Source organism: Corapipo altera, unplaced genomic scaffold, assembly GCF_003945725.1.
Source record: "Corapipo altera isolate COAL_440 unplaced genomic scaffold, ASM394572v1 1b, whole genome shotgun sequence".
Lineage (NCBI taxonomy): Eukaryota > Metazoa > Chordata > Aves > Passeriformes > Pipridae > Corapipo > Corapipo altera.
The window spans coordinates 9,376,060-9,448,148 of NW_020884881.1; the positions used below are offsets into that span (position 1 = coordinate 9,376,060).

General features: G+C 40.8%; 2 protein-coding genes across 4 annotated transcripts in view; both read left to right on the forward strand.

Moving 5' to 3' along the window:
• The first annotated feature begins 19,557 nt into the window (after nt 1-19,557).
• NAMPT (nicotinamide phosphoribosyltransferase) lies at nt 19,558-50,156 on the forward strand. Of its 3 annotated transcripts, none has more exons than XM_027639639.1 (12): nt 19,558-19,664; nt 31,067-31,223; nt 32,454-32,557; nt 35,035-35,163; nt 35,630-35,788; nt 36,137-36,273; nt 38,261-38,486; nt 39,648-39,767; nt 42,365-42,382; nt 45,077-45,217; nt 45,375-45,509; nt 47,209-50,156. In XM_027639639.1, exons 1-12 carry the CDS (start codon nt 19,611-19,613, stop codon nt 47,320-47,322), a joined length of 1,494 nt encoding a protein of 497 aa, XP_027495440.1. In that variant the 5' UTR covers nt 19,558-19,610; the 3' UTR covers nt 47,323-50,156. The 3 variants fall into 3 exon arrangements, with proteins under 3 accessions (XP_027495440.1, XP_027495439.1, XP_027495441.1); XM_027639638.1 differs by lacking the exon at nt 19,558-19,664 and adding an exon at nt 20,321-20,475; XM_027639640.1 differs by lacking the exons at nt 19,558-19,664; nt 42,365-42,382 and adding an exon at nt 20,321-20,475.
• A 20,934-nt stretch (nt 50,157-71,090) lies between these two features.
• Nucleotides 71,091-72,089, forward strand: part of SYPL1 (synaptophysin like 1) — a 13,303-nt gene continuing 12,304 nt past the window's right edge. Inside the window, exon 1 of the mRNA XM_027639954.1 lies at nt 71,091-71,586. Coding sequence (XP_027495755.1) covers nt 71,510-71,586 — 77 coding nt within the window. The 5' untranslated portion in view covers nt 71,091-71,509. The remainder of the gene's footprint in view (nt 71,587-72,089) is intronic.

Consider the following 72,089-nt stretch of genomic DNA (forward strand, 5'->3'; position numbering starts at 1 on the left):
TAAGAATGCAGTTTGCAGTAGCCAGGTACTTAATTTTATTGCTGATCCCTAATCCTACTTGGAGTAAATCAAAAGTGGAAATAAAATTGTACTATTACACAATTGCCAAGGCAGTCAGTTCTGCTGTCAGCAGATGTGATGGCCAAAGATCCCCTTAATCACAAACACAGGATGTCTGAGCGATACACCTCTGGATAAAGGAACAAATACCAATGTGAAAATGAAACATTGGCAAACATTTCACATAAAGCCTAAGTTATGTAGTGTGCCAGAGGGTCTGAGTCATAGATACATTATACTGTAATATTAGATGCTGCAGACTGTGGAAATGTCACCATTAGTACAAGTTCTGCCCCCTCATCAGGCAGAAATAAAATAGATAGGTCAGTTAACCTGCCACATGCTGCATTTTTTTTTACTATTACGGCAATAGTATTGCCACTGTTTTGCTATGTGTAATTTATCTCAGGTATAGATAGGGGAATAAATATATATTTATTAAAACAAATCTATATTTTTAAATATATTTTATGTATTTATTTATGTGGTATATGGTATGTGGTATCTTACTACTCCAGATAGTTGCAAACTTCTACAATCACACCACGAAGATTTCTCAGAGGGACTCATAGAATACTGATGTTTACCCCAGGGTAATTACTGTCACACATGTGTATCTTTCATCTGACAGATACAGTAAATTGAGATACAGTCTGCCAAATTATGAATGTCTGTTTTCTGAAATTCCTTTAAAGATGCTCAACCTTTAACTGCTCCTCTCAGACACCAGATGAAAGCAGCATTCAGACATTCAACTAAGTTTTGCTGCACATATTCTCCCAAGGCCAAGTGAATGGAGTTTTTTTGAGGACACATGAAGGTGGTCTCTGACAACCCATTCTCAGCTGGCAGGTGCTTTGGCACATAATAAGTACCTGGAACAAATTCAACTATTTTGGGGGTAGTTGTATAAAGACTAATCTAATTCAGAATTACTGTGCAAATGTTATAGATAAAATGGCATAAGATTATTTTAAATACAAGCTGTCTTCCTCATTCCTTCTACACTCCCTTTCTTTTCTTTTTTTTTTCCTTAAACTTTCTTTTGACTTTGAAGTCCTTGATTACATTTTCATTGCACATCATTATACATGTAACAGCCTGGAAACTGAAGGGTTGTTTAATTTCGGTGTATGCATACACCGAGGCTAAAGTCCATGTAAATTTCTATATTGCTCCTGAAATGCTTGGAAAGAGCAAAGGCTGATGTACTGCAACCTGTGATAGGCTGAAGCTGTCTAATTAATCTGAGATTGCATTTTTCTAGGGTGAGTTAAGAAGCTGTGAGCTGTGGAGTGCTAGCTGACAAGGCTGTCGTACCACAGCTTCAAGGGATTTGAACCTCTGCATTCACAGAAGAAGCAAAGCATTTTCATGGCTGCATTATAAGCAACGTCCTGCTATAAAAGAACACTTAACACTGGTGCAAGTGGAGCCCTTCTCTCCATCAGCCTCAAAAATTAAGACATTGAGTGTCCAACCTTATATAAATACTTCTCTGCTTAGTACCTGAGGAGTACAAGAAGTGCAGATTGCTTGTACTCCTGTTACAAGGCATGTGCCTCAAAATGTCTGGCTCAGGTTCTACTTATTGCCTAATTTCCCCTCTACAGACTTATCTGTAGTTCAAAGCAGGTTTCAGGTAATGTCAGGTCTCTCAGTGTTATGGAAAACAAACATTCATCTAAACATATGTTCCTCTCTGGGTATGTCTGCAGTATGTGTTTGCTACATGTTCTGGAGTGAACTACTGGGCCCAGACAGCTGCTATCAAATTGCTATGTCTCACTGGTGGCTAGTGGGAATTTGGGGATTGCTATTTTGCTCTGGAATGTTGTCAGGCATGTCTTCACTACAGAGTGGCTCAAGAGCCCATTGCACCCAAATGGCAAGGACACCTCTAGTGCACACCACAAACCTCATCCACCTGCTGCACGTGGGTGTGATTGATGTCTTTAGCAGCACAGGATCTAGAAACTGCTATAGGCTCCCTACAGAATAAGTGACTCCTCCAGGACAAAAAGTGACACTGGGGCCTCTGGAACAGAAGTCTGAAGAAAGTCTTCTTCTAATGGCAGAAAACTCCTTGGCTCTGATGGTTACTCCACAGAAAAAAGAAACTCTGGATCTGGAGGCTCACAAAGCATGCTCTTGAATGGTCTTAAAGGATTTATCAAACCTGTTCCTTCTCTTTGGACTGCTTGTACTACTCCATTAGGAGTGGCTGCTCTGCTACCCAGCTCCTATAAGGTGAGCTTCTACACCCTTAGTGGAAGTGTGAGTCAACAGAGCAGTTCTGATTTGGGGTCCCTGTCTCTAGACCCTGGGCAGAAGGACCAGTCATGGCAGCAGCCAGTGTCTCTCCACCTGAGAACCTTCTGGAGAGAACATGTGTGTCAATTCCTGTGGATTTCTGGAAATATACAGTACAACGCACTGCTCGTGTGTGCTCCCTCCAGTGCCCCAAACACCAAGGTCTACATTGTCTGGAGAGGAGTGAGAAGCCTGACAGATCCTCATTTGAGTGTTACCTGTGTCATAAGAGTATGAGGCCACTAAGTCACAGGGCTCTTTCAACACATTCAGCTCAGCAGCAGCCTGTGCTTCAGATTACAGAGCAGGGAGTTGAGCAAGCACAGGCAAGGTGAGGGAAAGGAAGAGTCAAGTTATGCACAGCATATGAAGGACACCACGACAAATGCCCTTCTCTGCTGGGACTTTATAAACCAGCTCTAACCAGTGAATGAGCTGAGCACCTCCTGCTGATTCAGATAGTCCTCTAGGAAAGTGGATGATGCCTTTGGATGCCAAGACTTCCCACACCTGCTGCTCATCTGCAGACTGTTGGAGAGTGACAGGATACACCTCATGAAGTTGGGCAAGAGCATCTTCGTCAAAAGGCTGGCCATCCTGGTAAGATGGGCTTTAAACAACAAAGATTGTGAAATGGAGGTTATGACCCACAGTTAGATGAGGTAGCAGAGGTTGGTACTGGACACAAAATGATCCAAAATGTTGGGAAAAAGAGAGAGTTTTTACAAACAAGCTCTTGAGACTTACAACACTACATGCAGAACTACAACTACATCACTGGAACAACTGAGATATGGTTGGATAGTTTGTATGACAGGTGAAATGCGAGGGATGGATAGAAACTTTTCAGGATTGACAGTAGAGAAGAGGACAAGAGTTCTCTTCTATGTTAAGAGACAGTTTGGATGTACGGAGCTTTCCTATGGGATAGATGATGATGCTGGTTGAGAGGTGGTTGAGAGCATGGTCAGGATCAGAAGACAGGCCAGTCAAGATCATGTTGTGGTCAGACTTAATTACATACCACATGATCAAGGTAAGAAAGTGGATAAAGTCTTCTTCTAACATGGGATTCTGTTGATCACAGACTTCTCAGTACTTTTGGGGGATTTCAACCTCTCTGACATCTACTGTAAGGGTGACACAGTAGGATGTAAGCAATACAGAAGAATTTTGGAGTATACCATGGGACACATCTCTGAAGTGTAAAATTGTTCAGGAAAGCTGCCAAGGTCTAAAGTACAGCATCCTCCAAGCATAAGTGCAATATGCAGGATATCAAGTAGACTCATCAGGAGACTGGATAGTGTAAATAGCAAACTCATGACTGAGCCCAGCTGCAATCAACAGCATAAAGGAGGTGGGAGCTGGGAGCTGGGATAGGCAACAAAGGAGGAATTTAGAAAGACTGCACAGTGGGGTTAGGAAAGCCAAGTTCCTTTCAAGGAGAGTTGAAACTTACAGAGGATGTGATGGGCAGCGAGAGCTTCTATCGTTAACTAGTAATAGAAGGCTGAAAAAAGAAAATATGGGACCATTGCTGAATGCAATAGGCTATTTCATAACAGTGGACACAGAAAAAGCTCGGGTATGTAGTGCTTTCTTTGCCTCAGCCTTCACTTACAAGGTCTCAGGCATCTGGGCTGAAAAGCAGGGTTCAAAGAGAACTACCAACAATCAAGTCGGTCCATCCAAGTCCATAGGACCACACAGGCTCCACCCAACAGTGCTGAGACAACTGGCCAATATTACAGTGAGTCCATTGTAATTTTTGAAAGGTTGGGGATGGTCTCCAATGAATGGAGAAAGGCAAAAGTTGCACTCATCTTCAAAAGGGGCATGGTCAGCCTCCCTACAGCCCCTTAAGAAGTCATTTAGCGGGGCTTCTTAGGGCACATTTCTGGGCACATGAAGGAGAAGACAATGATCTTTACTTATGTGAGGGTGATGAGGCACTGGAACAGGTTGCCCAGAGAAGCTGTGGATACCCCATCCCTAGAAGTATTCAAGGCTTGACTGGATGGGGCTCTGAGCAACCTGGTCTAGTGAAGAGTGCCTCTGCCCATGGCAGGGGATTGGAACCAGATGACCTTTAAGGTCTCTTCCAATGCAAGCCATTCTGACAGCCTCCTGGAGTGTGTTAACACAAGCAGTGCAAGTAGAATGAGTAAAGTGCTTATCTCACTTGGCAGTCATTAGACCACATCTGAAATACCACACCCAACCTGATGTGCTCCAGTGCAAGAGAGATGTTTATCAGCTGCAGTAAGTTCAGTAGAATAGGTTCAGGATGATCAAGGGGCTGCTGCACATGCTCCATTTAGAGAGGCTGAGCTTTTATAGCCTGGAGAAAGTCCTAAGTCATCCATGACAGAAGAGCAAAAGATAAAGGGCATAAATTGAAATAAGAAAGATTGTACCAGACTCAATATTGAGAAAAACTTTTTCACCGTGAGGGCAATGAAGCATTTGAACACATTGTCCAGAGAATTTGTGAATCCTCCATCCTCTGAGGATTTCAAGACCCAACAGGATAAAGTCCTGAGGAACACAGTCTCATCCCATAGATGACTCTGAGACTTCCTGAGATCCCTTCTAACCTGAATTATTCTACGATTCTACAAACTTTGTGGAGTTCTCATTGCTGTTGGAGTTTGCCTCCGTGCCCTATTCCCAGTGGGCCTGGTGACACACCATGGATTCTATGTTTAGGTAGGTATTGGAAGAATAAGTTCTAATGGCTTTTGGTGGAATTTATCTAAAATATACACTGATCTCATGCTGACTTACAACTGTCTGTGCAGCCTGAGATTCATTCATGTGAAGAATTAAGAGGCTCCTATCTTGCTTTGTTTTACCAGAAAGTACCTATTTCTTATAGTCTTTCCCCCTTCTTTTAACTTACCACTGGGATTGTTCTGCTGATGGCTGCTCAGACTCTTGGGAATGCCAGTATGGCCTGATAACAGGCAGACATTTTCTAAGCCTAGTGGAAGATGGAGAAGGGATACTATAGTCCTGAAAATGAAAAAGGGACACATGTGGAAGACAGTGCTGTACTGTTTTTTCTCAAATACGGAGAATAAGTGCAATGGCAATAGCATTCTCACAGAGACACCATATGACGCCAAGAGCACCAGTGGTAGGAAATGAAAGCAGATGCTGTTCACAGCAAGTTTTTCCTTGCAGAATTGCAACCACAGTGTACCAAATCAACACAACTATTGCAGCATTGTCTTAGCCAGAGTGACTGATGTGATGTAGCTGGTTTCTCGCCAGCTGATGCCAAACAGGGGAAACAGCTGTTTAACAAACCCAGCACACTTCACTGTCTGTAGTTGGTCTACACCATGAAGAGTGGCTGGTACAGCTTTGGAAGATGCTTGCATTCACTGTCTATTGCACTCATGCACCTTTCTCCTTTCTCTTAGGGTTGAAGCAACTATACAAAGCAAAACAGTCACCAGTGTTAGGCTTCTGGGTGGCCAACAACCATGGCGTGAAGACTGAGGATGGTGGTGAGAACAGAAGGAAGCTTTTTCCTGATTCCATTGAACAGACTTCACCTAGACCACTGTTCTTCAACTTGGATGGGAACAAGAAGGCAGAGGTTCCCAGATTCCCTCTACCATGACAGGCTTTATACGAAGGCCAAACTACATGTGGCACCATGATGAACTCATGGAAAAAGTTTAAATCTTGATCATCTTAAGTGAGATAATTTTTGACAAGCAGGTAACCATAGACTCAGTGTCCTATATCTTGAACCAACATGCTTCTATTTCCATGCAACTACTGCTAGGAAATCCTTCTGGTAGCAAAACCTGAGCTCCCTCTTCCAGTATAGCCTCACACAATGTAATTTCTAGACTCCATGTCTTCCTTCTGTAGGAGGATGAAGTCTGGGACATCTGTCTTTGAGGATAAGAAAGAAGCAAAAAGTAAACCCCTAAACTTAAACTGGATAAAGAACAGGAATAAGGATAGCAAAAAGAAGCACAATAACCCCCAGAAGGAATAACAGCAAATAGCAGTAAAATGCAGTGCTCATGCCAATGGGCCCTGGCAGCAAGCTGCTCAGTGGGGGCCTTCTCTGAGCTATGATATGGGCCATGCAGGAACACAAAGTGATCAGAGTGATCAGAGAATGAGGTACACACAGCAACAAAGGCTCCACAAGAAATGATAACTGTTCCAGATGACTATATGGAATTGAAAATTCAGAGACTAAACACAATTAAATGCTGTAAACTGTTTTGAATTCAGAGCCTGGGACAAAGTCTTTGCCCAAAAAACCCCCAGTGGGGTTTAACCATTTGAAAAATGCTTACAAAATTGTATGCCTTGATTTCCCAATTTATTAAATGAAAATAATGTTACTTACTTGATATATTTTACATACTTCATTCATTCAATGTTCAAAGGGCTCTAAGATCTTAGGAGGGTTGACTGATACAGAAGTACAAAACAGATTCTTTTTGATTACCATCTTATTGATCAAAATTTCTCATATACTTGGAAATTCTTCCTGAATTGAAATGACTTTTCAAAACCACACAGCAGTGTTTGACTGCATGTAAAAAATAACCCGAAGACCTTTGTTCCAATTACGATGAAGAGATGGGAAATTTATTCAGAATGCTGGATTAATATTCTTACTTAAAAAAAGACAACCAACCCACAAAACTGTAAGGGTCTGTAACATAGTAAAACCACAATAAAAACCCCCACAGAGTATAAATTCTTTTCATCTCAAATCTCTTTGGGCTTCTGATCTGGCTACAGCAGGAGATAGAAAAATGTAAAATTTCAGTTCTTGGAGAATTAACCTATTAAAAAATCTGTGTGAATTACATAAAAAGGCATTTATCAAGGAATGTATGCAATCAACCTTGATTCAAGAAAGGTATGTTTTCAAAATCCAGTTACACTGATGGCATTAGCAAAATCTTCCAGCTATTTTGTGACTTCTCACCCTTAAGGGGAAGGGAGTGCCCAAGATTCGTAGATGCTCACGGTCAAAAGAAACGATATAGGTAAGAGGGTCCACAAAAACTCACAGACTTTTATTAATAAATTACATACTTGCCATGGAAATTGGTATGTTAGCCCCTGACCTCTTACATAAGTACAAAACAGTGAGTTTTGGATAAAGAGGTTAAATGAAAGGAAAGAGAGAAAGAAAGAGATGAATTAAAGGGGAGGAGAGAGAAAGAAAAGTCAGAAAGGGAGAAAGAGATCACCAGTCCTGGTTTCAGCACCAGTCCAGCTGATGGGGTGTCCAAGGTCCTGGGGACACTACCTAGGCTTGGTAGGGGTACCTTTTTATAGATCATTTTCCCCACCCTGGAGACAGGTTTCTTACTTTCTATGCAAATTATTTATCATGCACAGTCCGTTCCTTCAGACCTTTCTGGAATTGGGTCAGATGATTTGGGGTACTTGGGTGGTCTTGTTCCCCCCTACAGTCCATGTTCACATCTCATCTTATTCCTGTGCTTGCAATGGACTGTGTTGTGGTCATTTCCAGGAACTAGAACAAGGACATCTGTCCCAGAAAAGTGCTGTCCTACCTCCTCAAGGCCCCCTTCTCCAGCCACATCCTGTTCTTCTCACAGTGTGTTATTACCAACAATCCTTGGTTATTACCAACAATCCTTGGCTGGCTCCACAGCCACCCAGATATCAGTGTTTGAGACATATCATTACTCCTTTGTCTTCCGGGCTTCTACAGGTTTGTACATGACAACACAGTGATGTGGACACTTTTCATTTCATTCTGTAATGCAACACCTTCTGATAATGGCATAAATAAACAGTGACTGATATTTGTTAAGGAAAAATACAGTCCATTTAATAACAAAATATACCACTCATCTTGTCCACTGGGTAGTTCATAGAAGATAAGATTATACTGCTTCTCCTGATAGTGTTTTTAATACTGAGAAACCCAGTCCTAGTGAGCTTAATCAGATTAAACATGACAAGCTTGATATTGATTTGATATTCAGTCACACTAATATAACACACAGCAGGTTTGTTCATTATTTGAAAAACTGATTTTATCCAATATGTTAAAAGAAATTTGTTAAGGGTACAGATCTTTATTGATTCTTGAAGAATTTAATTGTTATAATTTAAAAAAACTGGACATGGATCAGAAAAAAAGGACATTTTGATATGTTGTGCTGATTAAGTCTTTTGCTTCTGTTGAATCAGAGTTCACACCCAATAATCAATTTTACTTAAACCAGGAGAAAATTTCAGCTTACATTTGCTAAATTCTGTAATCATTACACCTGTTTTACATTGCAGTAACTACCACTGATTTCGTTATGCTTATGCATATTTTATATCTGTGATAGTTCTCACCCTAGTCCTTTTTTTCTTCCTTCTCTGGGAAGCAGGCCTTGCTGTCAAGTTTCAGAGACTTGGTGGGAAGCCAGCTCAAAACCTGCACAATATCAACATAACAGAGAATGAAACAAGGCCCATGTATTTTGACTCTTCTTTACCTTCCCTATTTAGACAGCTAAGTTTTATGTGATCAGTATATATGAAACAGGTAAAAGCTTATACTCCAGCATAAAAATTGGAGTATCTGTACTGGCATGATTGTCACTGAGTGCCAGGTAGAGTCACGCAGACCAGAGCTGTAGAAGATAAAAGCACTTCAGTTGTGATGCTTCTATGTTAACTGATAGGTGTTGCTCAGAAAATGCTAAATGAAGTCCAAGTTTTCCCTAGGCACTTATAATCAAGAATATTAAATCTATGCAGGAGTTCACTGTGTTTTTCTAGATAACTCAGCTGAAGATTAGAAATTTTGCAGAAGTCTTTTATACATGAATAAATCACAGCAGTATTCGCAGAAGTGTTCACAGGAGCATTGGTACATCTTGCCTCCTTATGACTAATCTACAGACTCAAAAAGTATGGAGAGGGATTTCAGGAGGTGTTGCTTATACAGACTTGTCCCACCGTCATGAGCTCACCTCTTCAACCAGAACTGTTCTGAATTATTTTCACCTGAAGTCAACAATCAGAGGAAATTGTGACCACAGAAATTGCTTAAAGGTATTTACATTGCTTGTAGTGTCCAAGGGGGACACCGGCAGTTGCAATCTACATTCTCTCCTCTAAAAGGTATTTCAATCAACTGACTCGAAGAAGAGAGTCATAAAGAAGAGTCATGAAGAGGTTACTGTCTGTGCAAAGTAAAAGGGTAAAAAATGATTCATGTACCACACTTTAGCCACCTTCCTTCACTGTTGGCATAACATTCAGAGTCTTCCATAATCTCTGGTTGTGATGACAGGAACCACTCTTTCCTGGGTTCCAAACAGCCTGAATTGTCTGAGCCACAATGCTGCATTATCTGACCAATTCTCTGGGAATTTTCTGAGTTAAGAGGTAGGAAAGACTGAGTAACTAGAAATAACACATCTCATGAATACATGTAGGCTTTAAAGAGTTTCTTAATAGAAAGAGATGTTAAAACCTTATCTTACTTGTTTCCAACACTTTTTTTAGGCTAGAGCAAGCTTGGGCTTCCAGGAACCCCGAAGACCCAGATTTATTTAGTTCTCTGACATAGAGAGAGGAGACCTGAAACCCTGTGACCATTGGTTCCAAAGCTTCCAGATTCACCAGATTGGTCAGGCGTGATTTGCCCTTAGTGAAGCCATGCTGGCTGTCTTGGATCACCTCATTGTATGCACCTGAACATTGTTTTATGGATCTGCTCCATGATCTTCCCAGGCACAGAGGTGAGGCTCACCAGCCTGTAGCTTCCTGGGTCTTTGTTTCCCCCCTTTTTTAAGAGTTGGAGTGATGTTTTCCTTTTTCCAGTTACTAGAGAATTTGCCTGACCTTTTCAAATATGCTTCCTTTGCCTAATTCTTCACCAGCAAGTCTTCCTGGGCTGTTGTGCTTAGAGAGGGGAGCAAAGGAGAACTATCTTCTCCTTGGAAGATGATTGAGGCGAGTATCTCCAGAGAAATCTTGACTCACACAATGTGTTCAGACCACACATGCCCCACGTGCTTGGAGAAAGGTTTAGGAAGCACCCAATAGCAGCCTTCCACTGCCTACAGAAGATTCCAGCTGGATACAAGGGGTGGGGAGAAATCACTAGTGGGATAATTAAGCATTGGAACAAATTTTCTAAAGACACTGGAGAACCTATGTCCTCAGAAATTTTAAGACCTGACACAACAAAGTTCTGAACAATATTGTCTGAAATACTTATTGACCTGCTTTGTCAATACTTATTGACCTGCAGGTAAGACTAAGCTCTTCCAACGTCTCTTCCAACCTAGACAGTTCTATGAGCTATCACAGAGTTTGAGTTGCCTGAGATCAAACAGGAAATGGGGGGGAAAAAATCGACTCAGTATTTGCCAAGACTTTAGCTCACCTTCTTTCACTTCCTGACATATCTCCTCCCTTACAAGCTCAAAATGACATAATGTTTTTAGAGACTACACCATTCCATGCAGGGATATCCTCTAATTCCCAGGCCTGAATCCGGAGCCATACCATCTCCTGACTGCATCTGGAGCTCTCATGATATGGATATCCAGAACTTCATAGCTGTCCCCCTTGCCCTAACCCTGCCTTGCACACCACACTAAATAATCTCAGGCACCTCCACTGGACAGCTAGAAGAGATGGTGGTAACCAGCAGCCAGAACACCACTGTACCACAGTGTGACTCAACACATAAATTGGGACACAACTCCTCTGTGGATTTCCTGATCTAGTGGAGCCCCTGAGAACTTGCCCATGGCCATGACTTATAGGAGGGGTGTGGAAGATGACCCTATCACTGTTTGCATAAACAAGGATATCCGACCATTCTTCTACATATATATTCCCACTGTTGTCTTCTGGATAATTTATTTTCAGTCTTTAATTTCACTCCCACCCTTTTCCATTGCTCCATGCTAGTTAATTGACCCTCACTGTCCTCTGAACATTTCCCTTTGTGAGGAAAATTTTGGCTCTTTAGTATTTCAACGTCAAATAGAACATTGTTGCTTGAGCTACAAATTCAGATATTTCCCCCTCAAATTTCCAGTGTTGCATTTCCATTCTCTCTGTAAAAGAGACCTTTGGGATTAGCAAATATTGCACAACACTTATCAGTTAATTGTTATTTAAATCTCAAAAGTCTTCTAAATTTAAATCTTTTAATTGGAATCCAATAGCAGGTCTTCATGACAGTGTATAAGTCAGGTGACTGGATAATAAATAAATGCTAATAAATATAAAGTTACATAGAAATAAATCCTCTCAATAGGAATATGAATTAATTTCCACTACTATGATTAGTTTATAAAAGAGAGAAAACATTAATATGTAAAACATTGAAGGAGGTATCTGTTGTGAAAAAAATAAATCAGATACCTTCTGTTTCCCCAGTAAGAAGAAAGAAACTCCTGCCAGAAGCAGCAAAATGGATGCATTAAACAGAAAGACGAAGCAAATGTAAAATGAAAATGCAAGGACAAGACTGGTTCAATATAGTAAAATTAACAAGAGCTGTGGAAAGGTTCACATTTCATTTGACACCAAGGATTTGACACAAACTATTCATCTCACAGGGTTCATTGGCCCACAAATTTCCCCAAGTATTTGTGGAATGATTAATTGCTACCTGATAAGCTAGATACCAGATATTTTTTTTTTTTGCTAAAGATTATCTCATATTCATATTTAAAAAGTACATGCTGCAAGAGATATAATTGTTGTTTAATTCCAACTTCAGTGTTGTTTTGACAAAACCCCCATACCTCTAAAAATTAGCCATCTAAAATCTCACTCCTCTTTTCACTGACTTTGAGATCTCAGGATCAAATTTACAGAGAGAGAAATATAAAAGATATCTTGCTAATAATCCCAGAGAAAGAACTAGCTTTAAACAAGTGCATATTTCAGGGGTGTATTCCAATTACTTGGTTATTGAAAGTACTGAGGAAGAAATGAGACTACAGGCAGGAACTGAATTCAGAGAGCTTGGCAAAGCAGCAGGAGGAGAGAAGCTGGCGAGGAAATCCTGTGTGCAGGGGGTCATGCTGTAATTCAGCTCAGTGCAACCCATCAGACTGACAAACTCTCCAAATGCTGCCACAGCCAGACCCTACAGGTATCTGTTAGGTAGGGGCAATCAAATAGCTCAAACTGGGATCCCACATTGATTCCTGATGCAGCACAAGCTGTTACACACAATGCTTGCCATCTCTCCCCCTCCTAGGCACAGGCAGTTTCTCCTTACACTTCTCAGCACTCCTTGTAGTGCCTCATAATTTAAGGTAATGTGTGGTTTTTTAAATCTATCCATCAGTCTGATCTGTACTGAAATTGATGCATAAAGTTCATCCCTGTCTCTTCCTGCCACACTAGGCTCCAATCTACAGCTTTTACTTCATGTTTAATTACAAAGCTCTAAATTAAAATCAGGACAAAGGTGAGTGAAGTAGAATTTAATAGAAAAAAAATAATATACCTAAATCCAAATGTACCATCCATAGAAAACTCTGCATAATGTAGTAGGTGCCTATTTGTTTAACCCAAAGACCTCTAGGTGTCTATCAGTTTGCTTCAGTGCCTGCCTCTCCTCAGCCTGTCAGCATTCCTTTGCTTACATCCAGAGCGCATTTCTAGGCCATGCTCCGTGCACACTAATGGGATTAAGCTCTTCACAAAATGCAACTGCAGTCTTCTCCCATGTGGATACTGAGACCAGAAAACTGCCCACGTGCTTAAGCAGCAGCACCACAGAGAAGGGCCATCTGGGGGCTCCCAGGCTGTGCCCCCAGCCCAGTGCCCTGACAAGGGCACTGATGATGGACTGTATGTAAGATAGCAGAAGATAGCAGAAGAAACCTACATCTCATCTACACTGAAAGGATTGCAGGGCACTACTCTAGGAGTGTGTCTGCTGCTTCAATGACTCTGCATTTCCTGTAAATCAGTCCACAGAGATCTTGGGAACCTTGCGCAGTGCAAATATTGTGTAAGACCACTTCTGAAAAAAAACAATTTTTTTTTTCAGAAATCATTTGTGTTTGAGACATCAAAAAGAAAGATCTCCAGCTCTGCAATTGAGTGTACGCACACAAAACTTAATCATTATTGTAATTATTCACCAAATTCACCAATTTTAATCCTGCTCAAGTCAATACACTGCTAACATCCGAAAGTTAAGCACCTGAGGCAGTTTTTGCTGGTTATCAGCTTAGGCTAATATTCTAAAGTCAACTCTTTTCCCTTCATTTTACCTTCAGAAGCAACAAAATACAAACCTAAATATATATTTTCACGAAGATGTCCCTGGTTTCAGAGGTGTTCTCCTGGATAATTTTATTTCAACCTCTGCACAGCAGAGGCACAAGGCATGGCTCAGTCCAGCAGCAGTTTGCATGCACCAGCTCTGAGTGAGCAGAAACGATTCTGCATCTGTATGCAGGGTTTCCTCACCTCACCTACAGCTGGGATGACTTAGCAGAACAGCCCTGCATGCTTACACAGTATCACAGCTCCAGACACAGTTACAAATACCCTTCCTGACTGACTGAAATGGTCTTGATTGGTCTCCCAGTCAAACCATAATGTATGATGTACTGTTACCAGAATGGACAATGCTTGGGGCACTGTCCTGATCCCTTTATAGTCTAAATAGTTCCACTCCTCAGGAACAGCAGGAGCAAGGTCTTTGCCTGACAAACCTCACAGTTCCCTTTTAGAAAGGATGCAAGGGGGGAAATCATGTTTCTTTAAACTTAAAGTGCAACAAATTTTACAACCTTGTGATATTTTTTAGCCAGAACATTTTCTGTACAATACAGCTTGCCCTCCATATCATTCTTTCAGAGAGCATTAATAAATCATTCTACTTTTTTTCTTTAAAGACACAGTGTATAAGATCATCCTCACTGGAGAAGCACTGCGTGTTACAGGATCAGGCCAAAGTAAAAAGTGTCTGAGCAGGTTAAGCCCAGAGAAAAAGACAGTTCAAGGCTGAAGTTCATGTGAGGACACTGGTTGATGTCATAAACTGTGAAGCTGCAACTCCTGTAACTGATGGGTTGTAGCAAAATGCTGAGTGTCTGGCCCTCTACTGCTTTTTACAAATGTGTTGATTTATCTTTCTTTGCTTCAGGTACTCTCCCGCATAAACAGCATGAATATTACAGAATGGCAATCAGTAAATATATATAATCTTTCATGTTGTCTATACGGTGAAAACAGAAACTCTGGGCAACGTTTCTAAGGGGTTGCAGGTTTTTTCTTTTCTTCCCACATAGGTAGAAATCAAATTAAGAAAATAGAACCTTCAACTTGCTAGAATGAACATGGAGACCCAGATCACTAGAAAGTCATCTTCTGTATTTCTAAACTGGACAGGTGACATTTGGTCCTCAGATACGAGTATGGCAGCGTGGTTGATCTTCGCATGTGCTGCGAAAGTGTTGTCAACCTTGGATTTTCACCTAGACACACAACTGTACATCTGTCCCTCGTGTTTGAATACACACTGTGCATTGTGAAATACTAAACAAAACTCAATCAGTTTAGCCCCAGGTCTCTGATCCCTCCACCACACAAAGCTCAATTATGCCCTGCAGACACTGCGGTTGCTGTTGTTACTGTGTTAGTGCAAAGGCTTTGGTTTGAATCAGCCCTAACCACATAAGGTGATTAACAAACACAGAACTAGAAATGGTCTCAGCTCCAAGGGACTGAATACTTCCTCCAGATCAGTAAAAACTGGTTAAATTATAAACATTATTTTAGACAAACAGAAGTAAAATTTTCACATGATGTCAGAACATTACAAATTCTCCATTGGCCAAACACTGCTTAAGAAACTATTTAGAAGTACATCTGAATCCTGAAATAAATTTATCGAAATATTTAACTCTTATTTCTGTCCATTATGATGAGCTCTACTTTATTTGCCCACGCTGATTAAACTTCTGCTACTCTTTGAAGAACATGCAAAAACCTCAGCAATGGTTATGCAATGCATGCCAAGAAATGAAAATTTATGTGGTGCCATACAAAGCCATAACCATAATCTGAAATTCACCTCTTCTAAAAATCAAGGCAAGAAGTCTCACAGCATATCTGGAAAGCTAGCAATCCAAGTCCCAGCAGAAATTCAGGCATTGACTTCCAAAGATAAGACCTAATGGCCAGATAGAGTTCTTAAGAAGGTATAAAGAAAAACTGACTTGCTGTAAGTCATGCTGAGAAGCACAAAAACTAACAAACATTTGAAGGTTAGCTGTGCTGAGGTATGAATCTTGCTGACCAAGGTCCTGCAGACATAGAAACACTGGTAGCTGGAGTACAGAAAAGAGATGCTATGCCATGAACTGAACAGGAACTTCAGTAAACAGACTATCAAGAAGTATTTCAACAGAATATTAGAGATTTTACATATGTATATACACACACAGACAAAAGATCTAAATATCAAAATACATATAGTCCAGTGTGACTGCTCACCAGAAGAATATGTCATCTCAACAGAATCTTGCACTGGATTTAACCTTGTCCTACATATTGCATAGATAAAAAAATTCCTCTTAATTTTCATGCATACAGTCAAGTCATTTTTCATACATATAATCTGCATAGTCCATCATTCTTAAAGAGAAACTTCTACACAAGCCTTTGGATAAACCACAAGGTAGAAACACTAGGCTTGCTGTGTTCATTGAATATGATTTAAAACGATAAGCCAGATTTTTTTACTCACTTCTATGCAAAATAATCTACGTGATTCCTTGTGATTGGAATACTATTTAACAGGACTATTGACAGATACGGTTTAGCAATGAGAATTAAATTCTCGAGCACATTAAAATCTGCTTAGATGATCTTAACCAATTACGCACTGATTAACTCTAGAGTCCCAGGCAGGTATCCAAGGTGAAAGAACATTATGAGAACACTGAGATGTTGCAGAATGCTGTAGGATGGGAAGCTTTAGGAAGGATAAAAGGAGTTTAGCCTTGGGGGAAAAAAAAGTCCACAGGCTCCACTCTGTTTTTCTCATAGCTCCACAGCAAAGAACTGTGTGCACTGAGGTGGCGAGTGACAGACACCTGAATAACTCCAGCTACACCAGCGTAGCTGTCAGGCACCAAGGGACTTGCTGCCAAACACTGAAAGTTTAAACAGCACCACAAGTACTAGATGCACCAAACCCAAAGTACAAAGGAGTACAGCTAGAATTCTGCCCTTTTGCCAGCATATCTGAAAAGAAAAATAACAATGTTAAGAAACAATGTTGACATTTAATTTGTCAATATGCCTTGGAATTATCGCCCAGATAAAGGGAGCACAGTGGATTGGTTCAGGCTCAGAATTAACAACCAAAATGACCAGAAACACTAGAGGGGAAAACTCACGCCCAGTACATAGGCATGGAGTGTGCAGAAATTTCAGTCGCAGAGATCTTCTATGCAATGGTGACAGGACTCTCACAGCTAGATGAAATAAATATCAAGTTTTGCAATATTGATTGAAGAAGGGATATAATGTAATATCCATCTTAATTTGACTGTCCTTGTATACCTCCTAAGACATCAGCCTGAGGACTTATTTGCAGGACAGTTATCCTCTAAATATAGCAGTAGACTATAGTATAGATTTTATATGCATAAAATGCTGACTGGACGCTTCTGCTACACAGAATATCATTTATTATCAGAAATCTCTGGGCAACAAAACATGTCCCTGGATTAATATGAATTTATTAAAGCTACCATTAGAGCTTTGTTTATTATAAATATCGAAAGAAGTACCTCTAAAAATCTCTCACATGCCTAAGGAAAATGCTAGTAGATAACTAATGAAGAACACCAGCTCTATCAGGAGGCTAAATGGTATCAAAAACAATTTAGTTGAACTTGCATTTAAAGCATGATTTCTTGGTGTGGTTCCATCAGAAGGGAGACATTAAGCCCTCCCACAAGCCGATCCAACAGTCCAAAGTCAGTTTTACAGACAATAGATGACAGATATGGCACAGGAATTGAGTATTTGAGGTTCCTAGGATTACTTCTCTTCTGCCATTGTAACTGTACTCCCACCACCCAGTGCTACAAGAGTTCTATTTAATTTTTTCCAGACTTAAAATATATTCTCCTCACCAAACCATGATTTAATATAGCTCTGTTTAGCATAGTACCATTTTCTATTAATACTCTGAAGTGCTCTAACTTTACAATATTTCATTACAGATACAGCTTAAGATATGTTCATATGACCTAAATTAAACCATTATTCAAGTTCTGGCATGTCATAAGATACAAGAAAGAGCCAGTAGGAGGAGAATGCTGACAAAAATTCTGTCTGAGCAAATCATCATTAATTATTCTATTGAAGGTTTGAAGATATATCAGGAGAATTCTGTAGTGAGAAATGTCATCTTGAAAATAAACCAAACCAAAACCAACAAAAAAACAAGCCCTGTACTATTTTTCTGACTTTTCTAATTTCTTGCTAAAGTTAAGATGACTGATCTGATAAAATTATTTTTTCTTTTTACTAATCAGCATTATATTAAAACAGACTTTCCAAAAAGAATTTAAGCTTTGTCCTTTGTGGCAGAAAAATTTCACCATGAAAAAGATAAGGATGGATAACACAGATAAAGAATGTGCTATGGGGGAAAATTCTGATGTAAGTGACACCACAGAAGAAAGTTTTGTGACAAAACTTGAGATTTGTATATCAAGATAATGTCAAATTATCCAATAATCATGCTGTCACATTGACATGACACTCCACAAAAGGAACTCTCAGAAGGAATTAAGGAAGAGTCAAGTCCAGACAACTTCAGAAAAAACACTTTATATTTAAAGAGGATGTGGAAAAAGGTAGAGCAGCTTTCTAAATGAGTAAGCACTTTTAGATAAGTTTTGCCAATGGAAGAGAGCAGACTGGATTGTCTATGCAGCAACAAACAAGACATAGAGATATAAAGGGGAAGAGCTACAGAGAGATCAGAGACAGGAAATGGAAATTTCAACTTTTTCTTGTTCTGATGGGGAAGTAAGGGTAAAAAGATAACTTTGTGTCCGTGAGACTGAACAAGAAAAATCAGACTGAAGTGGAAAATATAAGACAAGAATTAGTGGCAAGTTCATGGTAGCTGATAGCAATAACAGCAATTACCATTGCTACTACCAGATTTTGTTGAAAAACAGCACACAGACAAGCTGGTGGAGGGAATCGTACAGGAAACTCCTGATATATGTAGTCTCTTAATGTTTCCAACTGCTTCACCGACTTTTTCCTATTCCATAGGAACCCTTTCCCTCCTGCAGGAAAGTAGTTTCACGGAGTCAGAGAATGGGTCAGGTTGGAAGGGACCACAGGGTCATCTGGTCTAACCTCCCTTCTCAGGCAGGGTCATCCCAGAGCACATGGCATAGGATTGTGCTCAGAAGGTTCTTGAAGTGAAGGAGACTCCACAGCCTCTCTGGGCTAGGTATATATATGTATATAAAACTGGTGTTTTTCTCACATGAAATGACATAAAGCAAGAGCATGATGAGGTCAACAGGGGTTGACAAGAGTAACCAAATGAATGTGGTTCACAGTGCAATTATAGATCCACCAGGACCTATACAGAATCAGGTAAAAAATATCTAGACCCCATTATAGATCTTATTCATTGCAACTATTTTGGACATTCATATTTCAATGAAAGTCTGACTGGTGAAACCCAATGTTTCTGAATCATCTTAATAAACAGTTATTAGTTATACAATTTTCAGATTTGTGTATCATCCAACAACAACTCAAGTGTTAATTCACCACTCGTTTTACAGAAAAGGCTCACTAAGTAGCTTTTTCTAATGCAGTACCAGCAGCACTGTTAATAGTTCTTCCCATACACCTAATTAGCAGAGAGTGAGATGACCATCTTCCCATCATGGCCAAGCCATCATGACAGAAATCATGTAACGACTGTGACGGAGCACTGGAACAGATTGCCCAGAGTGGCTGTGGAGTCTCCCTCACTGGAGACATTCCAGAACCCTCCGGACACAATCCTGTTCCACGTGCTCTGGGATGACCCTGGCTGGGCAGGGAGGCTGGACCAGATGACCCGCTGTGGTCCCTTCCGCCCTGACCCATCCTATCTGTATTTGCTCCTTGCGCCAAAAGAATGTTCTGTGGTCCCAGAATAATTCAAACGATGGATAAACATGATTCAGAAACCTCAAGTATTTACTCGGATTAGAAGACCAGTTACAATTATAGTGAGTATGAAAGTAAGCTTTCCGGAAGCAGACGTAACTTTATACGTAATCTCTGATCAAAACCTACTGAAAAGAGGGCTAAGAAGTATTTGCTATCAAAAAGCATCATGTTCTCCCACTGAAGCAACCGGTGTGGAGGTGGATGGAGATCTGGGTCCTCCAGGAGGCCAGGGGGGTCCATTTCCACAGGGCCATCGACCCCAGGCCCTCGGTGCGAGGGTCCCGGCTGAAGCAAGGGTTGCCCTGGCCCTCAGATCCTCTGGTGCCCGGGCGGAGCTTCCGCAGCCCTTTCCCGTCAGAGCCGCGGCCGCCGAGAATCGAAACCGACCCCGCCGCCCCCCCGCGCACGCGCCCGCCGCTTCCCCCCCGCCGCCCCCGCTCTGCCGATCGCGCGCCGGCCGCGCGGTGACGTCACCGAGCGGGCCCCGCCCGGACCCCAATGAAAGAGAACGTGCGGCGCGAGGCGCTCCCCCGCCCCTCCCCCTGCACCGGCCGGGCGGCGGGACCAATCACAGCCCTCCCAGCGCCCCGGCCCCGCCCTCCCCATGGTAACGTCACGGCACCTCCCGCAGCGGCGCCGCGGCTCAGCCAATCAGCGGCCCCGCCACCGGCCCCCCTCGCCCGCGGGGCCGTGTCCCCGCCCCGGCCGCGCTCCCCGCGCTCCCCCCGCCCCGAGCGCGAGCGGCGGCGGCGGCACAGCCTGGTCCGGTCCGGTCCGTGCGGGCGGCGGCGCCTCCCGGTGCTCGGCGACATGGAGTGCGCTGCGGCGGGCGCCGAGTTCAACATCCTCCTCGCCACCGATTCCTACAAGGTGGGCGCGAGCACGCCGGGCGGGCGGGCGGGGGTCACCTCTGCGGGCACCGGACCCGCCGGGACGCTCCATCCGCGGGGCGCCCAGCCAGGCCGTCCCCGCCGCCACCGGCCCCCCTGCCCGCCTGGCCGGGGCTGGGAGATCCCTCGGGGCGCCACAGAGGGTGCCTGGCCTTGGGGCGGCGCGGGGGGACAGCGGAGGCCTGGCCGGGGCTGCTCCCCCCCCGCCCCAGGCAGCCCCGGGCCGCTCCCCGCGCGGTGCTCGGGGCCGCGCAGCGCCGGCGGGGCCGGGAAAGAAAGTGAAAGCGGGCGGGGAGGGCGCCGCCGTCCCGCGGGCGCGGGGGGCGGCCATGGCGGGCACATGGGAGGCGGGGGCCGCCGAGCATCCTCCGGCCCCGCCGGGCCCCCGCCCCCCCGGGCCGGGCACGGAGCGGGCGCGCACGGGAGGCAGCCGGGCGGTCACTCCTTTCCTCCCACTCTGCCCTGCTCGTGCCCGACGGTTTGTGCCCGGCGAGGGTGCGAAGCGCCCCGGGAGCCGGCTGGCCCAAAATACGTGTTTTCCAGCTCTCTGCTCCGGTGCTGCGGTGTCACACTCGCTCGGCGAGGTGTTCGCTCGGAGCGGGGGAATCGCGCTCTACAGCCCTGCCTTCATTATTTGGGTATCGTGTCCCTGAAAGCGGTGGCAAAGTGCAGGCGCCTCGTCCGCGCTCCGATCTGGTGGTTTCTGACCCGGGAGCTCCTGGTGTGCCTCCCAGGCACCTGTGCCCGGAATGTGCCCGGGCAGAAGTCCTGCCTCTGCGCAGCCTTCATGTATGTACAGCTTCCAGATAGTGGGCAGAGCCAGCGTGCGACTCCCCAGCCCGGCTGGACAGATGTGCCCTGCGTCTCCTAGGCTGAAAAACTCACTTATTTCCTTGAGCAGTGTCAAAGTGGCTGGCCTAAACAAAACAACAACAGCAGTTCTGATTGTCGTTGTCGAGCATTTAGTATGGTCTAGGTCTGTGAACATTTTGCCGCTTGGATGAGTTTAAGGGAGGAGGGTACTTGTAGATAGAGGAGTCGAAAAAGCTAAAGCTATGTTGTGACCAGCTCTTGTTACTGAGTAACTACCAAAGTTCAAGCCCCTCAGTATGTGCTCCGATTGCTGACTTCTGCGGTTGTGCCTTTTCCAGCTCCTCTGTTGTGCCTTTTCCAGCTTCACCCCCCTCTGGAGGTGATATTATTATTACTATTACTACCGTATTATTATAATTGTTATCATTATCTTCATCATTATTACTACTATACATTATATAAAGATGCTCTTTTTGTAAAGAAAGTCTTAACAGTTATTTTTGCTGTTTGTGGGAAGGTGTGTTGGAAGACAGGAGATGCTGATAAACCTTGGAGCAGCTCAGAGCATCCTAACACTGCCACTGAGGGCTCACAAAACCACTTCCATTTAGGGCTTAATCTAGATACAGGGCTCTTTATGAACTATGTTTAAGTGTATTATCTGACTTATTCAAATATGGAAGATACAGTTTTCTTCCATGTCTGAGGCTGATCACATTAAATACTGCAGGCCTGGGCTTAAGCGGTACCTCAAATCTAATTTGCACACTACTTTTTCAAATTCTCTGGATGTACTTGATTTCTAAATTCTCTGGACTGGTGGTGATGTGGAGCACTAGAGTGACAGAAAAACAGTTTACTTCTGTTTTGTTTGCTGTTTCATAGGAAAGATGACTTGGTAACATTCCGGGAGTGGTAGAAATTTTAAAGAGGTCAAATAAAGGCCTGAGGTAGTTTTTTTTTTTTTTCAGTTTAAAACTGAATTTGGATTAGGTTTTCTGCGGCAGCTAGGAGCATTTTGTATTATATTTAGAACAGTTGGAATTGTCTGCTTTGTTAGGGCTATTGAAATTATATGTCTTTCTATATGCTTTTTTCCGAATCTTAGGAACTCCAGCGTCTCTGAACAATGCTTAAACAAGTAGCTGTTCTTTTCTTGTTAGGTAATATGAGCAAACATCACTTATCTTCTCCCTGGATGATACTGTCATTTCTTAATCAATGAAACACACTTAGTGAGAATACTTTCAGTAAAATTGCACTAAAATATCAGGTAGTTTGCAACATCAAGCTTTTTACAGAGTTACCGAACACTCTTACTAGCAATTAAAACAAAAGTGAGAATTGATCTTGGGTTTTTCTTTTTTTAAAGATAGTTTTGCTGAATCCACAGCTCTAGCATCTGTGTGGAGTACTGTATGTATATAACATTCAGACTCTGAGAAAAAACATGGATCTGATCAGAAGATTACGTGCTTATCCTGTTGCAGTAGATGCCGATCCATACAAACTAATGTTGGTGACGAAAATCGCTTGGAAATAAACAACTCAGAAAGAAAAAATACATGCAGACCATACTGAACAGTACAACCCTAGCTTAGGCAGCTGTCCATGAAAAAAAGTTGTGGTATCTCCGCGTCATATCTGTCACAACTCATTAGTTTGAGTGTTAGCTTCAGTGTCCCAGTTCTCTGTTGCTGCAGTTGAAAATTTGGGATGGAAAGACAATTCATTACTGGTTTAGTGCCTATACAATTTCAGAAACAAAGTAATTTGGTAGGTAAGGATCTGTCTGTTGACAGTTAATCCAGCCTCTCCTCCCTCTACAGTGTCTTTTCCTGTCTCTGTGTGCATCATAGGACATTTCCTCTTAAATCACAGAGATTATCAAATACTTGGTTTCAAAATCTTAAGTGTTTTTGAAAAACTGCTGAGAATCATGCTGATTTCTAGTTTAGTGAGTATTTCTAGATGGGAATAGTTCCCAGTAGGTGAACTGTGCCCTGGATCCAGTACTGAGCTTCCATTATAGACTGGACCTTACTCAATTGTACAAGTGCTCCAGAATTTTTCAGGCTGGGCTTCAAAATGTGCAGTTTATCTCTAAACCAGATAACAAGATAAATGTTTTTACATCAGTTAGATTTTTCTTCCTGTGTACTTTGTTACATGTTCTTAAGCTTCTACAAATCCCCCAACAGTATAATTCCTCCTGGGTGCTGGGAATTATATGCCATCTCCTCAGAATCTGGGCATGGGCATATGGTATGGTGTGTGTGCAACTTACTGATAAATAACAGCAGTCTTTTTAAGTGTTCAGATTATGAGACTCTCAACAGATTCATCAGTGTTAGCTGGGGAACTTCTTTGTCTGAATGTCCAGTTATAGCAGTGGCATTTGTCATAGTAAAGTTTTCTGCTAGTGACTCGGTATTACTGAAAAAGGGAAGTATTTGAAGTCAAAGTCCTTGTTGCTGGAAAGCTGCAAGTGAGGGGATATCAGCAGGCTGCTTGAAGCTCATTGTTTGTGCTGTGTGGTATCTTATTCTTATGTCTCTAGCAAGAAGTCCCTGGAACCTTGCCCTTCTGTGACAGTGAGGGTTCTGTTCACTCACTGCCCTTCCCTAGCCAAAGGGTCAAAGCCCTTCAGTTCCTCATTCATCTGATGTCGTTGACACACTACCATTTCATTTTCTTTCTTTTTGATTCCCAATGCTCTGTTTATCCCATATTTGTTTATTTCTGCAAAGGCAAGAAACCTTCCAGGGTATATGTGGTCTGAAACTGTATTGAGAAGATCAGCTTGGCAGAGCTGTGTTGTTCAGTGGGAAGATACCTGTGACTGGCACGTACCGGGCCTGGGTTGGATGGACCATGAGCTGCAAGTGGGGAAAGGCCATTGACTGAACTTTGTTCACTTAAGTAATAATAGCTTATTTTGCCTTTGCCAATGAGATTTATTACTGTTGCTTGGCATGTTTCGTAATTAAGCTGATAGCTATAATAAGCTGCCATGCAATTACCCTTAGGAGGAGCTGACTTGCTATCTAGACTGTAAATGAGATCTGTTTCAGAATTAATTTCTTTCTGGATGCTTCAAGGAAACCTAAAAGATGTGTTTTAACTCTTTATGCCTTACATGTTGAATTTTAAGTATTTGTCACTTCAAATTACTTCTTTTACTCTGAGTGGATGTAGGAGAGCACCGACTTCTGAAACACTTCACGTGAGTGTGTGTTTATTCTAGGCTTTGACAGCCTGTATATTCTTTATTTAGAAGGCTAGAAGTATGCCAGGAAGAGACATGAGTACTCTTTAGCCTACTGATTTTGACTAGTACTTAACGACTGCAAAGTATTCATTACGGCAGCCTATATATACTTATTTTTTAAATTAAAATCTTGTGATGGGAGTGTGAATGTGTTCTTTTACCTCCTGTAATTCTGTCAGTGGAAAATCATTGGAAACTTCTGGCTCGGCACTCCTCGTAAGATGCAATCTTCACTCTGTCTAGGTTCATTATCTTCCAAGTTTTGATTTGCAGTCACATGGTGCTGTTACAAACCCCAAGACATCATTGCTGTAAGGAACACTGCAACTGTATGGTACTCAGACAATTTTTAAATTAATGGAAAAGTAACCCCTTCCAGAATCATTCCATTTTTCAGTGTTCAAAGGGTGTTTTTCTTTTTCATTAAGGAATAGGAAACATGTAGCAGCATGTGCAGTAGTACAGCTGAGGAGTCAAATGTGTAAACAGTAAACATAAGGCATTTTGTAATCTTTTTTCTGATAATCTTGGATGCAAAGCTGTGCTGGTTTTGACTGAGGTAGAGTTAATTTTCTTCCTAGTAGCTGGTATGGGGCTGTGTTTTGGATCTGTGCTGAAAACAATGCTGATAGTTGAGGGATATTTTTGATTTTGCTGAGCAGTGCTTGCACAGAGTCAAGGCCTTTTCTGCCTCGCGCACCATCCCACTGGCGAGGAGGCTGGGGGTGCACAAGGGGTGGGGAGGGGACATGGGGACAGCTGACCCCAAGTGACCCAAGGGATATTCCATACCACATGACATCATGCTTAGCATATCAAGCTGGGTGAAGAAGCAGGGAGTGTTTGAAATGATAGCATTTGTCTTCTCCAGTAACTGTTTCACGTGCTGGAGCCCTGCTTTCCTGGGAATGGCTGAACACCTGTCTGCCCATGGGAAGTGGTGAATGAATTCCTTGTTTTGCTTTGCTTATGTGCACAGGACTTTTGCTTTCACTTTTACCCTTCCGATTCTCTCCCTCATCCCACCAGGAGAGTGAGTGAGTGGCTGTGTGGGGCTTGGTTGCCAGTTGTGGTTAAACCACAACAAAAACACATGAAAATCTTTAGTGATAAAGGAATCTACTGCGAAGTGTCACTGTTTTTACTCACTGTATTTTCTCTAAGAAATTTAGAATACATTCAGTTCTCGTGCTTACACTTGACCTTGTTTTTTATATGAATGTGGACCTCATCATTTACAGCCTCTCTGCTGATAGTGTGCAACTTCCATAGGAATTCAGTTGCTTGCTTTCTTTAGTTTTCTTATTTCTGACTGATATTTTTTTTTTTTTCTCACTACTGGTCCTCTTATTTTGCAACACACGTATAAGAGATGGTGGATGAACTCAAATACAGAGACATTAGAAATTGTACAAGGTCATCCTTCAGTCATAACCTCCATTACCTTATCTCTTTCATCTCATAAGAGCAGATATCTCCCAATATCCTCAGTTTGGTTCTTAAACATTATCTTAATCTTATGAATTCTAATAAGGGACCTGGAGTCTCTCTATGGCTTTTTTCTCTACAGTAATTTGAAGCTCTTATAATCAAAATAGTAAGATTGTTCTTGACTCTTGAATTATTTTTTTTAAACTCATGAGTGTCTTGGACTTTACCTGCTATTGTTGGATACCCTTTCTCTGGAGTTTAATTAAAGATTGATTCTTCTGACATTTCCTCTTTAGTTCAAATAAGGTTATCATTTAGCCATACTGCTCTTGGTTTGGTTTTCATTTCCACTGTTGTGGTATGTGTATTCCCTCTTAAAAGCTACAAAAGCATCCCTGTTGAATATAACTGCTAGTCACAGTTGTGTTGGGTTTTTTTCCTGAAGGGGGTCAGCACTGCCTTACAACTGCTGTTTGTTATGTCTCATCCCAGTGAGGCATATCTGATAGAGCATTCCCTTTGCTCTTAAATACTGGTTCATCTCATTGTTGTTTTCCGTACAAGTTATTAGCAAACTTTGCTTTTAACTGCTCCATTGGCTAAATCTCATAAAGGTTTAGGTAAAACAGTCTTTCAAACCATGGCCTCTTTCCACAATGTTTGCAAATATTACATAATAAGACAATTAATGGGATTCTTGGAGGTGCTTTGCAGAAGTCTCCTCAGTGTTAATACCAGCAGTACCACTGCACTAAAATCATCTAACTCAGTAAGGTGTATAAGGGAGTGAGGATCTCCCCCAGGTATCTCTTCCAGAATGAAGGCTTGCAGTACAGTGACCAACCCTGTGCCTCAGGCCCTAATTACATGCTGCAGACCTGCAGTGTCCTAGCCAAGTGGCCTAGCTACTTCCAGGCCATGCTGCCTCTGGCTTAGCTTCTACCTGTCCCTCTGACTCTTCATGGTTGTGGCTGTGTGGTGCCCCAGGTTTGTTAACTGGGTTGTTCTGTACCCATTTTTGCACTAAAGATTTTTCAAAATAACTCCAGCAAATTCAAAGACTGTCTTACTTGAACTGGTATTGTCTTATCACGTGTGAGTTACAGTACAGGCAAGATTCTACTGGGTAGATGTTTGGGGATTTGTTTTCTTCACAGAAAAGGCTTAGACACATCTTTCTGGTGGTTCATGTTAGCATCTGACCCAGGGGAGCACCAGGAATTAACCACCGATGGAGATTTTTGGCCATGCCTGATTTCTCTACACGTCACATCTGTTTTTCTCATGGTTTTAAATGGTTGAGTTGTATAGACTTAAATAACCTTTTTAAGTAATTTCATTGCAATATCTTGTCCAACAAAGCTTGTTGATTATAAGAATACGTATTTTTTTATGCCTAAAGTTTTCTTATCGGCTTATAAAAATGCAACGTTTACCTCAGTCATCCCTGTTTTGTGATGAATACCCATTAATTCCTTTTTCTTAAAAATTAACTCTTAATGTTTGAGGTGGTTTTTTGGATGGCTCATCTAAATGCAATTTGTGCTTCATGCTTTTTCTTGAATGGCTACTTGATTTAGTTAAACAGATGTAGTCCTTGTGGAGGTATTCTTTGTTCAGAGTATATCTTTTTTGGAATTAAATTTAATAAGGAGCTATCACAACTGGAATAAAAGTGCTCTATTTCAGTCATAATACATAATTTTGTAGGTAGTTGTTCCAAAGCTGTTTGTCATATGTTTTGTAGACAAAACCTAAACCACAGCCTTTGAACTAAACATCAAAAGGCCTTTGAAGATATTTGGGAGGGTTGTTTTCTTATAAGGGTCTCTTAATCCCAGTAAGAGGCTTTTGTTTGGTTTTCTGTTTGATTTTTTTTTTAATTCTTTTTTTATTTGCTGAAGAGAAGGGATTTCCTATTGACTTTATGGTCACTCCTGCTTATCAAGAGCCTGTCTGTACAAGTCCTGCTTCTGTCATCCCCTAACTGAAAGCATAGATTTATCAATACTGTCTCAATCTGTAAGTCACATAAAATTTAATTTCAAATATTGTACATTGTCACTGTTGTCCTTTCCACTCTTCTTTAGGATACAGAAAGATGGAAAGCTTCATCTGACAAGGAAAGATCAGGCATTTTTTGAAGCATAGTTTTCATTGTCCAAGTGCCTCATAGTGTTGTGTTGTGTTTTTTTTTTTTCTTTGGTGGTGGTGGTTGGTTTGTTTTGTTTTCGGTGGCGGTCTTTTCATTTCCTGTGAACTGTTCCCACTCCCAGAGCTTGATCCTTTTTCGGGCTGTTTTTTACATGAGGCATTTCAGTACACACCAAACCTCCTGACCGCCACTGTGGTAGATGGGTATTATTTCCCCATGTCCTAGTAGTCCAGAAATGACAGCTAACACAATCTGCTGCTGTGATGTTGTGTGGTACTTTTAAGATTGTGTTTGTGCCTTGAATTACTGAGCAGTATTTAAAAGACCTTTATAGGTAAAACTAACAGCTCTGTGGAATGTCAGAAGAAGCACATTTAAAATTACAGGTGTAAAGTTTGCTCAGGGGTAAATAGTGTAATTGCCAGGGATGTGTATTTTTCACTGTTTAAATAGATTCTAATGTATGAGGAATATAATTGAATACTACACATGTGACTTGTAAAATTAGTTCATTATCTCCTTCAAGTACTTAAAGCAACTAAATCAATAAAGTGACATTTCTGTCGTACACAAAATTTTCATATAGGTTTGAATGTCTAGAAATAACTATTTTCTGGACAGTAGCTAGTACAAATTTTAAGTTCAGATTTAGTCTCATGTCAGAAAAATTAGCTAAACCTGTGATTTAATGTTTGAGGAACTTGAGCGGGTTTTTTTGGGTTGAAACTGTTGTTAAGGTAGTCAGGAGGATCTGTGTCCCCAGGTATGCTACATAAAGGATAAATCTGTTTGCATTTCAGCCTGATTTCAGCTCTCAAGTTGTGTTTTGCAGCCAGCATATGTGTGTGTGTGTTCATATACCCATTAGTTAGAAAGATGTGTCAAACGGAGCATATTTTTATCTGCTGCATAGTAAAGAAAGGGGGGTGGGGATGTATGTGTGTTTTCTTTTGTATGTTTTTTTTTATTTTCCTTTAAATGTGATGGTATTATGCAGAGAGTTTTGTGTGAGCTGGCAGTTTGATGTACTTTCTTGGAAGTTCTGCACAGAACTAGGAAAGGACATGTTATAATTTGTGAAGCGAGACATTTATTAATAGCTAGAACTAAATCTAAAAGCCAGGTTTTGTCTTCAAGACTAACATTACTACTCCTAAGCATTCTGCTTTTGAGTGGCTGTGGAATTGTAACAGAATAGGTTTGTGCTCCAATAAATGCCTGTGGTGCAGTGCTTTGTTTGAAGTGAAGGCAGAAAACTTGCAATGACAAGCTTGGGTTTTATTTGATTCACCTTGAAAACCTCATGCAAGTAAAGACAATAGAATGATCTGAAAATTGACCTTGTCATTTTTCGAATATTTCCTTGCAACATTGGAAACATAACCATAACAGCCTTGTGCTGAGGTAGGAGAACCAAAAAATTCAGTTGAGTTGTCTAGTTAATTGTCCAAACTGAGTGAAATACTAAATTTATATGACATTCGAGAGGAAAAGGAAAACTGAAGTTTTAAAATCCTTTAATGTATAGTTGTAGCAATACAGGTATGGGAAACTTTCAAATATTTTATTTTGAGAATGTCAGAGGTACATTTAAAAGATCGGGACAAGAAGGAAGAAGTGGTAAAACTATCCCTTTTCCAATTCCTTGTGATATTAGAAACAGAAATTTTTGAGGTTATTTGGAGTAAATAAAGCAAGAAACATATAAGGAACTCATATTCTAACCTGTAAATACAGGGTTTTGAAAAAATTCAGACATGACTTTCACAGCATTTTGACTTTTGTTCTGATGTATGACTGTGCTGTACTGAGCCAAAGGAGCAGCTTTTCCTTATGTAATGTATAGACTTGTTCACAGACTTTTCATCATAATTTAAGAAAACTCTTGATAGCTTCAACTCTGGGGATGCCCTAAACTGATTTATGTATTCTGTAGTTTAAACATTGATTGTCGTTGTGTATTCTTTTTGTTTAATATGGAGTTATGGATTTTGCATGGAGCTTGCTTTTTACACATAAGGAGGTAAAATTTTGCGGATTTAAGTTTTTAAATGTTTAGAGTGTACTTGTTTCAAATGCTGCTATTACTCAAAGTAAATTTCTGGCTAGATTTAAAATCAGGAGCTAAGAAAAGCTGTCATAGTTGAATCCAGAATAGCATTGTGTGTTTGTATGACCTGTTTCCATGTAATACACACAGGCAGCAGCTTTTCATGCTTCCTTTATGTTGAATGTGAAGTGTTTCAAATTTGGAAAAGAAATCCATCTAGCAAACATTGTGGGGAGGTACAAACCTTGGGTAGATTTTTAACAGCACTACTGACAGCAACAGGTTTGTAACCAGGGTTTGAGACCCACTGCTCATGTTGAATGAGATGCTTGGGTAAAGGCTGTTATCAATGCCTTCTTGAGTCTAGGTTTTATTTGAACTATGGGACTGTAGCCTTCAAAACTTCAATCAAAAACAAGGATGTATTTGGTAGGGTCATGGAATTTTGTGCTTCCTGTAGCTATTAGGCTTGGCCAAAGTGTGGGAGAGCAAAAACTGACCTGGCACGTTGGTGTTCAGTGCTGCTTCTAAAATCCTAGCCTGTGTCTTTCCCAGTTAATCAAAGCAAAGTTATCAGGAGAGGGAAGAGCTAACCATGAAGATTACTCTAGGGGGGAAAGACTTGATAAAGAAGTAAAGAATACCATATGGAAGACAGTCTTTTGAACTGAAAATTGAAGGAGGCTAAAACTGTGAAAATTTCCTAAATACTTTGGTGTAGAATGTGAAAGGATAAATAATAACAGTCCAGAAGAGCTGGGAGTTACTCTTAAGCTTTAATGTCCAAATATGATTTCTGTTGTGCTTTACAGTGATGCTTTGAGGTCTTACGGAAGTTTTTCTCAATGTAGGTTACACACTACAAGCAATATCCACCTAACACAAGCAAAGTATATTCCTACTTTGAATGTCGTGAAAAGAAGACTGAAAATTCCAAACTAAGGAAAGTGAAATATGAAGAAACTGTTTTTTATGGTTTACAGTACATTCTGAATAAATATTTAAAAGGTAACTGTTTAAAATTCCAGTAAAACTTTTCCTGTAAATAAATATCTTATTTTTTCTCAAACCTGTAGTCTTATAGTTAAAACAATTCCAGGTTATCTTGGTATACCATAAGTAGTGACACGCATAAGATCTGATTTATACGATTCTGCAAATAAGTTGTCCACTCTCGTAAAATTGTAATTCAGACACCTCTCTACTATCTTTATTTATGCCAATGGTTTATTAAAAATGAAGAGGTGTGCATATCCCAACTTCAGAGGGCTAAATTAAAATAGATGGAAATAAAGCAAGACTATGCATGGATTCACAAGCAGATAGAAGATTTAATGGAAAACACGTTTTGCATTTTGAACATTAACTTCAGTCTGTATTTGCTGGTTTGTTTACTGTGTAAACCAATAATGGTTTTAATTTTCCTTATATTTTGGATGCCCCTCAGCTTAGATCATGTTATATGTCAGCTACATGTGAAAATGGTTTTAACAGTGCTAGTTTTAAGAGTAACATCTGAAAATTCCTTGGTGCTGTTTGCTTTTTTGCATTATGTACAAGTGTCACCTGTTCTGACCTGAATGGAGATTGCCTTCTGCCAAGCTTTAGAAGGAAATCTTTAGTCATATGACTTACTTATCTTTATCTTGAGCTAATGAATATCTCTACCAATCCTGCCAAAGATTGAAATTCCATTATGATCAAAACACTTGATAATTTTATTTCTTTTGTCTTTAGCAATCTGAGGATTGTTCTCTAAGGTAGATGATTGGCCCTAGAGCAGTAGCAATGCTTATTCAAATCATGTGCTTTGTCTGTTGGCTCCTATCACAAAGTGGTCAGTCAAAGATTGGTTGTAACACCTCTCCATGGTGATTCTCCCTGGAGCAGTGTAGCTTAACCCTTGTGTCAACTTGCACTATCAAAACATTCCTCTGGGAAAAGCACTACTACCAAACCTCTTGACAGTGCTTTGACCATCATAAAAGAATAGTAGTCTCAAATTGTTCTGAGTCACCTGCAAACTCCAAGTGTATTTTATCCTGTTGCTTTCTTGAGCATCCTAATCCATATAATAAATTAAATGAAAATTTTGTTTAAACATACTGCATTTGACACATTCTTCATGTCTTTGTTGAAGGCAAAGTGACTTTGCTGTGCCTGAACCTTTCTGTATTTAGTTTATCAATTGATGAACATTATAAGTTTCTAAGCTTTCATCTGTTTCTGAAACTGCAGGTAAAGTGGTGACCAAAGAGAAAATCAAGGAAGCCAAAGAAGTATATAGGGAGCATTTTCAAGATGATGTCTTCAATGAAAAGGGATGGAACTATATTCTGGAGGTAAAAAAAATCATGAAATAGTTTGAGATCATCATGAAGGATTTCTGAATGAACTGTAGGATAAATACAACAGTCTCTCCTTTTAATCTTGATAGTAAAGGCTGGATAAATTTAACTTTTCATGTTTTGTGTACGGGGAGTAGCAGCTGTCAAAGAATAATCATATAATTGTAATTCCTTAGAGAAAAGTAATTTTCATCCTTTCAGATGCCAAATACGGCTTTGCAGGTAATAAGGATTTATGGCTGCCGTCAGCCAGCTCATGTAAGTGGGGGCTTGTTGGCAAGTCTCCATGTGTAATATAGCACTTAGTGGTTGCTTGCATCATTTACATTGCTTTCTCTGGCTAATCGTAACCATTTTTATTCTAATGCAGAAAGCATTACAACTTCTTGGGTGTATAAATAGTTCCAGTAAATACATGTGTTGTTCAATTGTTTCCTAAATTTTTCAGAAATATGAAAGTTGAGCTTTATTATGAAGTACAAGGCTTGAGCACTTCTCACTCACAAAACCTTCCAGATTAAGTCTTTCCACAATTATCCGTTTTCCTTTTAGTTTAAAAAGGTGTCAGACTTGAACTAATTGCAAACATCTCTTCTCTGTAAAAGCAGCAGATTCAGACTAATAGCATTCATCAGAGCTGCTCTAATCTCTGCAGATTAATTAAATGCTAAGTTTCATTGTGGGTTCTGGTGAATGGATATTTTTAGCTTTTGAAAGCACATTTTTTAGTCCTTTGTATATATTTTTTCCTGGATACCCTGGTTGTATGTGTTTTTATGATGGCATCTGTCTATGATTATATCTGGATGTCATCTTGCCACTGGGGTGGACCATAGCTGTGCAAATGAAGAGTGAATTTCAACTAAATATTTCAAATGGCAACAAGGTAAATAAGCCCCCAGTTTTGTAAGAGGGACTTATGGAGAGGTTTGTAGAGGACTTGCATCCATGTCAAATAACTACAAATGTGAATTCAATTCATATTTGTGTTTAAGCTACATTATGCATTGTGAACTGCTCTCATCTGTATTTGAAGTAAGCTTGATCCCTCCTTGGAAAAACTGAATTAATACAGTTTTAATGCTGCATGTCTGTCCTTGCTGAGTTTTAACATGGTTTAACTAAGTCCACTCAACTTTTGATTTAGCCAAAATAAGCCTTCCTACATACCCCTTGTATACATTGTTTATTCCTTTGTCAGATTTTGTCATTAAAATCGTATGTATAGGTATATATATGTTAATATAAAACCCAAATATGATTGTCACATCTTGATCTCATATGTCAGTGGCTCTCAAACTGGAAGTGTATGTACCCTTTGGGTCTTTGTATGCCCTTAAATGCACACAGAGACCCTGCTTCTGCTCACTGAATTCCAGTGTGTGTTCATATACCTGCCACTGTTTGCTCTCTAGCTGAGTTACCTCAGACGTGTTGGGTAAAATGGAGGGTGCAGTGGCTGCGTGAGAGAAGTGCCAAAATGAATCTGAAATGTGCATGTATCAGTTTGTACCGAGAGGAGATGAATGGGTAAATGTTAATCCAGGTATCTCCAAGTCTGACAACTAAACGCTGTGTGGTATAAACACAATATGCTTTAGGTTATTACACTTTTGAATAGACTTTTAAACTCTAGTGTAGAAGAGATTTCTGATGTGTTTTGGGCACTGGAGAATACGTTTTGGTGCTACTTATGAATCTGTAATTTCTCTGAATTGGTGCAATTTTTATTGCCTTTAAAGAATATCTCATGAGAAGCTTTCTGTCAAAAAATATTGCCATCCAAAACATTATTGATATTGCCAGTTTAGCTCACAGAGCTCTTTCAGAAAGTTATAATTACTCTATTAGAGTTGCTGTTTGCAAGTTACTCTTTTTCCAAAGGCATATTTCATACAAGGTTTAGTCCTTCGGGGATGACAGACAGACAAAAGAATGACACTTCAATATGAGATTCCATGTTTAGTGAATAATTGAGATGAAAAAGTCTTTAAAATAGTTATTAAATGGATCCTACTTGTAATAAATTAACAAAGCACACATCTATACTAAGCAAAACTAGAGACTTTTTGAAGGTCTAGATAATAAGTACACTTTTTTAAACTTACTTCTTGTAAAAGCACTGAAGAAAACTGAGTGGCAAATATATCTTATTCTGTGGGTAGAACTATTTTATTTTTATAGAATGCTTAAGCCTTCCTGGCTCAGTTTGCACAAGGAATACAACTGCTAACCATCATTTGTTTGATAAAGAGACTGGTTTTTAGATTACAGGATTTTCCTCCTTTTTTCATAAAAGTAGATTTTCTCATTTATTTGGGCTGGTGGGTTTATTATTTTTAGGGTTGAAAGAAATTAAGAGGAAGAAAACTTTATCAGTAAACTCAGAACTGACTTTTATTCATTGCAGTCAAATAAAAAAGAGAGGTAATCTTTCCCATTGTCTAACAATATTATTGTTTCTTACACAGAAATATGATGGCCATCTTCCTATAGAAATAAAGGCTGTTCCTGAGGGCTCTGTAATTCCCAGAGGAAATGTTCTTTTCACAGTAGAAAACACAGATCCAGAGTGCTACTGGCTTACAAATTGGATTGAGGTCAGTTTTGGAAATTTAACATGTTTTTTCTAAGTAAATATTAGTGCATTTAACGTAAAGGCTGAATCCCTTATTGCTTTAAGGGAAATCTCTGGCAACTTTCATTTTCTGCTTTTAGTAAGCCTGGATTCTTTTTTGTAGTCCTCTTACACAGACTTTTTTTACCACCTGGCAGGAGATTGTAATAATTTTACAGGAAATTCACCGGTACTTTTATCCACAAAAAAGGAGGATGGGGGAACTGTGTGTCAGTAGTTTGGGAGTGATAATTCCTGAGAAGGTCAATACCTCAGCTAGCTTATAAAGGCTAATTGCTTAAGCCCCAAAGCAAACTGTTGGAGGAATCAGTACTTTCTGTACAGGGAATGAAAATAAATAGACCTTTTTGTGCCTGCTAAAATGCCAAGTGGGCATTGTTAAGTTCTAAGCAAACATACACCTAATATTGTGATGGGTTTTGTTTTAGACTATTCTTGTGCAGTCATGGTATCCAATCACAGTGGCTACAAATTCTAGAGAGCAGAAAAAGATTTTGGCCAAATATTTGCTAGAGACTTCTGGCAGCTTAGAAGGACTGGAGTATAAACTGCATGACTTTGGCTACAGAGGAGTTTCTTCACAAGAGGTAATACTACTTGTCTAATAATTTGAAAAATCTAATTGTTCTTAACTATGAAGGATTGTAGCAGGTATCTGTGTCCCTGTTCTGCACTGAAGTTGTGAATGCACAGAGCACTGTGGACTAGTTGTGGAGGGGGGCGATCTGGGGTGGGGGTGGGTAGGTATGTGTCTGGACTGTGAGCACTAGACTGGAAGAGCTTTTGCCTGTGTCTTCCCTGTGTAAATGCAGGAAGAGAGTATTGGTGAAACAAGAACTAAGTCAGAGTTTTGCTAACTGCAAACTAGTGCTAGATGGTGACTGGATTTAGGTTCCTGTATTTGGCATGGAAGCTGAAAGTTGCATCTCTTTCAGACTGCAGGCATAGGAGCTTCAGCTCATTTGGTGAACTTCAAAGGAACAGACACTGTAGCAGGAATTGCATTAATTAAAAAGTACTATGGTACAAAAGATCCAGTTCCAGGATATTCTGTTCCAGCTGCTGAACACAGGTAAGATACTAGGCTAAGCCTTTCTAAAAACAGCTTAACGGAATGTAATTTTTTTCTTATCCATCTTTGTATCCGGAAATATACCATACAATATTAGCCACGATTGATCTAGCTGTAGAGGCTGCAGTTGAGTACTGATGCCTCTGTGTGTTCCAGGCATGATTGGTCTTAACTAGAAATGTGTTTGAAATGTTTTTAACCGTAACCTTCTTATCAGGTCTAAGTAAATTTGGATTATTCTTTTTAGAATAGACTTGAAGGCTTATGTTGTAGATATTGAGGATTCACATTACGAACTTCAAGTTTGGTTTTAAACATAAAATCATAAATTGTAAAATCATGTAAGTTGCAATTCTGAACTCTCACAGATCATGTTCTCCCTCCAGAAGAAGTAGTTGCTCTTAAATCCCATCAGCATAACCAGTTCAGCCAATAGTAAATCCTTGATCTTTCACTAAGAATTGTGAATGAGTTTTTAAGAGTAAGGAACTGATCTCAGATGTTTGAGATGGAGAGCTCTTATTTTTTTTGTATCCAAATGCTGTACAAGGTTAGGATTGAATGCAAATCCTTGGGTTTGAGTTGCAAATCTACACACTGAAATGAGCAGAATATTAAAGAAGGTTGTGTTTTTCATATTGAGCACAAAAGCCAGTTTAATAGCATTCACTTAGGATTGCAGGACAGATAATAGAAAGGCTTACATGAATAGTCCTTGTGGGGTAGTGATCACCTTTAAAGGAGCACTGCTTCACAGAACTTTCTGTACTATTGCTGTAGTGCTGTTCTAGAACTCCTGCTTGATCAGTAGAAGTGACAAATTTTGTCTGAAATTTCTTCTCTTAGCTTAGCTTAATATTACAGATAAATTCAAAAAATGATGGCCCAAGCAATTATAAAATTTTTTGTAATGAAAGCAAACAGATAGAGTCAAGAGATCAAATGTCTTTTTTACAGCATATTGAAGTGGTGACATTAGAGCAGACAGCTTAAACTGCCCTGCATAAAGTTTGCATTGCCACATGCAGACCGCAGTCGCCCTTTCCAAGTTAATACACAAAAAGGGTCTCATACAAGAGACCTAAATTTTTTCAGAATTGTTATACTATTCCACAATCTCCAATGTGAGGTGGTAATGTGAGTGTGGTGCTTTCCTCTGGCGTGGCAACAGGGCTGTTCCTGGAACTGCCTCAACCTCTGTGAAGCCAAGTTTGTTTTGTGTCCTCACTACCGTGATCTGAGGCTTGTCCACACAGTAGTTAATGATGGAATTTTAAAGTAAAAGTTCAATGCCACTGACTCTTATGCTGTGCTTGAGAGCATTTTTGGGTCTTTGTGCACAGGTTACTAAAGTCAGTTATGTCAGCTGGTCTGAGACAGCCACGTACAGAACAGCTACTGCAGATCAACTGGCATTCAGTAACTTATTACTGCTCTCAGCAACTCTGGTTTATGTGCTTGCCTGTACCCTTGTACCAAGGGTAATGGCCTGAGGTTCCTCTGGAAGAACGTTTATATGAGTGAGAATAATGGTTTTATATCACTATTAAAAAAGAAAATAAATTCTGTTTTCTTCTTAGGATTTTTCTAACATACGGTACTTCGTTCTCAACTTCCCATTTTGTAGTGTGAAGTTGCCAGAGCAGATGTTCTGTTCTTGCATCTGTAGTTCCCTAACTGTCTGAATTTCAGACTTAAAAGAGAAACTCTCTCACAAATGTTCATAAAATAAAAAAATCACATTTACATGTGAAAGAAATTTCATGTGCCAAGTGTTTGTCTGAAGTGCCAAAGATAAATTCAGGGTGCTATTTATTTAGTATATAGGCTTATTATCCATGCAACAGAGCTGATAAGCACATAGTTTATGCTGTCTTGTAATCACGTTGCTTATCATTATCTTGAACTGTTGGTGGTAGGAAATACAGAATGTATGATTTTATGTACAAGTGCCACTCTAATATGAATTTTTCAATTGCCTTTGCAGTACCATAACAGCCTGGGGGAAAGATCATGAAAAAGATGCTTTTGAACACATAGTAACACAGTTTTCTTCAGTGCCTGTATCTGTAGTTAGTGACAGCTATGACATTTACAACGCTTGTGAAAAAATATGGGGTGATGACCTAAGGCATATAATTGAAGCCCGAAGTCCAGAGGCGCCACTTATTATTAGACCAGATTCTGGGAATCCCCTTGACACTGTTTTAAAGGTAATCCTTTCTTGAAGTCATTTGTATACAAGATTGGGAGGGTAGTTATTTGTTTTGTAATGACTGGCTAGCAAACATAGAAACATAATGCTGCAACTTGATATGCATCGTATGTATTTGATGCTGGCTAATTTGGACTTATGAAAAATGTAAATGTTTAGTTCACCTCAGAGTAGATATAGAAACTCTTCTGCAGTCTAAATAGTTTAGTATTTTTCATCAAACCCATTCTTGCATAATACATTTGTACATTGTTACCAGTTTTGCTGAGGTAATGATGCTAGAATGCTTCTACAAAGAGAAATTTTCATCACTTAATAATAAATATTATTGGGAACATTTGAATATTAATAAATGCAGATCAATAGAACTTCTTACCACCAAGTTTAGATATCTTGGCATCCTGTATTAAATCACTATCTTGTGCTACAAATACAAGTTTAGTGCTCTTCTCCCTTTTCTAAGATGTGGCACACAACCTCCAAGTTGAAAAATGTTTCTTGCCTCATTGCTCTTTAGAGAGCATAATGATTGTTGCAGTTTCCTAATAAAAGTTGTTGATACCTCTGAATTTGAGTAGCTGTCAGCACTGTCCTAATAAGAAAGTAGGGGCAATTTTAGGCACATTGGTACTCTATCAAATTGGATCTATACAGCTTTAACGCTTTTTTTTTCCTTTGGGACAAGTGATGTGTCACAAATAGGAACTGTGAATGACCTTTATCAGAGCTGATAAGAAAAGCTCCTAACTGAAGTGTTTCATTTTAAGTATTCATGGCTTACAAAATCACAGAAAACTGAAAGCCTCATCCATTGTCTTAAGGGAGGTCAAAAGAAGAGCAGAATCTTCAGTTGACACATTTAATAAGAAAAATTCACAGCAAGCAAAGGGAGAAAGGAGAGAAGCATGGTTCTGATTAGCTTTTGGGTACAAGTTCACAAAGACCATATGGTTTGTGACTGCTTTAAGGGCTCCCACCACAATGGCTGGCATGTTTTTTATTTGTGTGGGTAGATTTAGAGCATGATTATGTGGGTATATTTATGGATTTATTTTATTTTTTTGGAGAGAGAATGATTCAAGTGTGGAAATTGTATTTCTTTATTGGAATGGCAGATTTTTATTTTCATTTTGAACTGTCTCCTTTCTCTTTTCAATAGGTCTTGGAGATCTTGGGGAAGAAGTTCCCCATTACAGAAAATTCAAAAGGCTACAAGTTGTTGCCACCATATCTCAGAGTTATTCAAGGGGATGGTGTGGATATCAACACGTTGCAAGAGGTAGGAGATCCTCTTCATGTGTCAGGGTGACACTGGCAACGTGGATATTTAATCTGGACTCTGTTATGACTAGTCAGATACTGCAGCAGAGACTGCTGACCCCATCCCTGCCCTTCATTTCAGACATTGGCAGCGATGTCATAATGTGTAAAACAAATTCATTAAAACTCCACAGGAAATTATTAAAATGCATAAAAAAAACCCTAAAAGGAATTTGCTAATCCCCTTGTTGTAACCCTTCTCTTTCCACCGTTTCTCCTTTTGTTTGCTTTCATCATGCTTGTCAAGTCTAATTGAGATCAAAATCTGGCTGTGTTTAGTCCCTCATTGATGTCTAAGGCACACTGTGCATGATCACTGTGCTACAGCAATAGTAATTAACTGTTTTGGCTCATTAGTTATGTACCATCTGAAGTGTGTTTGCTCTCAAATATTGAAGGTGTAGTTTTGAAGGAGACTTTTTAAAACCAAGGGTAAGGAAAGCGAGTTCATTGATTTGGCAACTAGTGGAATAAGGATCACTGAAAACCAAAAAATATGTGTAACAGGTTAGGCTGTAGTCCGAGTCAAAATTGCAATTTCACCAAGACAAAAATTGATTATTTAGGAGATGCTGTGTGCTTGAAACTAGTCATAAATTCTCCACTATTGAGTAGATGTAGATTTTAGGTAATACAATATGGTTACAATGGTACAGACTGCAGTGACTACAGATGATAAAGGGCATGTAGAAGGAAGAGGACTTGACTTTATCAGGTTCGTCCTTGATCATTCTTCTCCAGCTGTATTAGAGTTCAAAAACAGAAATAAGTTGGATAAATTTAAGATTAATTTTACTTGAATTTATTGATGCTTGTCCTAGCTTTCTAGACCGGCACATCCTTAAGTTCTTCTTAACAAAGCTGACTTTTAGTGCTCCTCAAAATTAAGAGTAAGAGAGATACCAGGTTTGTTTTTTAGTTAGTCTGAATCTATTTGTGGATCTAGCATGGGCACATAATGTGAACCTCAATGACAGAACTCACGAGTTGTCACTTGGATCTTTAGAGAACAGTTAATACTGAGATTGTAACCCGATATGCCAACTGTAGAGCAGTCACACACTACAGTTTTCTTCTGCCTCCAACACCCTTTAAAGTAAATTTTATTTTACTTTGTTTTTTCATCCCATGTGGCTTTTTGAGAACATACAACTATGCTAGTGTGCTTGACAGAACACAAGCACAAGAGGTTAATAACTGGAAAGAAAGTCTTATCATTAGATAGCAGGGGAAGACACTCTCTTTGTTAAAAAACAAAAAAACCAAAAACCACACAAAAGAAAACTTGTTCTCAACAATGGTTTAACAGGACTAATGCTGGTGTTAGGCAATGTTGTATGTTGTGGTTGTGATGTTCGTGAGTTGTCACAGGAAAGAAACCGGACTATTCTTTCTTGTAAGGAACTCGGGTTACTTTCTGTGGGTTATACTGGACAAAATTCAAGGATGCTCATATAGCATTGATTCTAGTCAAGATATTAAAACTAGTATTTAAAGTATTTACATTAGAGTGAAAAATGCTGTGCTCTCCATGTTCTAAATAGAGTAGGAAAATATTTGCAACAGCTGTTGGGGGAGGATAAGAGACACAATGAGCAATTCTTTATTCAGGTGATCTGCCTGTTTACATATTTTCCTCATCAAGCTGCACCTGATTATGAGAAGTCTACCTGTAACATGTTGTAGAAGAGAGTAGAAGATCCAGTTCCACAAGACATATGGAGCAGACATAACTACCTGCTGCCTGGTGGCACCTTCCCATCTCTTCCTGACTGTAATCTTGCTGTGCCTCAGGGCAGCTTTTGATCATTGAACTGCTGGTCATTAAACTAGTTTAGACCACACATGTAGCAGCAAACTGACTCAGCCAGAAGTGACCACTTTTGTGGTTTAGTGAACTAAATTATCCCCAAAAGGGGGTCTAGTACTTGCCAGCACTATACAAGATAAAATAAACTGTTGTTTTGAGCTGGGAGAAACAGGCAGGAAGGAAGGAGATGCTTCTCATTTGACAGCAGCAACTTATGTTGGAGCAAAATGACCATGATCTTGCAAACTAATTTTAGTTGTGTTTACGTTTCATGGGTCTCTTCATCCTCTTGTGTCAGCAAAACCAAGGTTACCATGCTGGCTTTCAGAAGATTGGGTAATTGTTTATCACTTTAAAAAAACAAAATAACAAACAAAACAAACAGAAACTAACACCCCAAAACAACCCACAACCCACCAAAACCAAATCAGCCCTGAAGTATAATTCATTCTTTTCTGAAAGGAGTTTACATAAACAAAACAAATGTATTGTTGTGGCCATCTTTTTTCTCTCCCTCTTATAACCTATGCAAGTCATTATTCTAATTACTCCACATCAGTGTTAGATTCTAGACATGATTTATTTTTACAGCTCAGAGAAAAGGTAATGGGTATAATAGGAAAATCTAGAATGGGTAATGGCCAATTAGCTATCCAGAGTCTCACTTATCTATCCAAAGTATGAAACAACAATATAGAAAACAACTCAGAGTATAAACTGGATTTTAAAATTCTTTGTTTTAATAGGGGATGCTGGTAGAACAGGTAAGGAAACTTTTCTGACTTTCTTTGCATTTTCACTTTTTAAAATCATTCCAATCTGCTAACCCCACAATATACTACACTTTCAAAGGATTTTCTTTGAACATTCAATTTCCAGATATCTTTAAATTTTTATACAAACAAAATCCTCTAATCTGGAGTCACAGTTGATGTATTAATCATGCTCATAATGGTCAGAGGAAGCTGGTCAAAACGTTGACACCTGAATTGTTCTCCCTATATAGGTTTGAAAGTGTGAGACAAGAAATTCTTCTGTATTATTTCTCCCTTTGGGGGAGGCTCCAGTTGTTTCAAATCTCCTCCTTCTTTCCTATTATTGCTGTTTCCCATCTCTTCCCTGTACCTAAGGAAGCTGTTACCTGGGCCTTTGCTGTGGGTCACTAGAGCTGTCTTTCAGCTTAGTCTTGATTTCTCTTGACCCCTCACCAGACAAAGATCAGTCTGAGTAAGGAAATGCCTTTGAGAGAGAGGAAAGTGAGAAGCCAGATCTTCACCCAGGGTAAGCGAGGATTTGTGCCTGTAGCACGAGGTGAACAAACCATCTGTAAATGAGAGCAGGAACACGACTTGAAAGGGGGTTCACATTTCTTCTCATCCAGGCAAGAAGGTTAAGCTGCCATGGCCCAGCTATGCTATACTTGCACTAACATCTGTTAACCTGCAAGTTAACCTGCAGTGGACATGAAGTCTAAGCATCACGTGCCTTGGTGTAGGATGTTATTTATATAGGTAGTTCGTGCTACCTTTTGCAGGCATGTTCAAGCAAGTTCACTGTCAGACCTGAGCTATAAAACTGCATAATGAAAGGAGCAGAAGACATTGGCTTAAGTTTGACCAACAGTTCACGTGGCTTCAGGCTTGGTCAGTGTCTGGACAGAACTTGTTCAGAGTCCAGGTGGAGTTTACCTACATTTGCCTCCTCAAAAGACAGTGTAGGTAAGAAAAATCCATATCCAGGCCCAGTCAAGTCTTGTTTCTTACAGTACTATTGGGCATTATGCTTAAGTAGAGGGTATACAAAATCCCTTTTACCATTCCTTTGTCATCTTCAGTTACTTAAGAGATGCTAAAAGGAGTAATAAATTTATTTTAGTCCTTTATCTTCCCTGAGTACTCTTTTAACTGCTTCCAGGAGAACCTAATCACTTGAAAACAGAATTTCCTTTTGCACGTGGTTACTGAAAGGTTATGATGTCTACTGCTAAAATCCACAGGATTGTCAATGGGGCATTTGTTCAGGATACGAAACTTCCAAAGATTTCTCTTAATTGGAAGTCATGGTGGTAGAGCTTGAGATTCATTTTACTTGACTTCTTAAGTGAGGCCAAGTAAACTGGTACCATTGAAATGATGGAAACTCACTGATAAGATCTCGACTGGGGAGAAATATCTGGTAAAAACATAGTGAGAAGATGTTCAGGGCATGCCCTCAAAAGGTTATGACTCTGTTGTCCACCTCTCCTGTTGATTGGCCTCTGCCAGGCATTCAGTCTGAGAGTAACTGAGAAGACAGTCTACATGTGACTTAGTGGATAAACAAAATACTAGTGTACTCTTCTGTTTACACTACCAGTTAGCCATGGTCTGAAGTTCTAATTGCCTTTTTTAAGCTGTCCCTTAAAAAAAAAGCAGTTTGACATCAGTAGCTTGTGAAACAGTCTTGTTCAGTGTTACACTGGCATTTCTTCTTGCTGCAGGAGGCTGAGACTGCACAAAATATTACCAGATTTCTAATGATGCTACTTTTTGAAACTCTGCACTGTTCCCTATAGATTATCTCCTTCAATTCTGTTTCTCACCTTCCTTTTTTCTGGGTAGATGGAATATTGCTATCTCACCCACTCTGGTTTTCTCACCTGCTTTTGTTAGTATGTTAGGAGAAGAGAGTGCTTCAACTCTATATTGGGGCTATAACCATAATTTCAGGCTGCCATAAAGGTAATAGGTCAGGGAAATAAATCTTGGCCATTTATGAGCATGACTAAGCAAGCACCCATTACTCTAGGCTAGAGGATGTCATGTTTGTCTGGATAGAATGAGGGTAAGGGGAAATGATACAGTAATTTTTACCTTAACTATTGTTTACAGTGCAGTTCACATTGATCTGTACCTGCCTGAGAATATGGCAAAGCAAACTTAAAGCAGCTTGATATGTTTTCATTTCCTATCTTCGAAATTGCTAATCTAATTCTAGACAATGTGTCTTCAAGAGAACTGCTCTGTACAAATCATTGGTCAGAGTGGGTAATAACATTCTGGAGTTGATGAGCAAGATGACTACATTGTTTCAGGATACAAGCTCTGCTTTGAGGTCTTCCCACAATTCTGAGAAATTGGAAGGCTCTGAAGTACTCTCAGGAAGTCTTTTATTTTCTTTAGAGCTCTGTTTCTCTGGGCATTGCATTACCGTGCCACCCTAGTTTGGAAAGTATATGTGCTGGCATAATAATAGTGTTACAGCAAAAGCTTTCTGTAATTATGCCATGCTGAAACTGTAAATAAAAATGCAAACAGCGTGCCAAGTATTGACCAAATTATTATATACATCTCCTGGAAACTGAATGTTAGTTGGCTTAATTGTCTGTAAAAGCATCTTGTTTAAGTAGTATAATATTTTTATGGAAAAATGGCGTGACCTAAAAGTATGCTCCATCATGATTTTCTTTTTCTTATTAGATTGTGGAGGGAATGAAGAAGAATAAATGGAGTATTGAGAATATTGCCTTTGGATCTGGTGGAGCTTTGTTGCAGAAACTAACGAGAGATCTCTTAAACTGTTCCTTCAAATGTAGTTACGTGGTGACCAACGGTCTCGGGGTATGTCTTTGTACAGCTTCTACCATTATGCTTCCAATAGATGCCTCCACACCTGAAAACCTGTTTGACATTTCCTGTTACATTACCACTATCTGCATTAGGTACACGAGTCCCACAAAGCCCTTTCTCCTTAAAAAAAATACTCTTTTCATTTTAGGTAAATGTCTTCAAGGATCCTGTGGCCGATCCCAACAAAAGGTCGAAGAAAGGACGGCTGTCGTTGCATAGGACGCCTACCGGAGAGTATGTGACACTTGAAGAAGGCAAGGGAGATCTTGAAGAGTATGGGCAGGTATGAATTTTAGAAATGTATTACATCATTCTTCATGCAAAAATAGACTGAGAAAAAGCAGGTTATAACTTAAGAATTTATTTCTGTTTGTCTTTTTTGTTCAACTCACATCTTATTACCTCAAAAGTGTCCCCAGTGCCAAATTCGGTAACCAGCACAATGTTAGAATGCCAGTAGAAAATTTATGCTTTACAATTAGAGATCTTTATCTTTTGTTTGTCTTTACAAACAAGAGAACATTGCTGCTGTTTCCCCAAAATTGATGTCTCAATGTTGCAGAATATATGTTGGCCATGTAGTTTTGTTTGGAGTATATTGCACAATTTGAGTAGTTGGAGGTGGAAGAGGGACAGATGTAACTAAAATTTGTTTATATTTCCCCACTGAGACTTTTTAAATAGTTCCTTCAGGGGTTAATGCTCTGTACACAGAGTAGTTGCCCAGTTTTCAAACTTTTAGATTTAAGCCAGGAATTCAGTTTCCCTGTGACTTCTTAACAATTGCAAAATGCAGTGCTATTTCAGTGAAATAAACACAAACTTTAGGCCAATCTCAAGCTTTTGAATTGATATCTCTTGCCTTTTCAGTGTGCAACATTGAAATGTTTAACTGCATGTTGACTTTCTTCCCATATTTAAAGGACTGAAAATAAATTGTCAAGTTACACTTTGGCTTTTAGAATCTGGAAGTTTCTAGAGTTCTGTCATGTACAGAAGCCTGTTTCTGTGCTTCTAGGCAGACTGTTTTATGTAACAGTAAGGATAAAACTGAGATCTCTGAGAAATTTGAAGATGAAAAAAACTAAGTTATACACGCTTTAGATATTGTGCTCTGGGTGCAAAGATCTAAGAAAAAAGAGTTTCAAACTTATATATACACATGCATGCACATATGTTTGTGATAAACATTCAGAGAGAGAGAGACTGGGGCAGGGTGGGAGGGGTAGGGGCCTAATGGTGAGAAATCTCTTCAACACAAACCATGAGGCTTTGGCTCTGACATGAGGCAATATATAGTCCCTTCATTTTTGGCAGATGAAATCATTCACTAAAATTTTTTTGGTCTTGGGGTATTAGAGAGGGTTATTTGTATGGTACAGGTTCTGGGGCTCCCTGGGAACAACAAGGAAGTGTCCTCTTTTGTGAGGCCATTTCCCTAAAGCTCCAGGTCCTTGCAGTAGGTCGCCAAGCACAGGGACTGCTCAGTGTTGCTGTTGTGCTGACTTTTGAGTGCCACACTCTGCTTATTGCCCTCCTAGCTTTACAAAGTGTATATGAGCAAAGGGCACTGTGAAGAAAGATATTTTATTCTTTTTTTTTTTTGTAGTGGGGGAAAAAGATTTAATTTAATATAAAATTATAAAAAATCAGTTTGTATTTGATTGGTTGAGTGTCATCTTTCTTACAAACTACTATAGCAAGGTATATTTAGTGCGTATTTGGCTTTGGCCAGGTGTAGGTATCTCAATCAAGGCACTACCCAGCATAAAGCTGCTGTCTGTGCACAGGATGGCCCAAGCCAAGTCCTTTCTTTTGACTAACCATTAGTGAAAAATATCAGAAGTTGTAAAGATTATCTTGATAGTTAAAGCTCTAGTCTTACCAGCCTTGATTTGTGTGCTCACTTTAGAGTTTGTGTAACTTGTGTTGTTTGGTCATTTGCCAAATTGCTCTTGCTAAAACAATGGTGTTTCTTGCAGGACCTCCTTCACACTGTATTTAAGAATGGAAAGGTAACAAAGTCATATTCATTTGATGAAGTAAGACAAAATGCCAGGCTGAAGAACAGTGAATTACAAACAGCGTCTCACTAAGTTCCATTCCATGTCTGTGTATGTGTGTGTGTAACAAGTTCGTACTGCATACCTACTGGTTTATTGTACAGATTTGTGTGTTTGTGTTTTATGACATTGTAGCCAAATTATTTGTTGGTTTATGGACATACTGCCCTATCTTTTGCCAGTCTTTAGAAGATGAAATCAGGAAACGGTACTTACATTGTAAAACATATTTAATGCTAAAGTGTGCTTTTTAGGGCCCTTTGCCAGTAGTGATTCAATCTGGTATTGATCTTTTCACAAATGAGACAGAGCTGAGAAACTTTTTTATATATAACAGAATATCACAAAATGGATTTACATAAAATTATCATGATTGCTTTATGTTTATATTTAACTTGTATTTTTGTACAAACAAGATTGTGTAAAATATATTTAAAGTTTCAATAATTAAGTCTTTCCAACTTTTCATGATTTTTATGAGCACAGACTTTCAAGAAAATATTTAATGGGGGGGGAATCCATTGCCTTTTGTCCATTAATCAGCAAATAAAACATGGCCTTAAAGTTTGTTGTGACATTGTTCCATTTGACAACTAAATCAGGACTCGTATCTCCTTAAGATCCCATAGAGTTGCTGACCACACCATTTCTTGTAGTTGTCTATATTAGTAAATCTGCATTAAACAAAATTACTGTTCTTACTAGAAGGCTTAGGTACTACAGATCTTGCTAGCACAGTAAGGTTTGTAAGTGAAATGCCAAATTGAAAGGATTCTCTACTGCAACTTAACTTGCCAGGTCTATCCCACTTGGTATATGCACCTCAATATTTTAAGAGTAAAGTTTTTAAGAGATCTCCTCTTCCACTATAGAATATATGTGTAAAATACTGAAATATGGAAGCGGTGTATTTTAAAGTAATTACACTTCTGGGTTTATTTTTCATATGCTGTAAGTGACATGACTTTAAAGCAAAATACTGGACTGGGTAGTGCACTTTTTTACTTTTTTGTATTTTTTTCATTGATTTGCCTTTTGTCAGACTGGATGTTAAATTGTAAAAATGTTTAACTATTTTTGTTAACAACTTTAATAAAAGTCTATGCTAGCCAAACTCCTACATGAATGGCAGACCTGTTTCCCCTTCTCGCCCCATCTCTTTGGGGCAAGGAGGGGCTTTTATTCTGCAGAGGGTAGCTGTAAAACAATATGTTTGAGAGATAGCTTTCAACTGTCTGCACTTGATTGTATTTGCTCTCTGCATATGCTTGATATGAGTATCTGCTGGAAAACAAAACTGTTGAGGATTTTATTTGAGAAGCTATGTAGTAACCTCTGAAATGTTTGATAGTACTGTAGGATGGCTCTCACTAGAAAAGTACCTCCCTTACTTAGAAACAAAAAGCTACAGCAAAAGCAAACAGCTCCTGTTACGCTGGTGATCAGCTATCAACCAACGGCTTAATATGCTGATATAATTAATGCTTCTAATTAGTAAACAATGTTACTGAAAAAAGTTAGGGGTCCTCTAAAATAATTTAAACCTACAAAATTTTATAAAATGTGCTTTTAGAGGAAGCTTGAAAAGCCATACTTCATTATTCCTATTCTCTCACTAAAAAGGGCCACATCAAAGCATCCATAATATTTCTAGGGTTTGTGGTTAAGATGTTTATGCCCAGTCTCAATAGTTCTTGTTAATAAAAACCTGTTTCTCACTTGTAGTGTATGTAATTATACATTTAAGTGATGTATTGTTTCAAAAATAGTGTTTTAGTAAGACTCTAAATGCTGACTTTTCACACTGAGGAACTGCCTTCCCTTTGCTATTAATTATATAGTTTGGTTTTGGCCAGGAAAGATTTTGAATCTGGACCTAGGATCAGTAGCAGGTATTTCACTCTAGGATCAGTAGCAGGTAAATAGTACAGAGCCTATTTCACTCCTCCACATGTGTACTAGGGAATTCTATGATGTATGGTTTAAAAAACAATAAAGTAAATGCTGCTTTCATTCTGTACCAATAAAAATTTTGATAACTATTGACTACCCATAACTGATATTTTTGTACTTGAGAACTGAGGATATACTGTGGAAGCACTATTTTCTTGTGTACCATGAAATACGTTAGTAATTGTTCAGTATTGTCTAAAACTTTCAGCTTATTAGTTGGAAACTCAAAGCAAATTCTCTATTTGTGCATGTCACTTTCAGAAGGTTGTAACGTCACTCATTTTATTAAATGTTAATATCTCTAAAAGGGAAAAAAAGAAAAAAAAAAGAAAAACACCTGGTGCTATTCAGACTTGAATACTTGTCTCTGTGTTTGGCGGTTTGACATTCTGGACATCAAGGAGTTGACAGAAATTACTGCAGTGCTTGAACCATACAATATCCTAATTCTTCCACATGAAAGCAAACAGCATGTTTGTTTGCTTTAAATTACTAGATTTGTAGTCATTGATATATTTTAATTATCCCCATTTCATAATATAATACAGTATTTGTATTTAAAAATAGGAATTGGGAATTTTGTGTTTAATACTCTGATTTGTAACCATATTTAGCATAAGAAATGGATTTTGTAATACTATTTTTTTCTTCAGCTGCATGATTATAAAAAGATGCTTTTTTTGGTACTTTGAAAGATCTGAGGAGAGAACAGAAGAATACTTAACTGTTTGGTTTGCCAAAATCAAATCAAAGCTTAAACAGTTCTTTTCTTATAGGTTTTTACATTCCTTCTTGTTTAGGGAAGAATAAATATTCCTCATTTAAATCCTCTGTTAAAGTAAGTTTAATGTACTTGACATCAAATACCAGTATGTAACACACATGGAAATAAAGTTTAGTTCTGGCAGCGAAAATAATAGCCATCTGACTGTGTCTTAAAGTTGTGATGTTGGGCATCAGATGTCATTCCTGTGCTCTTTGTTACCAAATGCAGACCAGAGCAGAGCTGTACTGTCACTGCAGCCCTCTGAGGAGAGCTGTTCTGCTGGCTTGCAGGCAGTCTGGGGCAAAGTGATTGAATTTACAATCAACTCAGTTCTAGAGAAGAGAAGGGAAACTGGGCACTGCTTTTTTTTTCTGCTTTTTTTTTTTTCTGGAGTGAGCGCATCTGTGCTTCAGCGTCTTTTCTGTATGTGCTTAAAACTGAAGCACTTTGAATATATAAGGAATTATCCTCTATATTTGACATAATCCTTTCTCAAATAAAGAAGATTCATTGTTTAAACTTTACCTCTGACGTCACTAAAAATGCTTGTTTAAAAGCAATTTAACCATCAGTGTTTTAGCCTTCAGTTCATTTTAGTATCTGTGAAAAATAACGTCAGCTCTTTGGCAGAGAGAACATCTCATGTCCCTTTGGACAAGATTTTCATAATTAGAAGAAGTCATACTTTTAACTCCTGCATGAATTCAAATTGCAGCAGGTACCTTACAGACACATCAGTATGGGTGTATAAGGCACCTCCTGTAATTTATCATCTGTTATTGATCATCACTTGTTGCTGGTCCCTTCAGCTCATGCTGTACTGTAGAAAGGTGCCTTTATAACCTTTTAGCACTTGAATTTAAAGCCTGTTGTATTATCTACAGAGAATCTGCCCAAGTGTCAGGCAGGCTCCTTCTCTTCCTTTCCCTGCTGGTAAAACTCACGAGCTACAACACTCCAGATTTTCTCACTCTAGTCGCCCTTTGTGCAAAAGGCAAGGGACTCACAGGAAGAGATTTATGTCCTCCAGTTCCACTCTAAAAACTAAAATAATGGCTGTGCTGAGTTGCTCAAGGCAGGGACTGTGAGGGTGCACTTGAACAATGGTAACTGCATCTCTACCTGGTAACATTGGGGTTTCTTTGTCCATGAGAGCCCCATCAGGGTCCTGCACATCTTCTCTGTCAAATTTGTAAACACCTGAGTGAAAGGTCATCCTCTTGTCTTAAAACTGGTGGATAGGGGCTTTATGTGGAGAGCTGCATGCCTTCTAAATAACCAGATGATCAGAAATAAGGAAATACTGAGATTAAAGATGCTTTGTGAAGTCAGGCTTGCTGAAATCACAGTTGTTAACCATGGATGTTATGTTCTTTCGGGGTTTTTTCCTGTTTTACTAGCAGCATAGCTGACTTTGTTGATTATTTTAAGACACCTTCACAAGTATTTAAAGATATTTGCTTTTAATTCATGGTAAGGGATGAAAAGTGCTTAGCACTAGAGCATTTCCAAAAAGTATTTTTCTGTGGCACAGTATTTTGTTGAAAGGTACCCTGATGCCTGCTATAACATAATCCAGAGCAATTCAGAGGATATGGGAGGGTAGTCAGCAAGATTCTTCTAAAGTAACATATTTTGTTCCATATAATTTCATTACTAATCTTTGAGGACTCCTAACTGCTTTTTGAACACAATTTGTAGAACTTTCAATTTAGGGTGAGGTTTCCTGGAATCAGACTGGCAGTCCTCTCTCCTACTCCTGGCTGGAGTAGAGAAGTCTCTTAAGAATGGCTTTTAAGGAGCCATCATGCCTCCAGCAAGGTTTTTACTTCCCTCTTATAAATATCAGCAGAAGGGCAAGTTTATTGTTAGTTTGTCTTTGAGCCAAAAAAACAGTAAATTTGGGTTCTGTAACTCTTTCCCCCCCCCCAGTAATTTAGTTTATATATAAATCAAATCAAGCTATTTCACAGATTTACTAGATAAATTTGCATAAGCATACTCTATTAATATATGTAACTATTTACACTTTCTAGTGTTTTGTTGGTTAATATTGAGATCTATAAGATCTGAGGATTTGATTCTTGGTAATACTTCCAATGCTTGTGTGAGGAAGCATATTGTATATAGCCATGTAATTATAAATTGTTGAAAATTACTTCAGAATTTTTTATTGTTACAGTACTTAAAAAATTCAAGTGGATAGATAAAGGATGTGTGGAGGGATCTGAGGGCTGGACATTTTTACTCATTTGTCATTAGTTTAGGTTATTAGTGTAGCTATTTAGAGCTTTCCCATCAGCTCTTTTATACAAAAGGAGATGAGGAAACTTCTTTTATAATGACTGAGTATTCATATCACCAGAATATTAAAAAAGTAATGCACATGTCAGACAAACAAAAGGACTCTAAACCTTACGTCTTCTGAGGTAAAGGGAAGAACTTCAGTCTCAAAATTCCTTCCCTTTCCTACAACTGGGAGAAGAAAAAGCCTGTTTGCTCAGAGCATTTGGATTTGCCTTCCTCAGCTTTCTGGCTGTAAAGAACAAGGCTGGTGTACTCTTCCCTTTCAAGGAATTTTTCCCTATTCTAAAAGATGCTACCCTATTTTAAGCATAAGGAATTGTGGTTCGCTGTTGGATGTGTCAGAAGGATGACATACCCCAGCAATTTAATAGGATAATCTCTGGGTGAAATGGCTTTGGGTAGAGATACATCTGTAAGTCACAGAAAGGTCAGAGCATGACAACTAATCTCCCTCTGGTGGGGGTGCCTCCCTGCCATTTCTGTCTCAGCTGAGCAGGTTCAAGTCTATCCTATAATCTGCTGTGAAAACATAGAATCTGTACAACCAAAACAGTGTTGCTGAGTCCCTGTGATAACAAAGCAGTGGTCTGTTACTGTGCCCCAGTCTAATCTTAATCCATTTTTCCAGGCTTGTAGCTTGTAAAACTTGTTAAACCAAATACCAGTGACAAACTTCATTAAAGCTCCTGTTCTTCTCACGCACTGTGGGTTTTGCAGTCTCACCTCCAGCACTGCTGCTTGAAGACCATTATTTGTTTTTATTGCTACTGTAAATCTCCAGAAGATCAAAAGAAAGATTTCACCTCTGTACAAGGTTTTGCAATCCTTACACCTTCTGACAAAAGCAAATATATTTTCACACTAAAACCAAATGAGAAAGGTAATCCTTTGCTGCCATTTGTGTCCTGAGTTGTGACCATGAAAATGTTACTAGGCACGTGAGAATCTGGCAACAATAAGAATTTGTTCTCTTGAAAACTAGTTTCCTTGTAAAAGCGCTATAAGGAAAGATACACTTAGAACCTTTACAGTAACTGGTGAAACATTGCTGAATACTCAAGCATTTCAGCTTGTTTTCTGTAGGTGTTTCTTGACTGACCAGGTTCCAGTGGGTTGCTCATCCCATCAGACAGAGGCTGCACTGGCATACAAAATAGCAAGTTCTCGAGATAAAGACACAGAGACTACAGTGCTGGGTCTGGTGTGTGCTGGACAAGTCCCACACTACTGGAAATACCCTGTCCCACTGCCATCCTGGACCCCAAAGGAAAAAATGCATTTTTGGTGGGTTTGCTGAGCCTAATTCAGCTCCAGCTCTGCTTATAGCTGTGGAGACTATTCCCATGGCTGTTCTGTTGTAAGAAAGCATGTACGTGATTAATTCCTGGTCTGTCTTTCACAGCTCGTACTGGATTAGGCAAGACCTGAGAAGAGTTTCAGTAGTTTCTTCCCTGTTACAATGGAGTGCTGCCCAAAAAGACAAGAACGCATATGGTTATTGAATATACTGTGTGCTGTAAACCAGCACGAGAGGAGGAGTGACTTTGCGGGTTTTGGTATGATTGTAAATAATAATTCCTTCCCAAGTCAATTGATTAGACACAAGTACTGTCACTGGGATGGTTGTTATAACACCTCAGCAAAGACAAGACTATCGAGCTGCCTCTAGTTCTTTTCCAACTGACTTTTTTTATCCACTAATCTCTTAAAACACATGGAATTTGGGAAGTACTACTACCATCAAGCAACCATGGGTAATTTTCCTGCAATGGAGTAAAGCTCTGTGTTACAGTCTGTGTTCTTGACTAACCTTTGAATTGCCTGCATTTGGTTTTGTTTGGTTGGTTTTAGTCCTATTGTACCGACTTTTTTATGAAACTATTTTTTATAACCCCAGGATTTTCAATTTAAGAGGTAGTAGATGAATCATAACATGTCACTTCATGCAAGGTTAGGATTATTTTCTCCTATACACATCAGTTTATGCTGAATTTAATCTACTGTTTTAATTAGCAGTCACTGTGTTTCATAAGGTCCTTTTGCAATTCTTCACAATCAGCTCCGACCTTTATTACCCTTCGTAACTCAGCACCTCCAGCAAGCTGTCACTTACTTGCCCATCCTTCTCTATGTTGTTTAACAACATGTTAAGCAGCATGAGCTCCAGCACAGATCACTAAGTTTCACACCCTCTGAGAAAGCTGAGTAATTTTCCTCCTATTTTCTGTCCTTTGATCAAAGTGGTATCCTTGTAAGGACCTCCCCTCACATCTCAAAACTTCTTAGCTTCCTTCGAGACTTGATTAGAAACCTTGCTGAATGCCTTTTTGAAATTAAAATAGGTAGTATTAGAAGGGTCTCCCTTATCCACACACCTGTTGATTCTTTCAAAGGACTTCAAAAAACTAACTTTCTCTTGTACTTCTATCAATCAGAATCTTCCTCAGGAGCTTAAATTCGTTCTTTCTACTGTAATTTCTCCCTTGGTCTTACTGTGCTTTTGTCCACAAGATCAAAGGTCTTTTGAAAATTTGGAAAATCTGACTCCAGGCAACTCAGGGAACTTGTGAAATGGATTCTTTTTCTCATGCTGTCTTTGTCATCTTGCAGTACAGTGCTCAGTGGTGAATGGCATAATGCTGACAAGATTCTACAGTGGAGTACCTTGGGATAAGAAAACCAGTGAGCCATTAGGACAAATCTGTTCTTCAGGTTTGAATTAAAGAGGAACAGTTACCAAGTGACAGATCACCTTGTGGGAGGCTTGTCACCTGGTGATGCTTCTCAGGGACTTGCATGAACAGGAAATCTGGACATAATAAAAGAGGCAACCCCAGCAGGCACTGTGGACTAGAGGCAGAGATAACCTAGTTTGCACAGTGCTCATCCTTGGACTCCTAAAAAATTCTTCTGTTCAGCAGGGGACTCTGGACTAAACCTGACTCCAGAATGCTGGGCATCAAGTGAGCACTGGCCATTGGTATTTTACATATACTGACTGTACAGGGATCATAGGCAAATAAGTATATGTACATATATGTATACAGTTTGCACACAGAAAATGTTCGTTAGTGCTAAGGACATTCTAATAGTGATTGTTCACACAGTATGATCTTTCTTAAACTCTGCATACAGGGATCCTTGCTCTGTTTCTTCCTGATAACTTCATTTTATACATGAAAGGGTTGTGTAAGCAGCCTTTTCAGCTACTACCTGACTGGCACCTTATGCTGAAATGATCATCTATGATTACTCCTCAATCTGTCTCTGGATTACTGCTTGCCAAGAGACTCTACATGTCTGGATCTGGTGTTGTGTAAGTTGGTATTTAGCTACCTGCCAGTGGATGTCATGGGACTGTGATCAGGCAAGTCAGGTTTGCATAACAATAACCTGTCTTTGTCCCTCTTTATTACTCCTCAATTTAAATGTCTTCCACAGACTTTATCAACAGAAATTTTATGTCATTGTCTAGGTCACCGATGAACAAACTAATTGTGGCAACAAGACCTCAGTCCTTTGGCACCACTGCTAAATATGGTCCTGCTCACTGGTGAATCCCAATGATCAATATTTTGAGATCAATGAAAGAACTAGTTTTTAATCCACACAGTTAATTACCTGAAAATTACATATTGCTTGAGTTTTTAAAACCAAACACAGTGTTGCCCTAATGTCTTGGAGGAATTAACATTGTATTATGATGGTTTTCTTTATTCAGCAGACCTGAAAAAGTAAAATAATGAAAGAAAAACACAACAGCCCTATTTCATTCCCTTTGTTACTACCAGCCAGCAAACTGCTCTGGAATGGAAGGTTAAGGACAATCTCCTTCTCCACTTGGGATCTCCTTCTTCCTTTAGCTTTGAGCAGGACCTGCTGCTGGGCAAATCTTGGTTTCTCCTGCAATTCCTACTGATGAAAAGAAATGTCGTTAGGTAAGGAATTTGTTGGGAATATTTGACTGGAAAAAACACAGCACCAGAGGAGAAGGGGGATATGTGCATTAGCTAGGTGAAGTCACAGAAGAAGTGGGGACCATCACCCTGGGGACTGTCCTGCCTGGCACAGCCCAGACCTGGCAGTTCACCCATCCCTGCTCCAGCAACACTTAAAAGTTTCTGAAATGAACATAAATGTAGTGTTCCCCCATGTTTAGGGGGAACAGTTCACAAAACAGTGAGCAGTGATGATGAGGTAGGAAAAGACAATAAAGGAACAACATTTTTAAGGGAGAACACACCTTCTTCTTAAGATACACGTGGTCCAGCGCAAGCTGGTGATACGGTTCTCCAATGAGAAGGACAGCTAGTCCCCAGCCCCTGGGGACTGCCAGTGGTAGTCATACACACAGGAAGGTCCAGGCAGTTTTCTGTCAGCACTGATTTTCTGAAGACAATACACACGTGATCACAGAAGAATGAGTCTGAGGTCTCTTGCCTTTCAAGGAAAGCCATCAATGCCATTATCCAAGCTTAAGAATTTTGTTTGAAGGGGATGCAGGGTTCTGGGGCGTTGGGATTCTGTGGACCCAAGGTTGGGATAGCCACTGTTAGTAATAAGACCACCAACAGGCAAGGGACTGTGCTACCTCTGACCCATGCTGGGCTTTCCTACAGGACGAGTCTGCACAAGAGTCTGGAGAAAAAAGTCACAGCCTCTCCCAAGCCTGCAGGTGCCAGCCAGGTAACTGAGAGAGCAGGTCTGTGAAGGGAGAGGCTTGAAGACTGAACTGCTTCAGCCAGGACCTGACAACCCACAATGGCTCAACAAACCTCTCTGGGAGAGGATCCTGTGCGTGTTTAGAGCAGCTCAAATGTAAATGTGTGCTGTATTTTGGGATTACCTATAATGCATCAGAGATAATGCGCCATAATACACTTCCCAGAGCCTGCCCTGGTTACCTCCCTGGGTTTCTCCAGCCCTGCTTTCTCACTCAGAGACAGGAGAGTTCATTTTCTGCAGAAGTACTCACACACTCACTGCAGCCCCCACATGCAGTTCCCTGCAGCCCGTGAGATCCCCGTGGAGTAACACAGGTCTCTGCCTGGGGTGGTGTCCACCTGTACAGGACAGCCACTGAGATGTAGCATAATCTCCTTCCTCCTCCTCTACTCTCTGGTGGACCTGCCACAATGTTCTCACAGCCTCCAGGGCCAGTGGTCCTGGGCAGCAGCTTTCAGATCTGGGACCAGAGAAACCACTATGGTGTCAGTGTCTCCAGACTAAACATACGGCTGATGGCAGGATGAAATTTAAACAGCTGAATTAGACAGAACTCAGGTCTGGATCAGAGAAGATTAATGCGAAGAAGGTGGAGAATAACAGAGGTCAGCAAAACAACTAAGGGTGAAGAGCAAACTCTCTTCAAATTCCCAGCATACACCATGGAAAAAAGAAAAGGCTGTGAAGTTCATTTTCCTCTTCCACATTGCTCCCATTCAGTTAGGGATGGGCAATCACCACTGGGAGTGCAAGGAGCTTCCCAGCAGACCAAACTGAACATGAGAGGTTCGTTTATGTTTCAGAACTGAGCCCCAGACCAGCATAGCTGCAAGCTGGGAAGAGCAAAGCTGTACAGACCGAGGGAGTCTGTAGGCATCCAGCTTCTCTGAGGATGGCAGATCCCTCTGTCTGCATTTAAGAAAAGCCAAAGGGACAAATACTGCTGTGTGCATCCTCTTAAGCTTTCTTGTATAGCTTTCCCTGGTGACCTTTCAGCTTCTAAAATTTTGGCTGCAACTTAGTAAAAAACACTTTGACTTTACTATCACACCTGTCCAAGTGGAGGGGAGGGAGGAAATGAACTGGAGTCAGCGGAGCACACTTTGAACACGGTGCTCCCCTGGAGATGCCAAGCTGCAGCCAGCAGCATGGCCAGGCTGTCCTGGGCCCTGCAGCAAATCCTCTCCATCGGCAGTTGCTGCCCAAATGCTGCTCTCAGGAGGGGCCTCTCTGTCCCTGCAGCCCAGCAGCCCCTGGAGCAACTCCACCCACAGATCCAGGTAAGTCCAAAAGATGAGTGAGCAGCCTCGGGCCAAAACTACATCAGGTCTTCAGGCAGGGTCAGGCTTCTGGTCAAAACTACTGCACGTGCCTTGTGTCTGTGTAGGGTTTATTTCCCTTTGGGACACGTGTGCTTTCTCTGGACAGGGCATGAGGTTTTTCTCTCCTGTAGGTGCAGACTCCAACAGGACAGGGCACCCCTGGGTAATGGGCAGGTGTGGCAGAGACTGTGGCCCATGGGAGATGCACTGTGCTCCTGCCTTGTTCGTTTGCATTTCCTTCTGAATAAGATCCTCTCCGGCAGGCTCAGTGTGAGCTTGGTACTGGTCAGGAAAGGGCAGCGGGCAATACCAGAAAGGAAAAATTATTTTGAAACTGGAAGAATCCAGGGTTCTCTGTGTATTTCTCTGCTGGGCGAATAACACACCATGCAGCCACAGTGTTTGTAAGTAGACTCTTCTCTATATTTTTAGCAACTGATCTATGAGATCATTTTACTATTTTCAGTTGTTTGTGACTTGGGAAGTTTTTGCTGGGAACATTCTGAGTGGGAAGGAGCACATACTCTGAGGTTCCAGTGAGGGGCTGAGAGGACCCTACATACCCAGTAAATGATACTCATTTTCTGAGCAGCTCACCTCCCCAGAGCATCATCAGTCCAGGGCATCTCCAGCATTGTGGGAAATGCCCTCTGGTGTTCTTCCAAGATACAGGAGAACAGGCACGTACCCCAGAAAAATCCAGACACTCTCCGTTAAACTGACCAATCAGTTTCATAAGCAGGCAGTTGGTCTAAGCCTGGATGGCATCTCCCGTGCCCCATTCACAAGCAAACAGTGTCTTGCTTAAAGCAGGAAATACAGTTCTCAGTGGTTTCAGTGCAAAGGGTCTCACAGCACATGACACATATATTCTGTATGTCCTACACTGTTCCCAGTGTTCACACAGTGCTGGCTACAAACACCTACATCTGGCAGCTGGGCACCATTAGCAGCCCCTACCCTCAAAAGGGGCAGCTTGATCATCTCTCTCTTGCCTGCCCCTCCCCTGCCTGCCCTGTGGCATTAGTGCCTTACAGCATCTCTTGTCTCAAAGTACAAAGAGACTCTGACCCTGAGTGCTGCTCTTCATTCATAAACAAATAAGGATGCAATAATTAATTGACTGAGAGATAAGCCACTGCTATAATTGTACATCAAGTCTGCAGGATTCCCCCAACACCGCCCACGCTGTGCTAAAACTGTGGATTCCTTCATCTATGCCAGAACTTTAATAAGTATTAGACAGAGACAGCCTCTTGCCACCAGGGCAAGGCTCAGAAGAGAGATGTTACTGGGGCTGCCTGTACATGGTGTGGCCCCAGCAGTGCAGGAGCTGGAATGCAGGGCTCTGGGCCACAGCTTGACACGCTCCTGCCTGGCACCTTAGAATCATAGAATCATAGAATCATAGAATCGATTGGGTTGGAAAAGACCTCCGAGATCATCGAGTCCAACCCTTGGTCCAAATCCAGTCCATTTACTAGATCATGGCACTCAGTGCCACGTCCAATCTGCGTTTAAAAATCTCCAGGGATGGTGAATCCACCACCTCTCTGGGCAGCCCATTCCAATGCCTGAGGCACAGCCTTAGCCCCTTTCTCCACCTTACACATTTGTTTCACATTGTAGATGTGATTTCTTGGTGGCAGCATCCTCCTGGCGTTGCATCCCACCAGCCCAAGTCCTCTGCACCATCCCTTTTCTCCCCAGGAGGAAACATGTGGACACGCATCGGCCACTCCCAGCCTCTCTGACGGGATAAATAATCTCCCACAGCAAAGGGCATTATAACAAGAAGGTTGTCCTCCTTCCCCAGCAAACCTGCACCCCATCAACACCTCTCCAACAGTCCCTGCAGTAATTGCCAGCTGGGTGCCAGCAGCACCGCTGTCCTCTCTGCTCAGTGTCCCCCAGAGCCAGGCCAGTGTCTCACAGCCAGACACGTGGCTCACACCCCAGTCCTGCTGACCTTTAAGACCTTGGCAGGGCAGCAGGCTTTCCAGTCAGGATGAAATTCTGGCTCTGGAAAACTGAGGGTAAATTTGGGGGCACAGGTTCTTGATTTTGTCTGAGCAGACCCCCAAGTCAAGGCAATTTTTAGATTTTTGCATGTTTGAGAGCTTTGGCAGGTCTTCCATGAGTGAGGCCCAGCCACTGACCCAAAAATCCATCGGAGCCACAGGACACTGGAGCCCCTCACAGCCTGACAGTCACGGCTGGCATCTGCGAGCCAGTGAGAAACAGATGTCTCAGCCTTGGGACTTTAGTGTTTCCACAGCTCCAGGTTCACCAGCTCAGCCACAGAAGTTTTAAGCTACTTTACTACATTCTCTATAGCGCTTATAGAGGTATGAAATGGCAATTTTAGTACCAAAAGGAGACTGTTTATCTATTTTTATTTCCTTTTGAGTTAGAAGAGGAGAGTGAAAAAAAAAAAAAACAAACTTGCTTTCTCCAAGAAAACAAACTGACCTTTGAGTGTTATGAAAGCCTTTATACAATAATTTGGGCAAAGAGAACTGGAATTTCTTCTGTGAAGCATTTTTTTCCTTAAAAAATGCCAGTTTGCTAAGACCAGAACAGTTTGCAGAAAGGCTTCGTTTTAGTGAATGTGCCCATTTGATAGATGGTTAGAAAATTTTTGAACTGCTGAAATGCTAAATTTGTCAGCACAACTCTTCAAATAGGAAGTTTATTTACAATTGGAGTTTAAAAAATAGAATTAAAATTTAAAAAGCAGAAAAAAAAAAATAAAACTAAAATTTAAATTTAAATTAAAATGAAGTATTTTTGCATTATTTAAAATGCTTAAACTGACCTAATCCAAAACACATTGTGATCATCAGTTCACAACAGCTTTGAAATTTGGATTTCTGGGAAGTGGAAAGTTCACCCCACCCTGGGAGGAGCCTGGTAAGCTGCTCGGGCAAGAAAGCTTCAGGCAGGTGGGGACTGGGGTGGGGGTTGAAGTTCATGCTTGTGCTCCTGAGAAAACTGCCAACCTTGTGCAATGGCATCACTTTCTTTAGAGGTATCTCCCCTGAAATGGGCTCAAATAACTCCCTGCCCTGTGCCTGTGACCATGGCCATGCAAAATATGAGCTCTGCATATGGACAGGCTGGAATGCATCTGTTACCTCCTCTAAAGAGCTGCATGCAAAATAAATATATCTAGGACTCTGATGCAAAAATAATGCCAGTCTGAAATCAAGAAGCCCCATGACTGTTTTCTCCCAGCAGCTGGGAGGTGGGACACAGCCACTGCCTGGTTCCCTGAGCCTGCACAAGGCATGGAGTGGGCTGGGACAATGTTGGGCTGCCCTTATTTATACTTTTTTTACTCATCTGCCCCTATTTAATAGGTTTGGTTTCAGTATTCAGAACAACACATTTTCAAAGCAACAGTTTTCTGACATTTCTGACTCTCTCCCTCTTCAACAAAGGCAGTGCAAGAGCTCTAATGAAAAGAAAAACAAACATTTAACTAAAGGCACATGTTGGTCTTGCTAACCAACACTAACTACCCTTAGAAGGCTTGTTGCTGTTTTGGCGTTGCTTTTTACCAAAAAAAAAAAAAAAAAAAAAGAAGTATTCTGGGCTGGAACTACTGTAAGGCATATTTAGAGCAAGATAAAGATCTAGTCAAGATCCTGACCTCTGTTGAAGGCATTATTGTCCAGGAAACATATTGGGAATAACTGGCGGGTGTGGAAAGCCAAAGGAAATAATTAAAAATGGGTGTGTGAACTGGGTTTTTTTCCCAGGTTTGTTGGTTGGTTTTTTTGCCCCTGCTTTTTGCACCAGAGAAAGCACAAAATACCAATTACGTTCATTCTAATTTTGGAAAAAGTGGGGGGTTTAAGGTCAAAACAAAAAGGAAGATTTTATCCTGCAGTACCTCTCCAAAGCCTGCACTGGCAAGGTGCTAATGCACTTCCTTTCCGTGTGGAGTGATGCTGTCCCTGACCCTGCCCCATGGGACACCAAAAGGCACCCAACTATGGCTCATCATAGATATTTTATTGTGGCTTAGGGCCAAAAAGGCAACAGTAATACTTTTATTTGCACAGCATGTTTCATAATCTACTGGGGTTGCAACCAAGTGGGTTGTGTGCAGCTGTGCCATTCTCATTCAACTTCCTAAGTACCAAATTAATGTGCTGGTTTGTGCTTGTTACAGAAGACACCAAGTGGCCTGTTTTTCCTCCTCCTTGCTTGATAATGCATCCTGCTGTGAGTCCTCCTGAGGGCTGCTGCTGTTGACTTTTATCCTCCCAGGGCTAAAACAACATTTTAATACCAAACAGTGCATAATCAGTGCAAACCTGCCCTTGCTCTGGTCCCCAGCTGGATCAAGAGATGTATTTGTTTGAAACCCCAAAAGACAAACCATTCTTTCTCTTGGTTGATCATCTCCAAACTGCTTTGCCTGGCAGCTTGGAGTGAGGCTCCTTCATCTGGAATCAATGTCTGCTCTTCTCCTTACTGCTAAGCCTAACATTTTCCTGAATAGCCAGGTATAGACTGACATTGTGGGGTTTTTAAGTTCACAGAGCTATGTGTTATTAATAATAGCCAAGAATCAAAAGTATTATGATTAAATAGTTCTAATAAATATAATTGAGAGAGACAGAAGTCTGAAGGCATTTTTACATCTGAAACAGGTTAATTCAAGCATCATAAAAATTCACTGCTATAAAGAATATAAGTACCTGGAGCTTTTGGAGCAAATCCAGTCCAAGCCCAAAGAGCATCAACCAGGAATGCCTTTAATAAACATTTAATTAATCAATCATTCCTAACTCTCTTTTAGCAGGCCTTCTACCTGGTAATTAGTTTATCTATGCGCTGAGCTCACACCATAGCCCAGTGTGCTCCTCCTTCTGGGCAATACCACTGGTGGATGCTCATTGATGGATTCCAAAGTCCCTGGTACAGCTGTGCTGGCTCCACTCCCAGAGGCTGTATCAGAGAGACATCCAGCACCACAGTGCTCAAACAGCCAGACCAGGTGAGTGCCCATACCTGCACCCAGGGCTTCAGGTGTGGTTAGGTATCCAATGTCCCCCACAGCAGGCAAAGAGGGATGTGTTCTCCCACCAAGACCTGAGGTAATGCAGCAGCTTCCCTAATCACCTGGGATTTTGTTGGCAATGAGGAATCTCTTGTCTCCCTGCTGTTGCTGCCACTGTCCATGGGAGTCACAGGGGCAGGATTGAGCTGGACTTGCTGGGCATGCTGAAGGCTTATCCTCATCCTCTAGGAGCCACAAACCTCCCAAGGCAGCCAGTGGGGTGGTGAGAGGGCTGAAACCTGGACAATAGGCACTCCAGCTTGGAGCATGTTCTCCCCTCACCCTGGGAGATGAGCCTGACCACAGCTCTGCAAGCATCATCTGGCTCCTGTGGTGTCCAGAGTAGTTTACATCCAGGCCATGCTATAGCCCCAGTTCAAATACTGATTGATAGTTATGAAACTGTATTTTGCTTTACTCGGTTTTGGTTTCTATGAAAACATGATAAGAAAGTTTATTTCAGCAACTGAACTGTGGGAATCCATTAGATAATTATCCCTGTCCAGCTTTCTGAACTCCTCTGTTGTCAGATGGATTTGGTTTCTTTTGAGGACTACCTTTATTTTGACTATTTATTTAGAATATTTATTTTGGCAATCAAACTAGTATAAAAATGCTGCCTTGAATCCAGCCCTAGCCTAGCTGCTTTGGGGCTGAGCTGCTTTAGATTTCAGGGACTGGAAATCGGTGCTGGGCTTGCAGAGGGTGCTCAGCTGCAGCCCTGTGGCTTGATGTATCACATCTAGCTTTATCTCTTGAGGATTATGCTGACAGGGTAGGGCCTGTGCCCTTTCCCTTCCCACTTGTTTTTTAGGGCATTTGATCTCAAAAGGTCTATGAGGTCTTCTAGAGGGAAATGCTTTGTAACTTCTACTAATCATAAAATAAATCAGGTAGAAACGCACTTAGGGACCCTCTAGTTAGGATCTAGAACTTCATCTTGCCAAGCGACAGAGCTGACATCTCCTGAAGCGAAAGACTGTTCTCCTCAAAGGACAACAAAATATGAGGATTCCCCACCATTGTGGACAGACAGAAAAATATGTCTGTTCTACATCTCTTCAAAGATGCAAAGCCATCATGCTCAGCAGTGGGCTCACTCTCAGGCTGGTATTGTTTCCTGGAGGTTGGGACCTGCTGGAGTATCCCACGTACACAACAGTACACACCAGTATTTTGACATGAGGGTGACAACCGAATGCCTTCACAGCTGGGTCGAGCAGTGTGTTGGAGTGAGGTTGCTGGTCAAACTTGGCACGATGTGATGGAATTGTGAACTGTGGGAGAAGCCAATATCGATAAATATCAGCATTTTCAGCACCAGTCTCAGTTATGTGAAGGGCCATCTCATTCTGTGAGCACTTCCCTCACACTCCATTATTGTCCAAGCAAGTTTCTTCGCTGCTTCCTCACTCCTGTGCTGGGGCACTTGTGGGAGGGAGGGTAGGGGATGGTATCTCCCGTCCTCTGTGTTTGGCAAGCACACTGCCATCACCATCCTCACCATGGGGTTCCCTACAGGGCATGTGGTAGCACAAATGACTGCACAGCAAGTTCCCAGTGCTGACAGGAGCTACCAGGACAAGTATTCCCGGAAAGTAAGCCAGCACAGGTTGGTCACTGCCCATAAATCCAAGGAGGACACTGTGGCATGTATGGGCTTAACATAGGAGGGTAGGTATGGCTGAGTGGGATTCAAACAAAGGAGAAGGAGATACCATGTAGTCAAACAGGAAAAAATAGGATTTTTTTTCAAGGAAAAGCCTACTTTTTAAACAAAAATAGGAAAATATGAAGGAGTTTGGATGCCACTCTCTTTCATCCTTTGCTTCCATGAGCAAGGCAGGGAACTGCAAAGCAGCTGCCAAACAAACCCAGAGAGTGTGAGTCCAAGGCACGTGGCAGCTACAGCTGGCACCATCTCAGCCCCGAGGGTTTGTCCTTCTGGACCTGAAACAGGGTGGCTGTGCCTGACTCTGGTCTCTTGTAAATCGCTATAAATCAGACATAGGTCCCCATCAAGTCACATTAGTGCCGTCTGTACCTCATTTCTTAGTTTCTCATATGCCATTTCACAGGAATTTCCTAACTTTTTGATGCAGGTTGCCTTTTCCACACATTTTAAAGAAGGTGAATGAACTTCAGGCTGTTAATATGTAAACCAAGTTGAAGCATTTGCTGGTAAAACATAGACCTCAGTTTGATAATGACAACTGGAAATGTTGCTAGAGCAAAATGTAGCACCCAGAAACAGAACACTGGGTATGCACACGAGGCTATTGAGCTGGTTTGATGGGGAGCATTGATTTTCCTCTACAGGCAATTGCTACCACACAACTTCTCAAATACTCCCTGTTCCCGCTTTGTTCTGAAGTTAAAAAACGCCTGCAGTGCTGGGGACAGGGTTGATATAACAATAGCTCTTTTTGTCTTTTCTTGGCGACACAGGGAGAGCAAATTGTGAGGGAAAAAAAGAAACAAACAAAACACATATCTGCCAAGATGAGGTTTGCCCTTTTTGCCAGTGGGCTGAGCAGAGCACGTAGCGTCTTTCTCAGAGGAATCATGACTGCAGTGAAAATTACAACTCCAGTGTGAGGAAATCCTAAGTTTTCCCTCATGAAATGACCAGAGGAGATTTTTTGGTCACTGAAGACTATTAGCCATTTCCCCAAAGACAACACAGGATTTAAGAGTGCAAGCAGCTGCCCTCAAGTGACAGGACTATATAAACCTCTGTCTCAAGGGCAATAGAAATGAAACTATCTCTAGTGCTATTGGAAAATCCTTCCTTGTTTCTTACTGAGTACAACCAAGCAGAATTAAATCACTATTTTTTCCTTACTCAGGGTTGTGCATCTTGTAGATAAAGAAAGATAAATGTATAACTGTCCATCTCTGGCAGCTTGTCTGGCTGATGCTCTCTTCACAGGGGCTGGAGAAAACCAACTTCCAGGGTGAGGCAACAACTCATTTGTACAGAAATCAAGTCCTATTTTTCCTTTCAGCTAGGGAAGATCCAACATCAACATTGCTGTCATAGCAGCTGCACAAGGAAATAAGTGATTTCCTGTCTGAGCATGTTCCATAACTCAGCATTTTATTTTTGTGCTAACCACAACCAGGTGTGTCACCCCACCCTGTGCTGGGGCACTCTACCCCATCCCCTACCATTGGAAAGACACTGGGAAAACACCATTGGGGCAAAACATACCACAAAATGCCTGCCCAGTACTTGTACCAAATGCCTTTCCTAGAAACATGCTGCCAAGACAGAGCTTTCTAGACTTTTGGAGTAGCCAAGAGCTATTCTTGCAGCATATGCCCCTTCCTCCCAGAGTTGTCAACCTAAATCAGGACAAGAAATCCATTCCTTGTGTCCTGGTTTTGCTGCAATAGAGTTAATTTTTTTTCTTAGTAGCTGGTGCAGTGCTGTGTTTTGGATTTAGTATGAGAATAATGTTGATAACACACTAATGTTTTAGTTGTTGCTCAGCAGTGATGACCCCTAAGTCAAGGACTTTTCGGTGTCTCATGCTCTGCCAGGGAGCCAAGAAGTCAAGAGGGAACGTGACCAGGACAGTTGACCAGAACTGGCCAAAGGGATATTCCATACCATAGAACTTCATGCCCAGTATATAAAGCAGGGAGAGTTGTCCAGGAAGGGCCAATCACTGTTCAGGGACTGGCTGGATATCAGTCAGTGGGTGGTGAGCAATTGTATTGGGCATCATTGTTTTTTCTCTTGGATTTTATTCCTTTCAATCTCCCTCTCTTTTCCACTACAATTGTTTTTATTATTACTGTTTTTATTATATTTTACTCTATTTCAATTATTAAACTATTCTTAATTCACAGGTTTTATGTTTTTCAAATTCGCTTCCACATCCCAGTGGGAGTACAGAGGGGGTGGTGAGTGAGTGGCCACATGGGGTTTAATTGCTACCTGAGGTTAAACCATGACACCTCAGCACAATCTTCAGTCCAAACTTCCTCCAGAATCCAGAAGATAATGAAACTTTCTATCTGGCTATGTAAATTATGGAGAAAAAAAAATAGGACATCGATCCCTCTGATTTCCTTTCCTCAGTAATAATTCTTAAAATAAGACAAAAGAGTTAACCTGCATCCTAAAAGGAGCAGATTCTGCTTGGATGCTGTGCCTCTAATGTCCATGAGAGGGCTATCAGCAAGTGCATTTGGGTTTTCCACTCTCATACAGAAATACAGAAAATGCACTGCCAGCTGATTACAAAATTCACAGGCACTCCCTGCTCCCTCACAAGCTTTTGCATAGTCTCTGGCTCACACCGAAGTGCTCTTGCACCAGCTGGAGCAGGAGGCAGCAGCTGGGTGCAATGTGACCTCCTCTCCCCAAAGGAGCTCTTACAGTGACAAAGTCATTAATGACTTCACAGCATCAGGGGGCACTTCGGGGGTTCTGCTGCCTCCAGCCCTGGCTTCCCACAGGTTCCTGGACAATTTTCTGCATTGTCAGAGAGTCTGAGACAAGTCCCAGGCCAAGGACTGATTTTCTTAATATGGCAATTGAAATAAACCACATTTTAATCACATGCAGTTGAAAGACTCTGTTGTACCCATAATGACATATTTTGTGTCTGATCAGGTTTGAGTTTATTCTCATCATTAAATAAGGCAAATTTTACAATAAAACATGCTTTCAAAGTGAAAAAATCAGAGCATTTTAACTGAAAACATGTAAAAATGAAATCTTATCTCTATACATGTATATTTTATTCATATATGTAACATACTAATCAAAATATTTCATAATTTTTTCCTTATCTGTAGATATCATACTATTACCTTAAGCTAAAAGATGCTTTCTAAGTTAGACACAACTTTTGGACAACACCAGAGAGATTGGGGGGGAATAAGCCATCTATAAAAAAAAAAAAAAAAAGGAAAAGCTGAACCCCATATCCTTTTCTAGGTCTGAGATTTTGCTACCATTCACTTTTACAGTCACCACTAGAGCTGGTGGCTTTTCTGAATGCACCTTGAGGGAAATCCAATCCGTCCTGAGGTCAGTATGAATGTCAGCATTACCTTGATAGACAGGTCCTATTTGAGAGGTGCATGATCTATAGGCTAGTGCTGGTTAATTGCAAAGGGCTGAATGTGCCCTTTAGATTACTCCTTCAGCTCATCTGAGACTTTGTACATTATCTTTGGGACATTAAGCACGGCAGGATGAGCTCTCCAGGGAAGTTTTGCAGCGTTGCCAGCATTCTGATGGCAGGTCCCGTGGAACACTATGTGCTTCTATCTCCAGCTTCTGGAGTCATATGATTATGTGTGGATCTCAGCTTTCATGACAATGAAGAGTATGTTTCTAGTCATTGAGACTGCAGAAAAAAAGCTGGTAAATGTCACCTCCAAAAGGCAAAGGATCAGAGGACAAATAAAAGGAATCTCAGCTGCATCAAGAGACTGATTTTTAATTTAACTGCATGGCTTAAACACAGCACAGTTTTGAGGACCAACTGTTAAATTTTGAATACTTGGAATAAAAAATAATATTATTAAATTCTTGAAGAGTGAAAAAATTGCTCTTTGCTTTTTTTTTTTTCTTCTCTCCCTGCCCTTCTTCCTTCCTTTCTAAGGCTCTATGCTCTTTGATGTCTCTCAGTCCAGAGCTGCCATTGGAGGAGGATGCTGTTAACCAGTCAGACGGAGTGTGAATACTGGGAATTTTCCAGGTTTACAAAACGTTTTCCTTGCATCTGCCAAAGCTGACGGCAGACGTTGCTGAACACGTGCCACTGGAAAATCACAAGCAGGCCGACTGCCAAATATGCAGAGCCCTTTGGACGGAGGCACGCCAGGGTCTTTTGAGTGTAAAAGGACGCTGCCGTGTCTGAGCCATCCGGGAGGCGCTGCCGGCTGGCCCCGGACACGTGTCAGCCCACGGCCGCCTTCCCAGCCAGGAGGGCTGGGGATGAGCCAGGCATTGCCCGAAGATCCATCCCGGGAGCTGCCGAGCTGCACGTCAGAGCGGGTCTGGAGCGAGGACTGTCCGCCTGCCGTCAGAAGCCGGCGTTTATTTGTAATGGAACAGGTTAAGTGGAAGTAAAGTGTTCAGCATGGAATAAGCAATCTCGGCTAATGGCTTGTTGACATTCAATCGCAGTTCAGCAGGGACATCTACAGCACCCCTCGAATCTTGTGCCAAGCCATTAAACCCTTCTCACTTGGCAATAGGCATTTGAAAAATGAGGCTAAAAAGAAAGCTAGTAAGTAATTAGTCTACTGTGAGCACGTGAAGAAGAGTGTCACCGGTGTGGTGTGGGGAATTTTAAATTTATACTGTACATGTATGTCCATACTCTCTGGCAGTGCCCAAAACCAGGAGAAAGATACCAAAAAGTACAGAAGTTTTTGTCCCAGCCTCAAATGAGTTGTGACACATAGGATTTGGTGAGGGAGTCCATTTGCCCATGGCATTGTGGAAAAGAAGGAGATATTTTTTACAACTTGATGAATCTCATTACTGTCATAATTTCTCATCCAGAGAAAAGCTGTTGGGAAAGAATGAATCTATGGAACTTAGAGAGATCATAATTTTTCACAGGATCAAAGAATGGTTTAGTTGGAGGAAACCATTAAAAATCATCTAGGCAAAGCTCCCTACCATGGGCAGGGACATCTTTCACTAGACCAGGTTGCTCAAAGCCCATCCAACCTGACCTTGAACACTGGGCAACCCCTTCCACTGTTTCACCATCTTCATTGTAAAACTTCTTATTTATATCCAGTTTTGATACTATGTGTCCAGGTGAGAACCTCATCTTACATGTACAGAGAAGAGTGGAATATTCCCACATGAGCACACACCTCTGTGTACAACTGCTCTCATTTGAGTTGATTTCTGTCTTCATGCTTTAGCACTGAAGCCAAATACTTCCATTAAAACTATTTATTTCCACAGGACATGCTCAATGGCATCCATTTTTGGAATATGACTTTCAGGGAGTTATTCTTGATTTATAGCAACTTAATGAAAAAATTGAATAAAGCTCCATCTTACAGAAGGTTTTGTCAAAACACTTAGGGCCTAAATTCTGCCTTCCATTAACAATATGCCTTTTAATCAGATGCTTGGAATTCATAGCTTAATGTAGATTATGTATGCATATGTTATGTGCCAAGCCTATATATACCTGTTGGAGGGAGCTCCAAAAAACCCCAAACCGTCTGTTTTGGATGTTAACAGGAAAGCACAGAGAAGCTAGAATTTTTAGGCACTGTGTATAGCCAAGAATTTGGTGCATGCTCAGTGCAGAAGGGAGGAAATACAGGTGGATTTATGCCTTTACAGAACCAGCCAAGCTGGGACAGCCTCGCAGCTTGCTGCCTGTGCCCCTCAGAGGTTGTTGCAGCTTTATGTACCGAAACGCTCCCTGGGGCTGACAGACTGCCAGCAGGACTGATTAAACCAGCCACTGGAAAAATCCCCAGGAAGCTAGTCAAAACATAGCATTTCCAGCGCTGAAACACGAGCTGTGTTAGCTCCTAGAACCGACTCCTGGGTTTGGTTGTTTTAAATCACCCATTCCCACAGGCGGGGGCACAGCAGCCCGTGGTGGGGAGGTGGCGGCACAGCGGGTGCCTCTCACGGCGCGGTAGAGCCGGGGCTGCGCGGGGCTCTGCTCAGGTGAGGCACGACCCACCAGCCGTGTGCTACCGACCTGCGGGAATTTGCTGAAGGACTTATGGCAATGACAGCGGCATCGGGACATGTAAAGGATACCAGAGCGACCACATAATCAGGCAGCATAGAATTTCCTTCAGAGCTTTCTGTTCTTCAAAATTTTCCCCAAGTAAAGGGCTTATTTGTGAATATGATGAATGGCTCATGAAACAGCTTGTACAGCAGGATGCTTACAGTAAAATGGATTTGGAGCATAAAAGGCAGCATTGTTATTATTCCCCTGCCTGCCTGGCTTCTTGCCAGCCTCCTGCTGCCTTCTATCTCCCATCACAGGAGGCTGGAAAAATTCCCCCCCGTATTGATTAACATGAGAGAGACCTGTGAAAAATGGAGGCGGTATGAAGGAAGGAGGAGATGGTGGAAGGAAGAAACTAGGCTTGCAAGCACTGACACCAGCAGTTGAGCGCCTGGAGAGGTGAGAGAGCGATGAGAGTCTCTTCAACAGGGAATGAGAAGGAAATCCCAGGCAACTTCTTTCTCTACAGGTGTTCCAACCCTCCCACAAAAATGCTGCTTCAAAATGAGAAAAATTCAGGAGTGGCAAGGAGAGCCACCTGCCAGTGTCAGTCAGCAAACTGATGAAGCACTCCAGGGCAGGAATTGGACACATGGATATGCTCCCAAATAATTCCCAGGCACAGTTCAGGAATGAGGGTAGTCCAGAGACAGTTACAACCAGGTCATACAGCCACCAGGGTTTGGAGACTGAGGCTTTTTGAGCAGTAAGTCAGATAGCCCCATGTCAGCTGACTTGGAGTCCAGGAAGGTCCCCAGACACATTTCATTTGCTGAAGCTGAGGAAACTAAGGTTTTCTGCAGCATTTTATATTATATTTTACACTGTGTCCATATTGCCACTCAACACATTGATAAGGCCTGGAAAGTTAAGAAATTTTTTTTAAAATTAAACTGAAAAAA

Bases quoted from the DNA above. Each gene is read 5' to 3' on its own strand.
- NAMPT (XM_027639638.1), top strand. From the start codon at position 20,416: ATGGAGTGCGCTGCGGCGGGCGCCGAGTTCAACATCCTCCTCGCCACC. The intron at 36,274-38,260 runs GTAAGATACTAG...TTGCCTTTGCAG, and splicing joins GTTCCAGCTGCTGAACACAG to TACCATAACAGCCTGGGGGA. The intron at 38,487-39,647 runs GTAATCCTTTCT...TCTTTTCAATAG, and splicing joins CCCTTGACACTGTTTTAAAG to GTCTTGGAGATCTTGGGGAA.